General features: G+C 50.4%; 1 protein-coding gene across 5 annotated transcripts; it reads right to left on the reverse strand.

Moving 5' to 3' along the window:
• Nucleotides 1-3,251: 3,251 nt before the first annotated feature.
• On the reverse strand, nt 3,252-58,784 carry TSPAN15 (tetraspanin 15). Of its 5 annotated transcripts, none has more exons than XR_013524933.1 (9): nt 58,559-58,784; nt 25,500-25,685; nt 24,104-24,178; nt 16,644-16,739; nt 14,002-14,118; nt 7,005-7,052; nt 4,680-4,796; nt 3,864-4,117; nt 3,252-3,357 (listed from the first exon to the last, which is right to left on the reverse strand). XR_013524933.1 is itself a non-coding variant. In XM_035268137.3 (8 exons), the coding sequence occupies exons 1-8, from the start codon at nt 58,652-58,654 to the stop codon at nt 3,968-3,970; spliced, it is 885 nt and encodes a 294-aa protein (XP_035124028.1). In that variant the 5' UTR covers nt 58,655-58,784; the 3' UTR covers nt 3,252-3,967. The 5 variants fall into 5 exon arrangements, 3 of the variants coding, with proteins under 3 accessions (XP_035124028.1, XP_035124027.1, XP_035124029.1); XR_004731985.3 differs by having other exon boundaries at nt 4,680-4,838; XM_035268137.3 differs by having other exon boundaries at nt 3,252-4,117.
• Nucleotides 58,785-71,009: the final 12,225 nt, after the last annotated feature.

A 71,009-nucleotide genomic window follows, 5' to 3' on the forward strand; every position in this document is an offset into this window, starting at 1 on the left:
GATAACAAAACCTGGCAGAGACACAACAAAAAAAGAATATTTCAAGCCAATAGCCTTGATGAACATTGATGTGAAAATCCTCAATAAAATACTGGCAAACCAAATCCAGCAGCACATCACAAAGCTTGTCCACCACAATCAAGTTGGCTTCATCCCTGGGATGCAAGGCTGGTTCAACATATGCAAATCAATAAATATAATCCATCATATAAACAGAACTAATGACAAAAACCACGATTATCTCAATAGATGTAGGCCTTCAATAAATTTCAACACTCCTTCGTGGTAAAAACTCTGAATAAACTAGGTATTGATGGAATGTATCTCAGAATAGTAAGCGCTGTTTCTTATTAAATGCACAGCCAGTATCATACTGAATGGGCAAAAGCTAGAAGCATTCCCTTTGAAAACTGGCACAAGACAAGGATGCCCTCTCTCACCACTCCTATTACATGATTGAATATTTAGAAAACCCCATCGTCTCAGCCCAAAATCTCCTTAAGCTGATAAGGAACTTCAGCAAAGTCTCAGGATACAAAATCAACGTGCAGAAATAACAAGCGTTCCTATACACCAATAATAGAGAGTCAAATAATGAGTGAACTTCCATTCACAATTGCTACAAAAAGAATAAAACCTAGGAATACAACTTACAAGGGATGTAAAGGACCTCTTCAAAGAGAACTACAAACTACTGCTCAAGAAAACAAGAGAGGACACAAACAAACGGAAAAGCATTCCATGCTCACAGATAGGAAGAATCAATATCATGAAAATATCCAGACAGCCCAAAGTAATTTATAGATTCAATGCTATCCCCATTAAGCTACCATTGACTTCCTTCACAGAATTAGAAAAAACTATTTTAAAGTTCATATGGAACCAAAAAAGAGCCCACATAGCCAAGACAATCTTAAGCAAAAGGAACAAAGCTGGAGGCATCATGCTACCTGACTTCAAACTACTACAAGGCTACAGTAACCAAAACAGCAGGATACTGATACCAAAACAGAGATATAGACCAATGGAACAGAACAGAAGCCACAGAATTAATGCCACACATCTACAACCATCTGATCTTTGACAAACCTGACAAAAACAAGCAATGGGGAAAGGATTCCCTATTTAGTAAATGGTGTTGGGAAAACTGGCTAGCCATATGCAGAAAACTGAAACTGAACCCCTTCCTTATACCTTTTACGAAAATTAACTCAAAATGGAATAAAGACTTAAATATTAAGACCTAACACCATAAAACCTCTAGAAGAAAACCTAGGCAACACCATTCAGGACAACGGCATGGGCAAAGACTTCATGACTAAAACACCAAAAGCAATGGCAACAAAAATCAAAACTGATTAAATGGGATCTAATTAAACTAAAGAGCTTTGCACAGCAAAAGAAACTATCATCAGAGTGAACAGGCAACCTACAGAATGGGAGAACATTTTTGCAATCTATCCATCTGGATATTACAAAGGGCTAATATTCAGAATCTACAAGGAACTTAAACCAATTTACAAGAGGAAAAAACAGCAAAAAGTGGGCAAAGGATATGAATAGACACTTCTCAAAAAAAAGAAGATATTTGTGCTTCCATTTCTTGAGAGGTGACCAAGGTTTGGAAAAGAGATGAGTGTCTGTTGGATCTCAGCCGTATGTGGCCCCAGCACTGGTCCACATAAACAGCTGGCCAGGGCTGCAGTGTGAGGTAGAGGGGTGTCTGTGAGTTGTGCTGCAAAGAGGGAAGATGAGGGGTCTGGGTTCCTGCTTCCAGGTAACGTGACTTTGGATAAGTGATTCAGAGCAGCCCATCTCCCATGGTGCCTCTGCCATCCTGCTGCCCCCCAAAGGCAGCTGCCATCTCCCCTCTGAGCACAAGAGGTTCTCAGAACAACCAGAGCTCCAGGGCTACAATGCCTCCAGCCAGATAGAGCTTGACCTCGCCTTGTGTCCGTTAGGTCAAAGTGAGACAAGACAGGGCTCCAGCCTCCTGTCCTTCCCCAGCTGCCCTTCCCTCCTACTCCGAGGGGCACACTCCTCTCCTCTATCCCCTCTCCCTGATGCTACAAAATTGCCTTGAATAATACAAGCTAAGGCACTGCCAGAGATGAATTGGACCCTGAGCAGAGCCCCAGGCTCTCCCCCGAACCCCAGCCCAGGCCTGGAGACGGGAGGGTCTTGTTCCCCAGGCCCCAGGTGGACACAGATTCTGGAGCTGCCTCGGGGAATCCTCTTAGGGGAGGCCCAGGTAACATCCCCTGTGATATCTCGAGTAATATCACCTCCAGCAGTGGCTACAGCGAATATCCCCAGGACAGGGCTTCAGAAGCAGCTGCAGCCTCTACTGGTTTCAGACACCTGGTACCGTGTGTGCACAGGAGGTGACAGAGGCAATAGAGCAGAGGGGCTGAGTGGCCCGAGGGATCCTACCTGGCCTCAAGTTACAGCTTTGTCACTTACCAGCTGCCTGCCTGGGCAAGTTACTTAACTGCCCTGTGCCTCGATTTCCCCACTAATAAAATGGAGATAAGAATTACCCTAGTTGGAGGATAAAGGAGTTAATATCTATCAAGTGTGTAGACAAGTTCCTGGCAAACCATGCTCTATGGCATATTTGTTGTCGTTGTGTTACTGTTTACTTTGAAAAATCCTCCTCCTGCCCCTTCTTATAGTGGGGTTGGTACACACGGCAGACCAAGCATCTGACCACTTTACTTCTGGGTGTATGGACGGTTCTCACTGTTAGAGTTCTTCAGGTCTGGGGCTCTTGCTGCTTTATTTCTAGTGTCCTGGCTACTAAGAGCCTCACAGAAAACCTAGATCCCATGTCGGGGCCGAAGGTTTGGGTGGACTGATCCACGCAAATCCCGGCATCTCCAGCAGGGGGCGACCGACACCGCGCTCTGCAGGTGTTGCGCAGTAGCCCTTGGGCACACTGAGGGATGCAGGAAGCACAGGTGAACTTGTGGGTGCGCTGCTTCCCCAACTCCGTTTCCCGGGTCCCCGGTCAGCCCTGCTTCAGGGAGGTGGAGCCTCCTGCTATACCTGGCCCAGCCTGTTTCCCTCGATTGTAGGTAAAATAGGCGTGGTCACCTCTGGCCCTGAGGTTTTCCCCCCGGCCGGTGTCCCAAGCTACCAGATCTTCACCCCGTAAACCCCCTTCATCCTCACGTCCACAAAGGGTTTCCAAGTCCAGGTTGCGACTTTGCTTACCCCCGCCCCAACAAAACAGCACACAGGAAAGAAAATAAAAAACAAAACACGTTTTTATTGATTAATAAACTCGTTGCGGGGAGGGCAAGAATAAGACATGAGGGCAAATACCAGCGTTGATTAGTCAGAAACGCCTGTTATCTGTACAAAAAAAATGAATGTTACAAAAATCACGTAAAAAACTAGGATCAAGGAAGCAGCCGCCCTTACAAAAAAGAGGGCTCAAGGCACCTGGGAGGCTGAGAAGAGGCCAACCTGGCCATGGGTGTGGCGGTGGGGACAGCCCTTCCCTCCTGCCCCTCCCCAGCGGCCCTTCCCTCCCGCCCCAGGGGCACCCTCCCCTCCCCTCTCCCGGATTACAAGTGCTACAAAACTGCCTTGAATACCTCCGGCCAAGGCACTGCCAGAGATGAAATGGGCCCTGAGTGGAGCCCCAGGCTCTCCCTCCCCCCACAGTCCAGGCCAGAGGAAGGGAGGGCCTTGTTCCCCAGGCCCCAGGTGGGCACAGATCTGGAGCAGCCTTGGGTAAGTCTTTAAAGGGAGGCCCAGGCTCCGCCCCCTGGGGAGACAGCGGTGGCTGTGGGACCCACCCCCCCCCCCACCCCCCACAAAAACACACACACTAAGAGCCCTGGCTGTGGTCAGACCTGAGTGTGGGCAGAGGGCCCGAAGCCCTGTCCAGCCCCATGACGTGGACTGAGAGGTGCTGTCCCAGACTGTCCTTGCTGGAGCTGCCATCCCAGGCTGGGTCCTAATTGGGGTAGCACAAGCAGCATCCCGTGCCCTCCACCTCCACACCAGACTTGGCACCTGGCCCCAGGAGCCCATCTGTGACGGAGTGCTCCCTGATGATGTCCTCCACCCGGGTGATGTACAGCAGCGTCAGCAGCACCCCCAGGAACTGAGAAGAAAGGGCAGAGCTGGTGAGGGCCTCCCTACAGCTCCCGGCTCCCAGAAACACAAGCAGCCAGTCCCAAGCCCTTATGGCTCTGTGTGACCTGGGCAACACCCACAGCAGACACTTGCAGCACCCACACTGCTACAAGAAGCCCCCACCTGGGCCCCCTCTCTCCTTCCCAGGAAATCCCAGAGATCCCTGCTGTGCTCATCAGCAAGGGCCCCTCCCTCCTGGGATTCCTGTCTCCACCCCAGCTCTGCCACAGACTAGGGGGTCTTAGCACATCACTGAAGCTTGCCAATACTGTTTCCTCCTCTGTGAAGTGGACGTTATAATAGTGCCTCCCTCACAGAGAGAAGTGGAGCAGCCCTGCCTGCACAGTACTTGGAAGAGCTTCACCACCACTGCTATTGCCATTCACCCGCTTCTTCCAGACATGCAGCCCCCTCCACTCCGGGCAAGTCTGGGACACTATGAAAACAGCCTCTTCACCTCCCCCTCTGCACCTCCTCTGCCCTTCTGCAATCACCAAGCCACACTTTCTCTGAACCCATGGCCTGCCCACCTGGGGAAGCAGGATGCCCAGGAGGATGCCCGCCATGATGGTGTAGTTGTCCATGAACCAGATGAGCACGGCATTGGTGCAGCCCCGCACGTAGATGACGTCCTGCACACTGAGGCGCTGCATGGGAAGGAGCTGGGTCAGCACAGCGGAGCACCTCGCCTGGCAGGAGCCACAGGTAAATGTCTCTGCCATTTACTCCATGTCCAGGCTAGTCCCTCAACCGCTCTGATCCTATACGCAGCATGAGAAGGTGGCCCTAGATGCTGGTTCTTAATGGACAGTACTGTTCTCTAGAGAGGGCTGGGGACACATGGTGGCACTTTTGGTTGCCCCAGCAATCGAGGTTGGGGACTGAGGGACTGCTGAGCTCAGGGTAATCCTACTCCACAAATAACTGCCCTGCCTGCATGCTTCTCAGAAGTCCCTGCATGAAAAGCCTCACAGATGTCGGCCGGGCACAGTGGCTCACACCTGTAATCCTAGCACTTCAGGAGGCCGACGTGGCTGGGTCACCAGGGCAGGAGTTTGCAACCAGCCTGGCCAACGTGGTGAAACCCTGTCTCTACTAAAAATAAAAAAGCATTAGCTGGGCGTGGTGGCAGGCACCTGTAGTTCCAGCTGCTTGGGAGGCTGAAGCTAGAGAACCACTTGAACCCGGGAGGTGGAGGTGGCAGTCAGCAGAGATCATGCCACTATACTCCAGCCTGGGCGACAAGAGCAAAACTGGAAAGGAAAGAGGGAGGGAGGGAGGGAGGGAGTAAAACGAAGAAGAGGAAGAGAAGGGAAAGGGAAGGGAAGAAGGAAAGGGAAAAAGGGAAGGGAAGCAAAGGATGGAAGGGAAGGAAAGGAGAGATGGGAAGGGAAGAAAGGGAGGGAACAGAAGGAGGGAAAGGAAGAAGGGGAGGGAAGGGAAGGAAAGGAGGGAAGGAAAGGAGGGAAGGAAAGGGAAGGGAAGGAGGGAAGGGAAGGTGCGAAGGGAAGAAGGGAAGGGAAGGGGGAAAGGCAAGGGAAGGGAAGAAGGGAAAGGAAGATGGGAGGGGAGGGGAGGGGAAAAAAAAGCCTCACAGGTGTTTTCCATGCACAAAAAGCCTATCTATAGTTATGCAAGCCAACAGCCTCACTCCAAGTACATATAAAAAACACAGCAGAGCTTGGCATGGTGGCATGTGCCAGCGGTCCCAGCTACTATGGAGGCTCAGTTGGGAGGATTGCCTCAGCCTATAGGTTTGAGGCCAGCCTAGGCAACAGTGAGACTGTTTCTTAAGGGGGAAAAAAGCATTTCTGCATTGGTTTTAATACACAATGAATTTCCCAGAACCACTGCTAGGTAAATTAAGAAATGATTATACCATTATTTAATTCAGAACTTTATCAAGAATTGTTTACCGGTCTTAAAAACCATGCCAGCAGCAACAATGATGCCATGGTGTGAGAGTCACCAACACAATGCCCTATCAGCTCTCCTGTAGCTACTGAGGCCTCAGGGATGCCTCACATCAGCAGACACCTGACTTCCCTACCCACTGCCCGAGGACCCATGTGATGAGCCATGTTAAACAGCTGCAAATTGCTGTATTTCATTTCTCCTCTACTTCAGATCACTATGTCAATTGTTTTGGAACTGGGCATGTAGGTAGGTTATATGTGAATTTCATTTGGGGATTAAAAATAGGACATTACCACTGTTTGTTATAAAAATGGCCATTGGTGCTGAGGGGTTGAGAACCACTGCTGGTCTATGGCTCTCAAACGTGTCAGAATCACCCACTAGGCCCCACCCCAAGAATGTGCATTTCTAACACATTCCCAGGGGATGCTGTTGCCGCTGGACTAGGAATCCCACTTTGCAAGCCACTGCTCTGCATGACAGGCCACCATTCCTTTCAGGTCCCTTCCCAGCACCACCCCGCTTCTCTCCTAGTCCAGGGGAGCTGCCCAGGAAGCCGACCCAGGGGCAATCCCCAGAAGGCTTGCTGGGTCCCAGGTGGCCCTGGGGCAGAGGCAAGCTGGGGCTGAGCATGGCTGGGCACACAGCTGCTGAGGGTACCGGCACGGGCCATGGTGGCTTCATGTGGACCAGCCTACAGTAGGCGCTCGGCAAACCCTGGCAGGTGGCATCTCCCAGCCTGGGGGAATTCTTGGTTCCCTGAGCCTTTCTGTGTCTGGGTGGGGGTGGGAAACCCCAGGAGTCCTGGCTCTGGGTCACAGCCAAGTATGTTGGAAAATCTCAGTGGCCGGGAGCCCCACCTTGAAAAACCCCTCCAATCACCCCAGGGTGGAACAGGACAAGCAACATCTCCAGGGAATGGCATTTCAAAGACTTACCTCCTTGTCGATAGTTTTGTAGCCACACATGGTGTTGACAACTTCTGTCTGAAATGGAAATGTATAATAGCTAATATTTATAATGCTTCTAACTCTAAAAGGCGCTATTCTCCTACCCATTTTACAGATGAAAACCAAGGCACAGAGTTGCACTGTCCAGCAGGGATGGAGCTGAGATTCCAACCAGGCAGTATGGCTTGAGTCGCCATCATAACCACCTCATCCTCCAAGAAAGGCCCAGTGAAGAAACTGTAGGAATGCTAGTTCCATGGCTTTCACATGGGAGAACCACCCCTCCGCTAGCAGCAAACCAGGACCTCAGAGAATGGCATGCTGCCCAGGCTCCTTGGCTGTGGCCGCCCCAGAGCACCGCTTAGCTCACACCATAATGCACCGTCTCAGAAGTCAGGGTGCGGCTATTCCTGCGCCCGGGGCGCTTAGGGAGGAAAACCTCAGACCACATCTGTGGTTTGTCTGAAGTCCAGGCCAGGACACCTGGCCACACTTCCCTGTTCCACAGACCCTGCTCCACCAGCAGAGGGTGCTGCTAAAACTTCCTTCTTGGGAAGAGAGGTCCTCCTGGCCACACTTCCCTGTTCCACAGACCGTGCGCCAACAGCAGAGGGTGCTGCTAAAACCTCCTACTTGGGAAGAGAGGTCCTCCTGGCCACACTTCCCTGATCCACAGACCGTGCTCCAACAGCAGGGGGTGCTGCTAAAACCTCCTACTTGGGAAGAGAGGTGCTCTCCAAAATTCCGGACTACTGATCCACTTAGGCACAGGGAAGGCTGTGGTCAGGCCCTAGACCTCGTCAAATCCCTCCCTGGGCAGGTCCTAGGTCACAGGCTGGTGCGGGCACTTCCCATCACCACCTGTGCCCTGCAGTGTCTCCTTCTCCCACCACCAGGTAAGAGAGTAAGACCCCTGGTCCAACCCGTAACTCTCACCAGCCCCACTGCTCTACATCTAAGTGAACACTGCTGTGGGTGATGAGTGCCGCAGGCACCAGTGATGACTCAGGGGCAACAGCAGAGTACCCAGCATGCCCTGTGGCACCACATTTCCTGGGTCCAGATCCTGCTCTGCCACTTAGGAACCATGACCAACCTTAGGTGGGCTGCCAAGGAACCCGCACACAGAGGTCCTCGATACATATTTGTTAACCAAGAAAATGAATGAATGAATGGGTGGTAATGATCAGAAAACCCACCTCCTAGGGCTACTTTGTACGTTAAAGTGAGACACACTGGTACCAAAACAGAAATATAGATCAATGGAACAGAACAGAGGCCTTGGAGGCAACAAAAGACATCTACAACCATCCGATCTTTGACAAACCTGACAAAAGCAATGCGGAAAGGATTCCCTGTTTAATAAATGGTGTTGGAAAAACTGGCTAGCCATGTGCAGAAAGCAGAAACTGGACCCCTTCCTGACACCTTACACTAAAATTAACTCCAGATGGATTAAAGACTTAAACATAAGACCTAACACCATAAAAACCCCAGAGGAAAATCTAGGCAAAACCATTCAGGACATAGGAGTAGGCAAGGACTTCATGACCCAAACACCGAAAGCATTGGCAGCAAAGGCCAAAATACACAAATGGGACCTAATCAAACTCCACAGCTTCTGCACGGCAAAAGAAACAGTCATTAGAGTGAATCGGCAACCAACAGAATGGGAAAACATTTTTGCAGTTTACCCATCTGACAAAGGGCTGATATCCAGAATCTACAAAGAACTAAAACAGATTTACAAGAAAAAAACAAAAGTGGGTGAAGGATATGAACAGACACTTTACAAAAGAAGACATACATGAGGCCAACAAACATATGAAAAAATGCTCATCATCACTGGTCATCAGAGAGATGCAAATCAAAACTACATTGAGATACCATCTCACGCCAGTTAGAATGGTGATGATTAAAAAATCTGGAGACAACAGATGCTGGAGAGGATGTGGAGAAATAGGAACACTTTTACACTGTTGGTGGGAGTGTAAATTAGTTCAACCATTGCGGAAGACAGTGTGGCGATTCCTCAAGGACCTAGAAATAGAAATTCCATTTGACCCAGCAATCCCATTACTGGGTATATATCCAAAGGATGATAAATCATTCTACTATAAGGACACATGCACACGAATGTTCATTGCAGCACTGTTTACTAGCAAAGACCTGGAACCAACCCAAATGCCCATCAATGATAGACTGGACAGGGAAAATGTGGCACATATACACGATGGAATATTATGCAGCCATCAAAAACGATGAGTTTGTGTCCTTTGTAGGGACATGGATGAATCTGGAAACCAACATTCTCAGCAAACTGACACAAGAACAGAAAATCACCACATGTTCTCACTCATAGGTGGGTGGTGAACAATGAGAACACATGGACACAGGGAGGGGAACATCACACACTGGCGTCTGTCAAGGGGAAATAGAGGAGGGACAGTGGGGCGTGGCAAGTTGGGGAGAGATAGCATGGGGAGAAATGCCAGCTATAGCTGATGGGAGGCAGAAAATCAAATAGCCATGTGTGTACCTATGAAACAATCTTGCATGTTCTTCACATATACCCCAAAACCTAAAATGCAATTAAAAAATTTTTTAAAAGTGAGACACACATGTAAAGTGCTTATCATGGGGCTGCGCACATGAAGAAATACAGGAACACTGGCTGAAATGATTTGTTCACAATTCCAGCCCCTGGAAAGGTAAGGGAGGGCATCTTCTCTCCTTTCAAGAGAGAGGGTTGGGCCTCAGATGTCATCTAGGTCATTCTAAATGTCAGGGCTTGATGTGCGAACAAGAAAACTTCCCTCGATCTAGCCGGTTCTCCAGGTAGCCTCAGACTCAGCCATGCCTAGCACCCATTGGGCATCACTCAGCAAGTGTTTTTGGCCCATCCAGGCCATAAACATGATCCCTATGGAGAGGGTTGGGCCTGGGGCGCAGATGCACAGCACATGATGCTTTCTGCCTCGTTGGTTCATTCATTCACTCACTGAACAAATATTAACTGAGCACATACTGCACGCCAACCCCAGTTCTGGTTGCTTGGAATACAGAACAAGACAAAGTCCCTGCCTTCATGGAACTTACACTGTAGAAAGGGAGATAATGAACATAACAAACAATTCAGCTGCATGGTACGTAAGGAGGTGACAATAGTGACTTCACTGGGCCAGCTCTGGTGACCTCGAGGGGGATGAGTCTCTCAGCAGACAGGCAACTAGCAGAAGCCTCTCTGGCACTAAAGCCCAGAATCTTTCTCCAGGCCCAGGAAGGACTCACCTGGAGCTCAGGCGGGAATGCTCCCTCACCCACTGCTCACCTCCTGTTGCGTGCCCTGCTTCCTAACAAGCCACTGACTGGTACTGGTTCACAGCCTGAAGGTGGGGGAGCCTGCTCCAAGCCAGCAGACACCGGGCTCAGCTCCTTTCGGTGAGTCCATGAGGCCCAGAGGTTTATAGGTCAGTATTTTATATTTTTCTCCATTGTCTAGGCCTCCTATCTGAGAATACAATTTCCACAGCCCTGATTTTTAATGTTATTTTAGTTTTTTACACTACATTATTTCCTGTGTACTCATTCAAATCCCAGGTTGAATGGTGTAGTGTAAAATAAATAATTTGGACGTAAATCAACCAGCTCTACTGAGGAAGGGAACACTCTGTTTTACATTTAGAGAAACCCATCCAGCTGGGGTGGCACAGGGAGAATCAGTGGTAGTGTGTAACCCAGGGTCAGATAACCCCGGCCAGGGGAAGGCTACTTCCTGCCCCGGTGCTCTCCTTCACATGCTCTCTGCAGACAGTGACCGTGTTTACAGCCCCAGCCCAGTCATCCCCAGGACTTCAGACTCCTATATCCAACTGCATGTTTGACCTCCCTGCTGGAATGCTGAACAGGCTCTCAAACGCCCCACATCCATGCTGAGCTCCTGGTCACTCCACCTGCCTCCTTGCGGTCCTCCCCTCTCAGGCAGTGGCAGCCCCGTCTTTCCTGTGGCTCAGACCAAAACCTGGATACCTCCTTGATTTCTCTCTTTCACTCATCACCCACATCTGATAAACCAGCAAATCCTGTAGGCTTACTTGTAAAATCTAGCCAGAATGTCACCACGTTTCGCCACTTCCACCGCCGCCACCACCACCACCACCCAGCTCCAGGCATCTGTCTTCTCCTGCCTGGGGCTCAGACGCTGTGGGGAGCGCTTAGCTGTCAGCCCCCTGCAGTAACTACTTCATGTGATCATTCATTTTATACATCAACATGACCCGCCCATGGGACAGCCAGATATTTGGCCAGAGATTATTCTGGGTGTCTCTGCGGGGGCGTTTCTGCATGAGACTAATGTTTAAATCAGCACTGAGTAAAGCAGATGGCCCTGCCCAAGGGGGAAAGGTCTCATCTGATCAGTGAAGGCCCGAACAGAACAAAAGACTGTCCTCCCCTCACTGACCCTAAGAGAATTCTCCCTGTCTGGCTACCTTTGGGCTTGAACTGAAACGTTGGCTCTTCCTAGGTTTGGAGCCTGACCAGCCTTTGAATGGGCCCTACCCCCTCAGCTCTCCTGGGTCTCTAGCCTGCCGCCTCACCCTGCAGATCCTGGGACTTGCCCACCTCCATAATTACACAAGCCAATTCCTTATCATCCATCAATCTCTCTTTCCTCTTGGTGTATTATTCTGTTCTTGGCTAAACAGAGCCAGCAAGTCCCTTCCTGGGTAGACCACCAGACTCATGTAATGCCTGCTCAATGTGGGAGTGTGAAGGCCTGGCCCCCACCCCAGTAGGGGACAACTCTGAAGGGCTGCCCTCGTAGATGTGGCTGAGGCCTCCAGTCAAACTGAGCTGAGGCTGCATCACTGCTCACCTCCCTTCATCGCCCAAGCCTGCTTCTGGCTCCCTCCTTCCACAGGTGCTGGTCCAAGAGCACCTGCCTGGACAAGCTGACCCGTGACCCCTGGATCACTGCACATCAGCCCCTAACCCTATCCCTGCATCTACCGTGTCCTGCACCACAGCCAGGCCGATCCCGGTAAAACCAAGTCAGAATGCCACTCTTCCACTGTGGCCCTGTAGGGCCCTTGTCACTCAAGAATGCCCCACAGTCCTGCCTGTGGCCCTCGGGGTGCCCACGACCTCGCTGACTCTACCTCCTACCATCCTCCCCCTGTGCTCCTCTGCCCCAGCCACTCTGTGCCGTTTCTCAAACACCCTGAGGTGACTCCCATCTCAGGCCTCTGCACACACTGTTCTCTGCCAGGAGTGCCCCAGCCCCAGGCACCTTCCTCACTTTCTTCAGAGCTTCACCCAGATCCCACCTTTCTCAGGATCCAAAACTACAATCCTCCATGCCCTACTTTATTATTCTCCTTAGCATTTATGACCCTCTAACTATCTTTTACTTATTTTGTCAGTTTTCTCCACTAGGATGTCACCTCCATGTGGGCAGAGACTTCGTTTGCTGTACCCCCAGAACCTGAAAATGTGTCTGGCACAGAGTAGGTTCTCAGCTAATATTTGTTGAATGAATGAATGAATGAATGAATACAAGTTCGGCTTGCACATCTCAGCTTGGGCATTCAGGTGCTGCTGCCCTGGGTGAAGTTCAGGATCGCCCCATGCAGGCCTCTCTGGAAACTCTGCTCCTCCTCAGCATCCCCCCTTCCCAGAGAACTAACCTAAAATGGCAGCTAACATTTCCAAACAAAGCTTCCCTCCCGGCCTGGACTTTTTTAGAGCTAGTACACTTGGCACTGGCTTTCTGACTCATGGCAAGGCCCCCCACCCGCAGCTGCTCAGTGTACAGAATCCAGCAGTGGGCACAGAATGGTGGAGATGTCAGGAGAGAAGCTTTCCATGACTCTTTGGGCCGTGAGTAATTGCAAAGCTCTCCGCCTCATTCCAATCCTGACATGGTTTCTGGACACATTTGTCAAACACAAGGACGGATGAAGCCTTTCACTTAAGCGGTGACCACACAGGACATCATCCCAAATGACCGAGATGACAGAGCCAAGAGGATCATGCTGAGAAGAGGAGGAGGCTGGCATTTATGTCATCAGACCCCCTTCCAAGCATCCTGCTGCTGCTGAGCACCAGGTCCTCAAGGCAAAAGACCAATGGAGATGCCCAGGGTGGGGGTCCTGCCCTGCCTTCCACCAACACTACAGAGCCAGCTGTCCCTACTAAGCTCCCCTGGCCTGGACGCCTCTCTCTCCCGCCCTCAGCTGGACTGCACAGTTCTCCAGAATGCAGCTTGGCAATGCCTGCCTGCCCTTCATCCTAGCTCTGCCAACCTTGGGCAAGACAGCCAGCCATTGGGTGCCTCAGTTTCCTCATCTGTAAAGTAGGTAAAATAAAAATAGGTACCTCACAGGTTGTGAAGGTTAAATGAGTGAATACCACCAAAGTGCCCAGAGCAGGCCTGCACAAGGTAGGTGCTCAACAGATGTTAACCAACACCACTAAGAAACACATAGCCAGGGCCGGGCGCGGTGGCTCACGCCTGTAATCCCAGCACTTTGGGAGGCCAAGGAGGGTGGATCACGAGGTCAAGCGATCAAAACCATCCTAGCCAACATGGTGAAACCCCGTCTCCACTAAAAATACAAAAAGTGCCAGCTGTGGTGGCGTGTGCCTGTAATCCCAGCTACTAGGGAGGCTGAAGCAGGAGAATCGCTTGAACCCAGGAGGCGAAGGTTGCAGAGAGGAAACTGCTCCACGGCACTTCAGCTGGCGACAGAGCAGACTCTGTCTCAAAAAGAAGAAAAAAAACTCATGGCCTTCCCATGCCCAACCCCCAGAAGCTCCACTTTCAGGAGCCCTTAAGAATCAGGAAAGCCTCCTCTCTGCCACCAATTCCTACTTCCCCACCATCCACCTACACCACCCGTCTTCAACTTTGGAAGAGAGACAAGAGAAGAGTGGACCATCTGGGGTCCCCGCAGCCCCCACCCACCACAGGAGCACTGGCTACCGTGTTCCGGATGCAGCAGGTGTAGGGCACCCCGCAGGCCAGGGGTCCAGGAGCGCTGCAGTCGTGGTACTGGTTCTTGCTCCAGTCTCGGTAGTCCTCCCCGCCACAGCACTTGAACTGAGGAGGGAAGCAAGCGGGAAAGAGGAGCGCCCGTCATCGCCCAGGCCCCGCTCAGACAACAGGAAGGGGTCCTGCCCACAGGCGGACGCAGTTTATTACGTGGGTCACCTTGGTGCAGAGAGAGGCTGTACACTTTCAAGTTGGAGCTGTCAAAGTGTGGCATGGCCGCCTAGAGGGTGGTGAACCCCTGTCACTGGAAAGATGTCCAAGCCAAGGCCGGGCTGTCCCTTATTGGGATGTCAGGATGGTGACTAGACACCGGAAGGAAAAGTCATTCCTTGAAAACTGGCCTCTGCTTTCATCTTCATGTCCCCAGTGCAGGTGCTGGGCTGGAAAAGATGGCCCTTAAAGTCCCAGAGACCAAGCTTGATTCTGTGAAAGTCCCTGCACCTCAACCGCCCTTCACACCTGCCCTAGGAGCCGCCCCGTCCAGCTTGTCTGGCCCTGCCCTTAGTAAGGAGGATATCTGCACCTCACATCCTGCCTGGGGCTCTCCCCTTAGCCAAGCCCCTCCCTGTCTCCCCTCCCTGCTCCTTTAGGAAGTGGTTGGTAACCCTCCTGAGGGCTGGTATGTGCCTGGCATTGTTCTGGGTACTGGAGAGACAGGGTGAGCAAAGCAACGCAGCCCCTGCTCAGGTGGAACTCATTCCAGTGGAGGGATAGAGGGTGAGCACTGGATGAAAAGGTCAGGGAGGCCTTGCTGTGCTCCCCAGAAATGGAGAAATAGGGGAAGAGTGGGGAGGGGCGGCTCTAGGTTGGGAGGTCACAAAAGGGCTCTCTGTAGAGAGGATATTTCATCTGAAACATGGAAACAGAAGAAGCCAGCCGACTCATGCAAAGGCCCCACGCAGAAACAAGCTTGTATTTCAGCAGCAGGTGCAGAGACCAGCAAGCCTGGAACAGAGAGAGTGCAGAGCATGAGGTTGAGAGGCGGGCACAGGCTGGACCATGTGACCTCCTTTGCCAGCCAGCTGAAGCAGGGAGCTGGGACTGGAGGGTTCAACCAGGGCTGTGGTATGCGTCCTGGAAACCAGACACCCTTCCAGGGTCCCCACAGTACCCCTTAAGCTACCAGGTTTTGGGACATGGAAGTGTCTTTTTGCAATGCAGTTCAAAGAGCATTTGTTTTGCAATGGAACAGACCCAAGGTCAAATCCTCAGACCACCACTCCCTGCCGTGCAACCCCAGGCAAGTTGGTCAGCCTCTCTGAGCCTTAGAGGTTGTAAAGCAATAATAAGGATGGCAGCTCTGCACAGCTGAGCTGTGATTACATAGAGTGTCATACATGAAGCACTCAGCCCTGGGCCTGGCACCAAGAAAGTGCTCATTCAGCATTAATCATCTCCTACCTCCATCCATCCCAGGAAAAATGAAATCCTAAGCCAGCTAAAGGCAGGTTCCAATAAAAACATCTCACTCTACCCGGAGCAGAACTCAGCTCTCCCGGCCCAAGCTGGCAGGCACATCCCTGGCAGAAAAAGGCTTTCCAGAGGCTGCACCTGTTGTGACTGAAGGGAAGGTCTGGGCCAAGGGAGCAGCCACAGCAAGCGGCCCTGTGTGTGGGGAGAGACTGGTCCCCACTGAGGGCTGGCACAGGGGCCCAGGCTAGCTGAGGCCCCAAGGTTATATCCTAGGAAGTCCTGCCCCAGCTGGGTGGGCCTGCAGCCCTCACTCTGATTATCCTCACCTGGGAGTATGTACCAATGAACCCCACAGCTGGTGCCATGGTCTCACCCTGTGCCTGGCACTGTTCTAAACACGTCTCCTGAATTAAGTCAAGGTAATCCTCATGACAACGCCCCAAGAGCTTCCTGTCATTGTTCTGCTTATGCAGGTGAGGAAGCTGAGGCTCAACTGAAGTTGATGTACAAAAGCCACCCAAGGACAGAAGCTGGCCCTACCACTGCTACTGTTGTTGTTTATATTATTATTATTATTATTACTGCAGCAACAGATTTACATGGACCTAGAGGGGAGAGATGGTGTCCCAAAAGGAACAGGATCATCACCACACTCAAGGAAGTGTCATGGAAGGAAGGGAGGAGTCTGGTTCAGTGTCCCATATTTGGGGGAAACTGAAATCTCCCCATCAGCGCCATCTTTAACTTGACAAGGAGTGACTTGTCACTGAAGGGACTTGGCAGAGGGGCTCTGGACTGGGGGAGGTTGCTCACACCTCAAGGAAGGAGGATCCTCGCCCATTGGAGGGTGTTGTCCTGGGACCCTGCAAGGCTGCTAATAGCAACACCTGACCTTGTTGTGTTTAGGGATGGGGGGCAGGAAGCCAGTGTAACTGGAGAGGGACAGAAGGGTGAGAAGGTTTGTGGCCAGGAATGTAGGCAGAGGACTGGCTAAGAGGACCTGGCCTCCCCATCCTTGGTAAGGGTGAATGCCTCCCAGCCTGACCAGCCACCTGCTTTGGGAATGGCTGAGTTACCCCTCACCCCATCTTTTTACAGGGGCCCGGACGGGGAGTTAAGGGCATGGGAGGAGCATCTCTACCCTGAAGCCCCTGGCTCACCTTTTTCTGAACAAAGTCCATGATGTTTTTGAAGTCCAGATCGTCATAGTAGTTCTCAATTCCTCTTCGAATGTTGTCATTCAGGAAGTCAATGGTCTATTCAGAAGGAGAAATTACAAAGGAAAAGAACCACACACTCCCAGAGTCCATTCCAATATTTCCCAGAAGCCTGGATGGGTAGAGAAAGCACTGCCAGCATGGGGCGGCCCCTCCACTCCCCACTCTGAACGCCCGAGACCTCCCTCTCCACACATCCCCGTGCCTCCAGTGCTCAGCAGATGCCTGAGTCTCTGTGCTATGTCCCAGCAGGAGTAATCACTCCACTCCCTTTACAGACCAGACAGCCCAGGCCTTGAGAGGCTGGGGCCATGCCTGGGGACACACAGCTCTGATGCAGCCATGCCTGAGCTGAGACTTGGCTGTCCTGGTTCCAGACCTGGTGCTCTTTCTACGGCCCGGGGTGGGCCCACGCTGGAATCCTCCCTTTGCCCTCCAGAGCCCCTCTTCACACTCCTCTACCATCCAACCTCTTGTTTTACAGATGGAGACTGAGGCTTGGGGAGGGAGTGAGGTCACAGAGCAGGCTGGGTGGGGTCTTGCCACGACTAGAATTGGGGTCTGCTCATCTCCCTCATGGGCCGCCCTTTTCATCACTGCAGCGCTCAGTCCCCCTCGGCTGGGGCTGGGACAATCCCCGCCCAGAGGAACATGGCAGGCCGCCCTCTCCCAGCCACACTGCACTTTCTGGATCAACAGCCCAGCTGTTGTGCTGAGATCCGGGAGCACAAAGGGCCCCACAGTAGGAAGGGGTGGGGGCAAGAGCGTGGGCAGCCCAGCTCGCTGTGACAATCGCAGCTTTCAGAGCATGGAGGTCAAGTATCAGCAGAGACTGCAGACAAAGCGGGCATTCTCGGCTCTGGTGCCGGACAGAAGAGCCAGACAATTCCCGGGGGTGGCACCACAGGGTACGCTGGGACAACAGAATCCTGGTTCCAGGCCCCATCACAGCTCACTGCTCCTCTCTGGGCCTCAACTTCCCCACTGTGAACCTATAGGCCTGTCTTTAAGGTATCTTCCAGCTCTCAGGATCAAAAACCAAGTCCCAGAGGGGCCGTCAAGCCTCATAATCAAGGACACCATCCCTGCAGCCGTCCAGGCATCAGCTACTTCTTTTAACTTCTGAGCCTCTGCTTGCTTACCCACAAAGTCAGGACAAAAACCCCTTCTGCCTCATAGGGATGTGGTGAGATTTCCATAAACAAGAGCGGCGAAGGCGTTTAGCAGGACACCAGGCACGTCATAGGTCCTGGTGCTGTCATTCTAGATCTGTGTCTGTTTTTCCAGGAGACAACGACATGTGGTACTACTTCACACCCACATGTCACTGGTGGAAAACAAATCCCATGGGAAACTGAGGCCCCAACTCTTGATCAAAAAACTGACTGCAACGGAGGCAGCCCCTAGGGCACAAATCCTGGCCCCCACTCTCCCAAATACTTTGCAGCCCAGAGAGTGAGGTGGCTGGTCCAAGGTCACCCGGCTCATCACTGGCAGAGAGACACTGGGACCAGGGTGTTAAACTCCCAGCCTGACACACTTGATGGTGCTAAGATAAGAAACCAAGGTTCAGTTTTGGGACCATCTCCCAAAATCACCTCCAGGATCAGGAAAAGAGGAACAAAGACTCTAGCACTCAGCTCCCCGAGAGCCTCCCTCTGCTTGAAGCCAAGGTAAAGAAAGAGATGGGCTCAGGGAAACCGGCCTCCCCGGCCAGAAGGAAAGCCCTCTATTGATGATAAGCAGCTGCTCTGAAACAGGCCTGGGACTGCAGAAGACTGAAGTCAGCCCCCAGAGAAGAGGGGAGATGCAGGCTTCTGCGAGCAGCTCTCAACTCACCAGCCCATGGCCCTTCAAGGGCTTGGCACTGGGCCCTGGGGCAGAAGTTGGGTGGGAGGATTGCCTTCCAGCTGAGCAGCTCAGGCAGAACAAGGACTCTCCTGGCCCCAGGCCCACCCTCCGAGATGCCCCCAGGTCATAAAGCTTTTCCACCCTTGGGTGCCTGCTCCTCTGGGTGATGAAGGGACAGGACAGCGGGCTGGGGTATGATTGAGGGTGCCTAAAAAACAGGACATCAGGGTGGGACCAGTCTGCCAGCCAGGGTGGGGCAGGAGAATGAGCTCACAGCATGGAACGGCACCCTGGGCTGAGCTACATACACATGGGGTGCCGCCAGGGTCACGGCCTTACTGAAGGCCACATGTCGGGAGGTTCCTGCCAGGTGGTTTCCCCCTACTCCGGAGGCAACATAGACACAGTGCTGGCCCACCATGTCCCTCTGCACCTGCCCTGGCCCACTGGCCTACTCACAACACCCCCACTGGCCACTATGCTGTTCGGACTCCCCCAGAGCTGGCAAGCGGGTGGGATGAAGGTGGGAAGCCCAGGGCAGGAAGGAAGAGAAGCAGCAGAGTAGAGTCTGCTCTGTGGCCATGGGGAAAGGCTCTGACTCTCTGGTGAGCAGCCCCAGCCTGCCTCCCCAAACCCTCCCAGCTCCTGGGCACTTTCCCAGGATTTCGAGATTTCGAGAGGGGCCTCTGAAAATTAGGCCTTCCATCTGGTAAGCTGAGCCCAGTTGCTGCGGAAAGGCGGCCCCGATGGAGGCCTCTCTAAGTGGGCAGGAGTGACAGATGTCCCTGGGCTATGTGGACAGCAGCTGCCCCCAATGCCCACCAGGGAGCTCTTTGGGGCTCTTGCAAGTATGCGCTACTTGTGCATGTGTGCACGTGTGCATGTCTGCATGTGTGCCAGGAGACGAGGAGGACACTGGGATGGTTCTGTGGGGGTGAGGGGGGTGGGTGTGTGTGTGACAAGATCCCATGAGGTAAGCTGGCTGTGCAGTTTACCTGTAAAGTGCTATGCCAACGTTGACAGCACTGGTAACATTCAGAGAGACCAGGAAGCCACTCAGAAGACAGGAAAGAGAGAATTCTAGCTTTCTCTGCCATTCCCAGAGGCCCAATGTACCCAGTGCCACCGCCCCCACCCCATTCCCCTCCAAACCAGGCCATGCCAGCAGAGGCAGTTCTAGTGAGGACTAAACCAGGCTAAATTAAGCAAAGAGTAAGCAAACATCAAAGGCCACAGGGTTTGAAAGCATGTTGTTTAAAGCACCAGAGAAAGCTATGAAGAACTGTCCTTTCTAGCTTTGTCTTTTAAATAGTTTTAAAGATATCTGAAGCCTACGCATCACCTCTCTCTCAGGGTTTTTTAATGAATGAAGAATTGAAGGGGGTGGGGCAATGTGGTGGCATCTCCTCCAGCACAGAGGTCAGAGGGATAGAAAAAGGAGTGGAGAGGCCAGCGGCTGGAGCCTCCCACCAGGCCAGCTGCCTGAACAGGACCAAGACCCCTTCTGAGAAAGGAGCAGCCCGGGGCTCCTCCAGGCTGCCTCTGGCTAACACCACTTCCATGCAGCCTGAGACCTGAGGCTGGGAAGGCCTGCTGCTGGCCTAGTGCGGACCTAGTTCTCAAACTTGGAGGAGGATCTGGTCACAGTGGCCGCTGCCTATAATCCCAACACTTTGGGATGCCGAGGCAGGAAGATCACTTGAGTCCAGGAGTTCAAGACCAGCCTGGGCAATATGACAAGGCCTCATCTCCACCAATCAATCAATCAATCAATCTCCAGGCTTGGTGGCACACACCTGTAATCCCAACTATTCAGGAGGCTAAGGGTGGGAGGATCGCTTGAGCCTGGGAGCTGAGGCTGCAATGAGCTGTGAGTGCACCACTGTACTCCAGCCTGAATGACAGAGCAAGACCCTGCCTCAAAAACAAAACATAATAAAAACTTGGAGGAGAGGTGCGTGGCCTAGGATTTTCCTCCTTCCTTTGTGCCTGGAGCCGAGCCATCATCTTAGCCTTTCCCCGCTAGTCCCTCTAGAATGGGGCCTTGTTCTCATTGACCCTACACCCTAACCTCTGCTCCAGTCCCAGTAGAAGCCCAATCTGCCAACCTGAAGTGGAAGAGAACCCAGGGAGCCAGAAGAAAAGAGTATGTGGGAAGGGGCACGTGGAGTGAGCATCTCCAGACCCTTCCTCAGACCTGGCCGGAGTCACAGGTTCATAACCATGATCGGGGAGGGTTATGTTTCAGGGTCCCCGGGACTGGGGGCTCCAGCCTCACTCCCTGATGGCCGTCCACAGTGGGGCACACCTCGGGGGGTGTCTGGCCAGACCAGCAAGGAGCACTCTCTACTTCTGGATGGCCAGCAGTTCTGCTATAGGTGGGCAGGATACACAGCTGGCCCTCCACATCCACGGGTTCTGTACCCGCAGATTTGAACAACAGTGGATGGAAAATATTTGGAAAAAAGGAACAATAAAAATAACAACACAACAGTAAAAAAAAATACAAATTAAAGAAAAATATACCATAAACAACTTTCTACACAGCTTTTACACTGTATTAGGTATTTGGTTTTTTTGTTTTGTTTTGTTTTTTTGAGACAGAGTCTCGCTCTGTCACCTAGGCTGGATGGAATGATGTTGGCTCACTGCAGCCTCCACCTCCCAGGTTCAAGCGAATCTCTTGCCTCAGCCTCCCATAGTAGCTGGGATTACAGGTGCCCACTGCCATGCCTGGCTAATTTTTGTATTTTTACTAGAGATGCGGTTTCACTATGTTGGTCAGGCTGGTCTCGAACTCCTGACCTCAAATGATCCACCTGCCTCAGCCTCCCAAAGTGCTGGGATTATAGGTGTGAGCCACCACGCCTGGCCCTGTATTAGGTATTTATAAGTAATCTAGAAGTGATTTACCGGAGGATGAGTGTAAGTTATATTCAAGTACTACACCATTTTATATAAAGGACTTGAGCATGCATGGATTTGGGTACCCTTTGGTGGGAGGGGCATGTCCTGGAACCAATCCCCCGCGGACACTAAGGGCAACTGTATATATTCAGGTGCTTGGCTGAGAGAGCCATGGTGCCACCTACTTTCTCCTGCCTCTGGCCTCAAGGTTGTGTCCCAAGCCAGCTTGTGCCAGTGCCAGGATAAAATAGGCAGGCTGGTGCTCCCTGCTGTTCCCTGACCACACTGTCAGGTAGGACCCACAATGCCCACTAATCCTGCCCTGGTAGTAGAGAGAGAAGGCCTGAGATGGGGGTATAGACACACCCACTAGTGCCCAGACCCTCCAAGTGTCCACACTCAGCTGCACCTGGCTGGGAACATGAGGAGCTGCCCACCTCTGACACCTGACACCCTCACAAGAAGCCCCAGAACAAGCGGGGGCAAGAGCAGGTGTCAAGAGGGCTGAGACCCAGACAGCTGGGGAAGTCGCTCAGGTCCTCCTCCAGTCCCTGGCTGGGGTCAGGGCATCGTACTTCTGCTCCCAAGGCCTGCTCTATGCCCGGATCCCCAGTGCACGGCCACTTGCCCCTGTATGAGTGGAGAAGCCGCTCCAGTCCAACTGTCAGACCATGTTGGCAGCAGAAACCTTGCCCAGGGTCAGGGGCTGGGGGAGATTTTTCCTTATATCCAGGAGTCTGTTTAGCTGGCCATAAACTGGGCCTGGGCTCCAGCCAGGAAAGCACTAACCCACAGCCCCTGGAAAGCTGCAGGCTGGCCAGAAGCTCTGCTGTCTGCACAGAGAGGCTGCCCGCAAATGGAATAAAGATCTCTCCCCTGAAGATGCTGGAAAGTGAAACAGCATCTGGATCTGCCAGCTCAAAGGAGAGGATCTGATAAGCAGAAAAGAGGCAAAGGGAGGGGTAGGTAGAATAGAGGAAAAGGGAGAAGCAGCCCCAAATGGAATAAAGCCCCTTTCCTGAGACTCATAAAACAGGAAGGCGCCTGGACTCCAGGGGTATAGACTTGCCTGCAGTTAGGTCCCACTGCAGGAGGCCTGGCAGAACAGGTATGGTCCCTGATCCCACCTGGGCTGGAATGACAGGCACTCGCACGAACATTTTCACAGGGCCAGAACCTGGGCCATCTGAGAGCTCTGCGCAACCCAGAGTGTGGGACAGCACCCGCTGCCTTGACAGCAACTGCTGACAAGAAAAATAATTTGTCTGGGCACAGGGGTGCACGCCTGAAGTCCCAGCTACTTGGGAGGCTAAGGCTGGGGATTGCTTGAGCCCAGGGGTTCCAGGCTGTAGTGAGCTATGATCGCACCACTGCTCCAGCCTGGGCGACAGAGACTCTATCTCAAAAAAATAAATAATTTGTTTAAAAAAAGATAATTTGGTCCACAGTCCTGATGCATGTCTCAGCAGTGACTGCCCCAATGCACCAGGACCAAGCTGTCTGGGGTGGGGAGGGGTGCAGGCTGGGCAGTGGACACAGGATATGGGGCTTCTGCAGACATGCCCTGCTCCTCAAGCCCCACCTGCGGCAGCAATGTGGGATGAGGACAAAGGAAGAAGATTATGGGAGGAAGACGGAGCCCTGGGTTGGAGTCAGCCCTGCTCCACCACCAGCTTCCTGTGGGGCCTTGACCACTATGTGCCAGAACCATGCCCGGTCCTTCACATGCATTCTCTCATCAAATCTGTGAGCTAGGAGGTATCCCCTAATAATCCAAGAGGCCAGGTAACTTGCCCAAGGTGGCACAGCTAGTATGAGGCGCATACATCCTGCCTAAAGGAGCTGAGGACCGGGAGCCATGAGAACCTTTCCAGCTCTAAGGGGCCCTGATTATGCAAGCCCTGCCAGGGCCGGGACATCAGGCATCACCCTGTCAACCTGCCCCTCCCGTCACTCCTCTAGCCAGCACAACAGCCTCTGCCGGTACTGCCTCCAAAACATACAACAAATCGCCTTTTTGGCGCAGCCCCACCGCCTCCACCTCAGTCCAAGCCATCTTACCCCATTCCTAGGACGGCCCCCACAGCCTCCCAGCTGGGCCCCAGGTACACCCTCAACTCCGCACTGTTCATTCCTCAACTCAGCAGCCAGGGTCAAATATAAACTGGGTCACATCACTTCCCACTTGAGACTCTCCAAAGGCTCCTACCACCTCTAAAAAAAAACTCCAAGCTCCTAACCCATGGCCTACAAGGACCTCTGTGACCTACCTGGCCAGCCCTTTCGACTTCACCTTCTGCCCCTCTCCATCTCACCCACCCTCAGCCATGTGGCCTCCATGCTGTTTTGCTCATATGCCAAGCTCGTTTCTGCTCAGCTTCCCTCTGCTGGGACCTCACTCAGCGGGCTCCTTTCACCATTTCAGCACGGTCTTCCCACCTCCTCCCAGGCACTCTCACGTCAGCCTGGTTCATTTTCTTAGTCGCCACTTTACTTGTTCAGTGCCCATCATTCTGTTTCAGCAGAATGAAAGCTCCATGGGGGTCATCTGCCCTGCTCACTGCTGCACCCTCAGTTAACAGCCCAAGGCACCCACAGTGGGTGCTCCATATACATGTGGCCGATACACAAATCCACAGGCCTACCTGGTTCCGGAAGATCAAGGCCACCACGCCACCAATGAGCTCCATGATGAGGCAGATCCCAAGGATGTACATGAACTGGAAAACAGAATTCAGAGACTCACCTGGAGCAGGGCAGAGGGCACACTATCTGCAGGGCACTGGAAAATGACAAATCGAATGGCCTTTGCAGCAGTGCACTAGAAACCGGAACTGCTGCCCATCATGGGAGGATGTTTTATGAAGACCATGCAAGCACACGGAGAAGCGTCCCTGGGGAGCTCCTATTGGCTCCCGGGCCTCTGCCCCTTCCTCCTGTGAGAACGTGGACGTGGACAGGCATGCCCCAGGAAAACCTATCTCTGGAGCCAAAGGACAGGAAGAGTGACTCAGCTGTCCCAGCCAGATCCTTACCTCCATTTGTCCCAGGGGTCTATGTGGAAGAGCATGCCCTTCCCCCACCACCATGAGGGGAGCTGGGCCTCACTGCCACTGAGCCAGAGGGGCTGGGCCTGGCTTAATGGGCAGGCTGGGACAGTATTTCCAGCTCCCCAGAGAGACCCCTCAGATATGACTTCCCAGATCCCCCAGAGTGGGTAAGGGGGATACCTGAAGCTTAGAGGATATGCACCTCAGTTCTGCCCTTTGCTAGAGAGCAGCCATTGTCCAAACTGATTTCAGCAACTTCCAGCCTCAAGCAGCATGGAAACCCGCCTGGTAGGGGATTCCCATGTGAGGGGAGACAATGAGGTCAAGAGACACAAAAGTGCAGAGGAAATGGACCGGCCTCACCACTACCCCCAGCTCTGGGGGGTCATCCCTCACTCCACAATAACGGGATGCAGGTAGGGTTGACTCCCCATGCCCCATCCCAGAATGGGCACATGGCCCAAGCCAGGCTCACCAGAGTATTGGGACTTTGGCTAGAGCTGGTAGGAAGGATTTCCTGGGATCCAGAACCATAAAAACTCTGCTGGCCCAAGGCAGGCTGTGACTACTGCAAAGGGAGCAGCCCCTGCTGGGAGGGGCTGGGGAGACTGCCCAACCCTGCCCAGGGGTGCCATCTAAACCTCTGGACCCGATGTGTGTTTGCTGGTTGCATGAGTTAACGACTCACCACCACCTCCTTTTTTTGTCTTTGCTTGCTCTCATTTGAGTGTGGTTTTTCCTACTCAAAACTGAGGGTCCAGATGAACACAGAGTTCAAGTAAGAACAGTAGTCAAATCAGCTTTCACATGCAGAAAGGGAGGCGGCCTGGGCACTCTTAGGCCAATGTGGTCAGATGGGCTGATCTAAGGAACTCTCTAGAGGAGCTGGTTTAAGGCAAGGACAAAAAAAACTGAGCTGCCCAAGGGCACACAGGCAGACACCGCAGCTCTCCTGGGGAGTCCCAGCAGAGGGGTGGTGCGGTCCACTCACTGCTTGGAGAAGGAACAGGTTGTCACGGAGGGATGCCAGCACACCAATGAAGGAGACCATGAACATGACGACACCCAGGAGGATGAGGATGATGGCCGGAGCCAGGAAGGCACTTTCAAGGGTTTTATATTTCTGCCGCTCAACCTCTGCATAGATCCCCACGGACAGGACCAGGGCCCCGATCAACTGTAGCAACAAAACAGAGGGTGAGAGAGAGACTGAGGTCACTTGACTTTCCTGCAAAGAGTCATCTGGGGCTGTGGTACCTGCTGTGGGGGAGGCTTGTCCCAGGTTATAGCACAGAAAGGGCCCTGTAAGGAGCTGAACTGGGTTTCCCCAAAATTCCTCTATTGAAATCCTAACCCCCGTTACCTCGAAATGTGACTATATTTGGAGACAGGGCTCTTAAAGAACTAATTAAAGTCAAAATGAGGTCACTAAGGTGGCCCTAATCCAATATGACTGCTGTCCTTATAAGAGGAAGAGATTCCCCCTCCCACCCCTCGGCGACAGGGCCAAGCGGGAGTGGGCAGGGAAATAATATAAATAAATAAATAAATAAATAAAAAGAGGAAGAGATTAAAACAGACCCGCACAGAGGGAAGACCGTGTGAAAACACAGGGGGAAGGCAGTGTCTACAAGCCAGAGAGGCCTCGGAAGAAATCAACCCTGCCACCTTGATCTTGGACTTCTAACCTCCAAAACTGTAAGAAAATAATGTCTGTTATTTAGGTCATTCAGTCTGGTACTTGATGTTATGACAACCCAGGCTGACTAACACAGACCCACTCTGGAGATGCCACCTTAGAGGACAGTAAACATCGCTTCTCGGCATTTTGGCTAAGATCAAGTGTACAGGAGAGTATAGATGGGTTAGGGGAAATGCTATTGGCTGGAGGGTCAGAGAACATGGGTTCGAGCCCCAGCTCTGCTACTGGTGAACCCTTGGCCTTGGACAGGCATTTGACCATGTGAGTCTGTGTTCTCATCTGAAAGACGGGCATGAAGACATTCATTTCTGCACTGCTCACACCACAGCATTTGTGAGAGAATGAACGTGAAGACACTACAAACCCGGAAGTACGAGGCCACGTAATTCATATGAAACAGGCAGGTCATCCAAAGTTAATTCTGGAAGTGCTCAAGGGGACAGACATTTCACACAGTACCATAATGTGGAATTTACTTTCAGGATGACCTCTGAGAAGGCCAAAGGTTGGAGCAGGAGGAATTTTGAGGGAATTTGCAAGTAGAATCCCTCATTCTCAACTTTTCTAACAGTGGAAATGCTGTTTTAGAACACTCTGAAACTTTCCACCAGGAAAAACCAGGCTCCTTGCTGCTTGTCAACCGCCAGGTGTGCCTACCCCAGGGCCTTTGCACCGGCAGTTCCGACTGCCCCAGACCCCCGCATGGCTCACTCTCCCACCTCCTTCTCTTCTTTGCTTAGTTGCCACCTGCTCTGGGGGCCCTTCAGGACCAATTTATTTACAGGTGAAAAGTCCCTCCCTGCAAAACTCCTGATCTCCTTTCCCTTTTTTATTTTCTCTCTTGCACTACCAGTATTTAACATACTACACTATTTCCGGTTGTTTTTTTTAATTTGCCTTTCTCACTAGAACATAAGCTCTAGGAGGGATTTCTCGATTGCTTCAGGCATCCCCAGCACCCAGACATCCTGAAACTGAGGAAGTATTATCAGCATTTATGATCGATGTCTGCTGAATGAACAAGACCTGGGCTTTCCAACAGACCCTTTGAGTTCAAGTCAGGCACTGTCTACCCAGTCCCTTTCCTTCTCGGCATTTTGGCTAAGAATTTCCTGTCCAAGAATTCTGACTTTCTGGGCAACGTGTTCCGGAGGGCAGGGACAAATCATCAGATAACTGGACTTCTCCACTAAGCTGAAGGCAGCATGGGAGAGTAAGTGGAAGACACGGCGCTGTCAGCTAGGGTCCAAGGAGAGGAAGAGACGATGCAGACACATTTTGGCGGGAGGTGGCATGAGCACAGACACCCCAGTGTCATCACACAGAACACCAAGGAGGCCGCCCCTCCAGCCAATCACCCGGCTGCCTGAGCCTTAAACTGACTTCATGGATCTCCTTACCTATATCATGTCCTCAAGTAGATGCCCATGACCTCCTTCTAAAGAGGGCTAAATCCTGAGTGAAGGGAAGTGACTGCCTCCTCCTAAGCTTTGACGCATGACAGGGATGCCAAAAGTCAAACAAACAGACCGAGCTTATGCAGAAACACTGGATAACAGAGGATTACCAGGAAATCATCTCATTTGGATCCAGTACTCTGCTATGTTTCAGGGCTAAGTGCCATTCTCCTCAGTTTGAAAAATTAATCCGGGATTACTGAGACCCTTCCCCTGAGTCTAGAAGGATGCCCTTCCAACACACGGGCCAGGAGGGGCTCAAGACACTGACTAGCTCGGCCACCAGCCACTTACTAACAAGTTAGCTTTACAAGGCAGGGGACACACACACACACACACACACACACACACACAAACACACACACTACCTCCCTACAGGAAAATGGAGACCATGAAAAATACCTACTTTTGGTAGAGAAAGGCAAACCAGAGACTAACTGGTCAGTCATGCTGCAAAACCCAAAACATGGAGAAATCACTGTTTGAGGATGGCCTAAGTGCCCCAGGTCCTCGGAGAGCAATGGTAAGCAGTCTTTAAAAAGCCAAGTCTGGCCAGGCACAGTGGCTCACACCTATAATCCCAGCACTTTGGGAGGCTGAGGCGGGCAGATCACCTGAGGTCAGGAGTTCAAGACCAGCCTGAACAACATGGTCTCTACTAAAAATACCAAAAATTAGCCAGGCATAGTAGTGAGTGCCTGTAATCCCAGCTACTCAGGTGGCTGTGACAGAAGAATAGCCTGAGCATGGGAGATGGAGGTTGCAGTGAGCTGAGATCACGCCATTGCACTCCAGCCTGGGCAACAAGAGCAAAACTCCAACTCAAAAAAAAAAAAAAAGCCAAGTCCAAGCTGGGCAAAGGAGGCTGAGGTGGGCAGATCACTTCAGGCCAAGAGTTCAAGACCAGCCTGGCCAACATGGCAAAGCCTCACCTCTACTAAAAATTAGCTAGGCATGGTAGCACATGCCTATAATCTCAGCTACTTGGGAGGCTGAGGCAGGAGAATCTCTTGAACCTGGGAGGCAGAGGTTGCAGTGAGCCAAGATTGTGGCACTGTACTCCAGCCTAGGAGACAGAGAGACTCCATCTCAAAAAAGAAGAAAAGAAAAAATAAAAAAAAAGCCAAGTCCCCCTCCTCAATGACTCCACCCATGAGGAATCACCCACTAAACTCTAACCCTGGACAAGCAAAGGCTCATCTACCTCTGAGCGGAGAATCATCGTTAACCCCACAGAGCATGGAAGATTTCAGAGCCCAGGCATGGAGTGAATAAAATATTCAGTGACTCAGGTACTCCAGGGTGGCAGAGGTAGGGTTTTTTCTTCCATCTTGATGAAAAGCGTAATTCTCACCCTGTCACAGAACCAACACAACTATTATACCTTAACATTTTCAGAACTGGACCAATATACTTTTAAAATTCTACGTTCCCTATTGTAAAAAAAAATCCTTCTTCTCTGGCAGGATGAGGACAACTGACATCCTTCCCCCTTCCCCTGTCCCAGCCTGTTCCCATTCCTCCTTCCACAGCCTGGGGCTGTGCTTCTGAGTTAAAGTACTCTGCTTTGGAAACCATCCCCCAAACACCAGAGCTGCCACTGACCCCAGTGCTGAACAGAACTGACCCCAGCCCTCTCCATAAAGCCAGTCAGTGGCTTCTTTTACTTTTACAAGCTCCCCAGCATCCCGGGACCCACTCCAGAACAGCCTTGCTGGCAGAAAATAAAACTTCCCTTGCTCTGATCTCACTCTGCCATTATAAAGCATTGCCATTTCCTTGCTGGTTAGCCTTGAGACATTTCCAGACCACAAACGCCATGGGAAAAGCTCCCAAAAGCAAATGTAAACCCAGTACTCCCTCAAACCATCCGAGGCCCTATTTTTCCTGGTCCAGCAGAAGGAGCTGCCACCCCAACCCTCCCAGCAGCCTGGCTGGCAACTCCCAGGCAGCTCCCCATACAGCACAGACCTCTCTGGGCTTCCCATGCAAATGCCCCCAAGAGCAGTGGGCATGGGGAGAGGCCAGCATAAACCTTCCCAAGGACTTCAAAATTTCCAAATGATATTTACATCTCCGATGACATCAGTTTATCCATCTGAGGATAAAATTATCTGTCAATGCCAGCATGCAATCCCATCCGCTCCACTCTGCTAATTATAGCCTTCCACCAGGCAGCCGGCCACTCAGCTCTAGTGCAGGAAGCAAATGGCCCATCTGTCAAGCAGGACAGCCTCAGCTAAACAGGGTTGGGTTGGGTGGGGGGCACATGCCATGCCCATTTGGGGCCAAAGAGGGAAAGTGCGTGCTGCTGCCAGCCCACAGGCCAAGCCCAAAAGCCCAGGCTTTGTGAACCACGTGGCGTCTTCAACAGAGTGCAGAGGAGCCCTGTGGCCCAGGATAAACCAGGCCTGAAGGTCCCCTCTTAGCCCTGCATCCTGGAACCCTGTTTCCTCTTGTGCAGGGAGGGGCCCAGCTCCAGGCAGCTGCTGGGAAGCAGAAGGCTCTGTGAGGCATTCCAGCACCTGTGTCTCCTGAAGGAAGCATCTGGTCACCCATCCCGGCTGCCTTACCCCAGCTAGGGCAAGTCTGTGCTTAATGCTTAATGAGGACCTGCAAGGCCCATTTTCACCCCCAAAAAGCAAATACTAGGCTCTATTGTGTTCCAGGCCCCATATTACATTCTGTAGGCTCACAAGGGACCAGAAGACTATTGAGAAGGGAGAGTAAGAGAGGCTGGAACTGATGGTCCCATGGATGGCATTTAGGGAGCTTTCAAACTGGAGACAGAGAAAAATCCACATCTTTACTTTTGTTTACCTCTAACTGAAATATCCCTTCCATATGGGATGTGGGCAACAAACTGAAGAAGTTTTAACAGCGCCTACAACTTTTCACCAGTACAAATCACATTACAATTATTTTGAATTCCTTATTACTTCAAAATTACAATAGCATTCCCACTGCTAGAGCTTGTGACTGAATGTACTGATAAAGCAGCACATTATTACATCAAAAATTTGGTTGTATAAAATTGCATCCTTCTATAATTGGTTTCTTTGTAACCATGTGTATTCCATTTTATGCATTTAAGTATCTTGTTCTGAGAAGGGACCCACAGGCTTCCCCAGAGAACCAAAGGGTTGCTGGCACAAAGAAATTAAGAACCCCTGGGCTACAGGAAGCAAATATCATTCCTGCCACAGAGAGGCGAAGAGGGCTCTAGGAATTTGAACAAAAGTGACGGGAAGGAGGGAGAGAGCGGAACGTCAGGATGAGCCCGTCAGAGCCTGCAGTTCCTGGAAGGCCCTGAGAACTACTGCATGTCGCAACAGTCTCATGGAGCTCTCGAGGTCCAGGGCTCCATATTGGGCCAAAACAAAGCGCTTTTCAGAGATTCTAGCTTGAAATGGGGTGGAGAAGAACTAAACTCCAAGGCTTGAGAGAGGTTTTGAATAAAGTGGGACTAGCAGGGCCCCCTCCTCCTGCCCAGAAAACCCTGCACCTCCTGTTCGGAGGCCCTCTGCCCCAGGTCCATCCAGCCTGGCCCCCGGCCACGCCCACCCTGCAGACAGCCACCTGCTCTGGATGCTGCTGCCCCAGCTTCTCCTGTGCAGAGCAAGGTGCTGGCGGGAGCAGCAGAGGCAACAGTGGAGGCAGGCGTTCTGGGCCTCCATGGGTGAGCTCAGTACCCTTGGCCATGTCACTTCCCGCTTATGGGCCTCGTTTTTCACCTGTAAAACAGTAAAGCCTGTTGGCTCTTATAGTGATTATGCTGTGATACTATCCTGTCTGGGGTCATACCTGCATCATCTCATCCCCCTTAATCAACACATCCCCTCACACACCAAGAAACAACTAACCTCGTTTCATAGACCAGGCTCAAAGAGGCTAAGCAGCACAGAACCCATTAAAGAGTCAAGATTCATAACCAAAACTCCTCTGGCTGGCCAGCCACTAAGGCTACCAGACGCGCCTTTTGTGAAGAACTGTGGGGAAGAGGGTATGAAACGGCTTTGCAAAATACAAAGTCGACAATAGTAGAGCGGCAGTGGGGAGAGAACTTCCTAGATGATGCCAATACCTGGTGCAGTAGCCACAGGCCACATGTGGCTAGCAAGCTTTTGAAATGGGGCCCTGGTGCCTGGGGAACTGAACTTTCCGTGTCATTTTGCTTTAAGTTAAATTCGACCACAGGTAGCTGGTGGCCACATTTTGGACAGCACAGGTCTAGAGCATCTCTTGCTGGTGCTGCCCCTCACCACTCCTACAAGGTTCCTTTCTGAAGGTAGAGCCCATCCTTTTGGAAAAGCACATGCTCTAACCCTCCTGCCACGAGCTAGGGAAGGTTCGGTAAGTGTTCACCAATTTACTTTTGGAAAAGGCACACACTCCAACCCTCCGGCCACAAGCTAGGGAAGGCTCAGTAAGTGTTCACCAACTTACTCCGGAGAAGAGTCTTCTCTCCCACATCCCCAAGGTAGCTGGGCTCCTGCCGTCCCACTCCCCTTTCTCATAAGGAAAGCAAAACAGATCAGGGATAGGCAGTCCTGGCAATGCCCCAACCAAACTGCTACAGGGCCCATTACACTGAACCTCCATCCCACTGACCTGGCCCTACCTGTGCTTGAGGAACGGGGCTCCCCCACAATCCCAAATCAAAGCCAGCTCTTGAGAAAGCAGCAGAGGCTGCCTCCCACCACCAGCAAAGGAGCATTCACTGGTCTTTGTCACTAGCACTTTGCTGTCAACCCTGCCTTGACTCTGGACAGGACTTCTTCCTTTATAAAAACTGGACATCATCTGGGCATGTTGGCTCACACCTATAATCTCAGTACTTGGGAGGCTGAGGTGGGCAGATCACAAGGTCAGGAGAGGTCTGACCAACATGGTGAAACCCCATCACTACTAAAATACAAAAAATTAGCCGGGCGTGGTGGTGCGAGCCTGTAGTCCCAGCTACTCAAGAGGCCGAGGTAGGGGAATCACTTGAACCTGGGAGGTGGAGACTGCAGTGAGCCAAGATCGCACCACTGCACTCCAGCCTGGTGACAGAGCAAGGCTCAGTCTCAAAAAAAAAAAAAAAAAAACCTGGACATCAAGTACAGAGAACCTGGTTAACTGTAATCTTTGGTCCCTGAAATTTTCTGGCACAGCCTGGTTTTTTGAGACCCTTTGAGACAGGGTCTCACTCTGTCATCCAGGCTGGAGTGCAGTGGCATAGCTCCCTGCAGCCTCCATCTCCTGGGCTCAAGTGATCCTCCCATCTCAGCCTCCCAAAGTACTGGGATTACAGGTGTTGAACCACACATGAATGTGCCTGACTGTTTGTTACCATTAGTAATGTCAGAGTGCCATTGATCAACCAGTCCTTCTGTCCCCACTGATCTGCTATGACCCCACTGTCATACCCTAAGGTTCTACATACACCTGGGGCTGCTTCTGGCTCTCTCTTCCATTGATCATTCTATCTGTCCCTAAACAAACCTCCTTAGTGTAATGACTTCGATTTAGCAACACATCATGCCATCTGGTAGGCCAAGACTCTCCTTCCTGTCTTTTTGGGAAGTGTCCTAGATATCCTCAGATCCCAATTCTTCCATATACATTTCAGGATCCTCTTCTCAAGTCTCAGGGAAAAAAAAAAATCAACTGGGCTTTGATTGGAACCACAATGAATCTATAGATCCTTTTGGGGAGACATGGCACTGCTACTCTAGCAGATCTTCCTGCTCCTAAATGGAATAAATAATAAATATTTATTGTTTGTAAATTATCCCTTTATTAATATTATTAAATAGATAATCCCTTCCTAATTTATGACTTCTTTAACAACAGTTCTCATTGTCTCCCTCAAGCTTTCCATGTTGTCTGAGTAGAGCTGGAGAAAGACATCTAAAAGTCTTGGGTTTGTCAGTCCAAAAGTGACAAACATGGCCTTTGGAGAATACATCTCTCTAGGAAGCAAAGTGGGCACAGCAGACTGTTTTGCTACCCCTCCTGTTGGCAATAGTTACAGAAACTCGATTTAAAAGACTCCCACAGGCACACAGCACATTCCAGGCTGTGAAGGAGCTAAGCTGGGAGTTTTGCAAACCCATTATTCAATCCAGCCAGGGCAGAGTGGAATTTCTAATCAACAAGAGCCACAGATGAATGAAGCACAGGGTGAGGGTGGCAGGTGGCATGCCCAGAGCTGTTCTGGGAAAGAGTTTGGAGACAGACAGGTAGGAATGGCAGAACAAACAACTGGCCAAGGCATTCTGAGACAAGATGCAGAGCAATTATTTCCTCCTGGGGAAACCAGAGGACTTTGAAGGATGCACAGAGTTTGACTTTATGCAACTGGACCCTCCCTGAGCACAAGGACTGACGTAATATATCTGCTGGAAGAATGAATCTGAGAAATGCTTTATGGCTTCAGATGCCTGTAAGCCCAAAGAAGGAGCTCTGTGATGATCCCAGTCTGGAACAGAGCCTTCCAAGGCTTAAGGATAAGAATTACTCATGGTTAATCAGAGAACCACAGAAACAGCCATGGGAGGGAGAATCAAGAGCAACTTCATCCCTACCCAACAACCTCCTTGCCTTGCTTTTCTTTCTCCCTCACTCTCCAGACCTCTCTGTCTCTCTCTCCCCACCTTCCATGTGTCTGAACCAAGAGAGTCAAGAGCCTGCCTCTCGGGGCTGTGTCCCCAGTGTTCATGGGCAATGGTGTCTGGTGATTCTGTTCCCAGATCTCAGCCCTGGAGGACCTCCAGCCAACCCCCAGACTCAGCTGACTCATTAGCCAGAGGTCAATCAGAGCAGAAGACAGTGCTCCCGAAACACCTTGGACATCTGGCCCTGGCAGTGAGTCAGGAAGCCCCCAGCTCAGGCCACTGCAGGCAGCATCCTCCATCTGGGGTTGCAGCTCCAGCTGAGGGGGTAGGAATGGGAATGGAGACTGGGATTCTGGGTATAGGCTTAGGGAGCCCCAGGATGAAGAGCTGGGTGGGGCTTGCTTCCTGCCAGGGCGACCACACCGGGGTATATTCCTATGTCAAAATGCTGCTGGGAACCCCTCCTCCTCCTTCCTCTGGCCAGGACTGTGTCCCTCTGCTGCCTACAGCACCCAATCAGCTAAGCCTCCACCACTCGGAACTGTAGACTGCCACCAGCAGGAGTCAGTAAAATGACCAGATCTTCCTTCTCTCAGACCTCTGAAAGGAGACAGGGGCTCAAAGAGGTGACAGGAGGCCTTTGTCCTATACAACAGCCTCCAGTCCAAGGTCATGGCACCCTTTCGGAGCCCACCCTGTCTGGAAACTTGTCCATGCATCCCCTGTTCCTCCACTGGCCTGGGGTCTTTCCCAGAGACGGCCTGAGAGTTATCCTCCCAGGGCCCAAAGTGAGGAGTTCCAGGGATGGGGTCCAGGGCACCCTGTGGTCTCACTCTCCTGACCCCTCTGGGCTGCTGAGGGGAGAAGCCACCATGAGGGGAGCCATCTGAAAAGAAGTAGGCAGTGGGGACAGCAGGCTGAGGAGGAGGGTGGGCAGAGACGAAGGAAACTCTAACAGAGGATGTGAGGCTCAGCCAGGACTGCTGGCTCCAGGGGACACCTGGCTGAGTCAGGCGTGTATAAACTAACTCTGTGCAACTTGGGTTAAGGCTTATTATTAAGTATTTCATGTTTCTTGACTTTAGTGCTAGATGTAGTTTTCTATGTAAAAAAGAGAAATGCATCAAATCGCTTTTTATATATGTGGCCCTTGGTTTATTCTTTCCCCCTCTGCATAGAATCCCACATCTGAACTGCACCCGTTGCCCCTGATAGAAGGCAGGGGAGGCAATCAGATCTCAAGTGTCAGGAATGCACAGGGCCTTAAGGAAGATGAAGTGCCCCAGCCCAAGGGCTCATGTCTCCAAAGAGGACAATGGGGAAAGGGAAAGAGCACTGGGCGGCCACATGGGCATCCTAGGCTCCAATCTCAGCTCTGCCACCAACTCTGTGACCTTGGACAGTCCCTTACCCTTTCTGAGCCTCAGTTTCCCAGTTGGCATGACAACCCCGAGGGTGCCTCCACTGCTCTGAGAGTGCCTGGAAACTCCCCTCGAATCCTGGCACATCAGCAGACTGCGGGCGGCCCGTCTCCTCCTCTTGCCCCATCTCCTCCTCTCGCCCCATGCACTTCTCTGACTCCACCGCTACAGGCTGCCCCCTGCTCTCCCACCCGGCCCAGAGATGTCACACTCGGCAAGGGTAAAACCCCAAAGTGGACTGCAATGCCCTCCCTCCCCAGCCTTGATGAAGGCACACACCTCCAGCACAGCCTCCCACAGCAGCCTTCGAAAGGAGATGGTTTTCTGGAAATAATAAAACCAAAAGGAGTTTATACCCATCCTCCAAGCTCAGCTCAAAGCCCTCCTCCCATCACTTGAGCCCAGGAGATCGAGGCTGTAGCAAGCCATGATCACGCCACTGCACCCAGCCTGGGTGACAGAGCAAGATTCTAAAAACAACAACACGCCCTCCTCCCCTGAGAAGCCTTCCTGGATCACCCCAGCTATAGGATATCTCTCCACTTCTGAATATCTATAAAGCCAACAATGGGAAGCCCTTGCTGGTAGTGATATTTATAGTATGAACTATGCCCTTTGGACAGAGAATTGCAGGTATCTTTTATGGACAGCATGCAGGACATGGTGGTAAGATCCAACACACATACAACTTTGACCTCAGCAACTTCACAGTCTGCAGATGCTATGCAAATGCGTTAGGATGTCCCAGAAGTTCACAGAAGCTTGGTGGCTTAGCTACCAGACCACACTCTCCTCACGGAAGACAGACAGAAAGTGGTTAGTGCCCAGGTCAGTTCACAATGGCCAAAACAACCACAATGTCCTGAAGCCAGACGCCACGCAGAAGCTCCTAGTACCCCACAGGTACTCGGTAAATGTCACTTCTTCCCCAGTAACCATGTGGTGCTGTTGTAATGCTGACACTTCAAAACCCAAATCAGAAGCCAGAAACTGTTTCCCCTTCAGAGCCTCTTTGGTCAAGGGTTAATTCCCAGGGAGCGGGGAGTCCCTATTCTGAATTCCAAGGTAACACTCACTGATTCTACATACATTAAGCACCTATTTTGTACATTGGGAATAAGCAAAGAAGAGGAGTTCCTGTCCTCAGGGAGCTCTGCCTGGTGAGAGACATACCAGCACACCAACACATGTGGCAGTAAGCAAAACCCTGGGGTGGACGTGATCAAGTGTGCAAGGGGGCAGAGAGAAGGAGACACTAAATCAGAAGGGCAAGATCAGGGAAGGCTTCCTGGAGGAGGTCATGTTTGAACTGAGTCCATTTAATGAACAAGCAAGAATTCCTAAGGTGAACAAGAGCAATAAGGAGTTCCAGAAGCCCATGAAGGTACCACAGGAACAGGAGGTCAGCAGAGCTGGAATCAAGCACAGGCAGAGGACGAGGCCAGGGAGGTTCACAGAAGCCAGAGTGCCGAGACCAGGTCTAATGGGTTAAGCCAAGAAGTCCATTTATTCTCATGGCATCTATTGACTGAGTGGTTATTCTATATAAGGCATTGTTCAAAGCCACTGGGTTTCCAAATTGTTGGCCTCAGAACTCCTTTTCATTCTTAAAAATGAAGATTCTAGAGCTTTCATTTATGATGATATCCATCAATTACATACCATAAGTTAAAACTGAGACTTATTTTAAATATTTATTGGCTCATTTAGAAATAACGAGAGACAGTTGGGAGCAGTGGCTCATGCCTGTAATCCCAACACTTTGGGAGGTAGAAGTTTCACTTGAGTCCAGAAGTTCGAGACCAGCCTGGTCAACATAAGGAGACCCCATCTCTACAAAAAATAAGAAGAATTAGCCAGGTGTGGTGCATGAGTCTGCGACCCCAGCTACTTGGGAGGCGGAGGTGGGAGGATGATCTGAGCTCAGGCCAAGGCTGCAGTGAGCCGTGACTACAACACTGCACTCCAGCCTGGGTAGAGTGAGACCCTCTCGAAAGAAAATAAAGAAAAAGAAAAGCGAGAGACAGAAAGAAAAGAAAGGAAGAAAGATTTATATGTTAAAGAGCATATTTTTTAATTTAAAAATTCTCCAAGAAAACACACAAAAACTGAATGAGCAGAGTGGTGTGGGATTTGCCTGTTTGTAAATGTTAACATCTAGCTGGTGAGAAGGCAGCTGGATTCTCAGATCTGTTCCTCATTGGCTCCACTGCCAATGAGAATCCAGCTGCCAATCAGTGTTCAGGTGCCTCTGGAATACTCCATCACATGCTCCCTAGAGAGTGAGGATGGGCGTCTTAGCATTACTATGAAAGTGCTTCCAAATGCAAGAGCCCCTGAAAGGGGAACCCAGAGGTCCCTAGGCCCACTTTGGGAGCTACTATTTCAAGAACTGGGTATATAATGAGAGCAATGAGACTTATTTTAAATATTTATTGGCCACAAAAATCCCAGCTTTGGGAGAGGCAAATAAGTAAGGAAAATAGATATTTTGTTATGGTTATAAGCGCTACCTAGAAAAATAAAACAGGGAAGAAGGACTAGGAAAGCTGGGGAAAGGGAGTGTCGGTGTGGCCAGGGAAGGTGACATTTGAGCAAAGACTTAGAATACAGGAGGGACCAAGCCACATGGATATATGAATGAGCATCCAAGCAGGCACCATGGCCTTGGGATGTGCCTGTGTGTTCAAGGAACAGCAAGGGGAACGGGGCTGCTGGAGAAAGAGCATGGAGGAGATGAGGCAGCGGGCTGATCAGGTGGGGACTCTGAGGCCCCTGAGAAGACTGACTTTTCCTGAATGGGTGGCAAGCACTGAAAGTTTGCAGTGAAGTGCTCTGTTCCAACTGTGATCTTTTTTTTATTTTAAATAATTGAGACAGGGTCTTGCTATGTTGACCAGGCTGGTGTCAAACTCCTGGGCTCAAGCAATCCTCCCGCCTTAACCTCCTAAGTAGCACTTGCCACCACACCTGGCTGTGACCTTTAAATGAGTTGCTCACACTACTGTGCAAAGAGACTGGGAGATGGAGGTGGGAGGGGGCCAGTCAGGGAGCTACCGCAGTGACTAATGTGAGGTGACAGTCGCCTGGATCACAGTGGTACGTGAAGGTGTCCAGAAGCAGACAGTGTATTTTGAGGCTGGAATAGGGAAATAACTGAAATAATTTAAGCAGGGGAGGGAGTCTCACGGTCAGATTAACTTTTAAAAGTTCTTTCACAAGGGTATTTCACATCAGCCTATGTGTTCATCATCATGGGGAAAGGTGCCTTGGCAAAGGAGAGGGCTGATCAAGTTCAGGATGGCCAACCATGGTGTGGCCAGATAGCACGCACCCCCTCACTTGATATTCCATACCTTCCGCTGGACCTAGAAAGTCTGAAGTCCTGCCTGCCTCGCTGCCTCGGCTGATCACCCCATACCCCCTGCCTGTGTTCACCATTATCCCTGATCACCCAGCGGAGCTTTCCCCAGAAGTGGGGAAGGAGCTCCCAGGCCCTCTCTGGGCCCACCCCAGCCCCTCAGCACCTCAATGAGGTCCCAAACCCAAAGCTTGTCAAATCCTGTGAAATGCTCCTGCAGGAAATGTGTGGTCTGAACCTAATCATGGGGAAGCTGCGAAGCAAATCTAGACATTCTACAGATCAAGTGGCCTGGAAGCTGCAAAGGACTCAAAAGAAGTAAGGATAGTCTAGGCTGGGGGAGATCAAAGAGACAGAGTAGAGCCAAAAGTAATGTATGAATCTTGGGTGGATCCTGGAGTGGGTAAAGTATCAGCCACAAAGGACATTTGGGGAACGAGGTGCTTTCCAACACCATCAACCAGTTCTGATTCTCTTGAGAAACCAGCTGGATGTCCTACAATTTAATTCAGCTCTGACACTGTTTTAAAATGCACACTTTGAATGAAGAGACCCTCCAAACAGGCTTTGTGTGAGCAACACAGCTGTTTATTCACCTGGGTGCAGGTGGACGGAGGCCGAAAAGGGTATCAGGGAAGGGTGGTGGGATAGGAGTTGGGTTTTATAGGTTGGGGCAAATCTTTTGGGGAGGGGGCAGGGGTGTTACGGAGTAAGATCACTTACAGTGGTGGGGGTAGGGGCAAGGAGTATACATTACCATACGTTCAGTTACAATGGCGGGTGGGGTAAGGCGTTAGAGTAGTTAAGATAGTAGGGTGGAGGGGAGGGATATTCACAGAGCAAGGACAGTTAAGATGGCAGGGAGGGGTGAGGAGTATTCACATTATCATAATAACAGTTTAGATGGCAGGGTTGGGTAAAAGGGGGGGTGATCAGCCGAGGCAGGCAGGACTTCAGACTTTCTGGGGTCCAGGCTTACACATGGAGGCCTGACAGACACCATCTACCTGGAGTTAGCATCAGATCCCATAGTTTAACAAGATTAGGCTGGGCACAGTGGCTCATGCCTGTAATCCTAGCACTCTGGGAGGCTGAGGTGCGCAGGAGTTCGAGACCAACCTAGACAACATGGCGAAAAAAAGTACAAAATCTCTACAAAAAGTACAAAAATTAGCTGAACATGGTGGTGTGCACCTGTAGTCCTAGGTATTTAAAAAACTATTATTATTAAAAGTAACAGCAAAAACTGCAATTACTTTTGTACCAACCTAATACTTGGGAGGCTAAGGTGGGAGAATTGCTTGAGCCTGGGAGGTAGAGGTTGCAATGAGCAAGATCAAGCCACTGCACTCCAGCCTGGGTGACAGAGCAAGACTGTCTCAAAAAAAAAGAAAAAAAAAGCCTACAAGATTGCCTGACCTTCAGATGCCAATCACAAGTCCAGGACTCAAACTCTGGCTATATCAGGGGTTCCCACAACCCCTTCCCCAAGTTGAGTAATTTGCGAGAATGGCTCACAGAACCCAGGGTTACTTATATTAACCAGTTTATTACAAAGAATACAACTCAGGAACAGCCAGAGGTAGGAGATGCAGTGGCAAAGTGGGGAGGGAGCTCCCAGGCCCTCTCTGGGCCCGGCCCAGCCCCCGTGCACCTCAATGAGTTTCCAAACCCAGAAGCTTATCAAATCTCATTGTTCAAGAGATTTTCTCTTCTACTGGTGGAGGGTTGGGAAAAAAAAAAGTTTAGAGCTCAATCTCCAGCTCTCAGCCTCCACCCCCACCCTTTCTGCCCAGCCCAAAGGCACCCCACCCTAAGGCCATCTGGGGCCTTACCCTAAGTCATCTCATCAGCATAACCTCAGGTGTGACGAAATGGACTCATTAATAACAAAAGACATTCCCATCAGGAAATTCCAAGGGTTTTAAGAGCGCTGTGACGGGAACTGGGGACAAAGACCAAACATATTTCTTATAACACAGGGATATCGTAAGAAATGTGGCTTGCATATAGGACTCAAAAGTTTGACTTAATGGTGATTTATTTTTTTTTTAATCAGATGGACAGCAGTGGTGTGAGGAAGAATGAATGCCCTTTTTGGGAAACTGAATGCTGGAGTATTCAGAGGAGTGGGGTCACAATGACTGTAGCCTCCTTGTAGCTGGGTTGGCAAAAAAAAGAAGTGGTGCCTTTAGAGACAGCTGTTAAGACAAGATGTTCACAATCGATAACTCAAAGGTGGGCACATGTTCTTTGAATTCTTCTTTCCATTTTTCTGTAGGTTTAACTTTTAAAAAAAAAAAACCCACAAAGTCCATTTCCCCCATCGCAGCTTGATACAGGAACTACTGATGAGAGGATACTCCAGCCACCTGGTAATGCTCCCTGTCTGGTATGAGAGAAGGGGGCTCCTCGGCCCTACCCCAGCCGACCCCAAGCATGAGAACCAGGAACAAAGAGCCACTGCCCCACACATCAGTGCATTAACTTCCCAAGAGCCATCATCAGGCCATACCAGGATATGCCGAGTGTCCCCACGTAGGCTGTGGACAGCCAGCTGGGAGCCTTTCTGTTCTTTAGAGCATCTTCCCCCAGTGCCTGACACAGGGCCCAGTGTGTGCAACTGGTGATTAAGGGTGAGCATTCAGGGAGCCTTGGGTCTGACTTCCAGACAAGGATCAGGTCTCCTAATAAGAATGTCAGGGAGGTGTGAGGGGAGGCTGGGGTCAAATGGGTGGGGACAGTTTTCCAGGCAAGCCTTTCCTAATCGGCTTTCTAAATTTCCCTAAGCAACAAAAGGAACCAGCTGGCCCCAGTCTTAGATCAGGTACAATATAGGCAAGTAACACACCACCGTCCCCACCAAGACCCCAGAACCTATAACATTCAGGGCCTCAGAGGTCACCCCTCAAGTTTCAGATGCACTCAGTCATTTTTTTTTTCAAAAAGAAACCCAATGCAATGTATAAACTGTGATGCTGGATCCCGATTTTTTTAATGCACTATGAGAGATGTTTTAGGGACAGGTAAGTTTTTGCATAAACTTCGTATTTTCTTAGGCATGATGGTGTTGTGGCTATAGCTATATCCAAAAACATTCCTTTACCTTTTCTATAGCAAGTAAGTTCTACGTTTTCCAAAAAGAAGTTTATGTGTTTGTGTGTGTGTATTTTGTTTTGTTTTCTTTCTTTCTTTTCTTTTCTTTTTTGTATGGACATCCTTTTTGCTGATGTTTGTTTTGTAGAGGAGACAAGGTCTCACCCTGTTGCCCAGGCTGAAGTACAGTGGTGTGCTGATAGCTCACTGCAGCCTCGACCGCTTGGATTCCCGTGATCCTCCTGCCTCAACCTCCCAAGTAGCTGGGATTACAGGCACCTGCTACCACACCCGGCTAAACGAAGAGGTTTGTTTACCACAGGTCTGAGTCTTCCTTTGTCTAAAGCTCTAGATTCAGTGCCATCAGGAAAGTCTCAGTGGCCACAGGCAAGGGTCAGCTCATCAGAGGCCTGGATCTCGTGGCCTCTTCTGGCCTGGAATTAATGCCCAAACAAGATGTTTCATTAACTGCTACCTGGAGCTAAATGCATGCTGTAGTGGGAAACTAGCTATGGCATCCAAGTGCACCTATTAGGAAACAGGATGAGAAGGGCGTTGGAACATGCCCCTCACTGCCTGGGGAAGAGGCCTGGGGAAGGGAGAGGGAGGGTCGCTTGTCACCTTAAATCCTTTTCTCCTCTGCTTTAAGAAAATCAGGACAAGAGAAGATGCATGCAGCAAGCCAACATGACCACAAAACCCTGTGCAGAAGTGGCAGCTAGGAAAGGAGGCACAGGCAAGGAATGGGGCTCCCGGAGGGCTAGGGCTGATGCAACCCAGCAAGGAGCCCAGGCCAGCTGGAGACGCTGGGCCACTTAGGAGCTGCGTCAGCAGGACACAGACTGCGTTAGGTGTCTACACCCGACCAGGAGGTGCCACACTGCCTCAATTTCCAGAAAGGAGCTGGAAGAAACCACTGAGAACTCCCAGTGTCTCCCAAGTTCCAGCCATTCTCTTACCACGTTCTCCACATGGTCCGGTTGGCCAGCTACTTGCACTATTATTAACTCGATGTTTTAATTTAAACCAGCTGTCTTTTCTTACTCTAGTAAATATGGTCCTGACCTAAACTAATCAGGATCTACAAAATCACAAGTTTGAGGTACTGATTATTTTTTTAATACACATCACACTTCCCATATGCATATTAAAATGTTTAAATGTTTCCCCATGGCCCACCTACAATCATCTTGTGCACCATCAGGAATCAGCCGGGAGGTTGAGGGGATGCTGATCTGGCCCAACGCCCTGACTTTCCAGATGGGAATCTGAGGCCCAGAGAGAGGCTGGCACTCCCACAAGGTCACAACAGAAATTAGCTCTCACTCAGCAGCTACGACCCGGGACCCCCAGCTCCCAGGCCAGTGCTCTGTCTGCCACAAGCAGCCCTTCCTCAACAGGAACAAGACTTCTCACGCCCTGGCATATCCTCTCCAAAAATAGAAAAATTAAAGGATGCATTTCCGAAGGACAGTGATGGCAGGCCCACTTCTGCCTTCCTGCGGCTCCAGAGAGCCAATGGGACCTGGGACCTGGGCCCTGGTGTTTGGTGCCACTTTGGATTGGCTTGCTTCCTCCATCTGCACATAATGTGGCCACCGGCCCACCTCCCTGGGGTAGCCTGTGGCCTCTGCCCTGGGGAGCTGGTGCCACTCTAGCAGAGCCTCGGGGAGGATGAGAGGTGCCCTCATGCCTAGAACATGTTTGATGAGTGACTAAATAACCAAACTAATGGACAAACAACCCATCCCCAAAATGTCCATCTCTCTAAGACAGAAAAGTTCTCCCATAAAAGCAGAACAAGCATCTAGGACAGGAAGGAAGCGAGTAAGTCTGCCAAGAGAGAGAGGCTTCACACCCCACCTCCAGCTCTCACGAGTACATTACCTAACTTTGAGCATCTCCTTCCCAAGTGCAAACAGGGCAAGAGCAGAGCTGCCTGTTAGGCTGCTGGAGGATGAAATAAGAGAATGGCTAGAAAACAGCTCAGCCCAGAGCCCGGCACACAGGAAGGGCTCATTAACTGTTAGCTTTAAAGACAATATAGGACAACCCAGGAGGATGCAAAAGGCACAACTCAGCTAGACAGAGCTTGGGGAGATTCCTGGCTAAGAAAAGTCAAGTTTCATTCCATGTGAGGCCAGCACCAGGAGACCACAGTGGAGAAGGAGGATGCGGTAAAAATGAGCAGGCTGGAAGTCTGCCCCACAACATCTCAGCGTCTGTGGGTCCCTGAACAACTCCTGCCCTCATCTTGCCTCTGCTCTGAACATGAGTCCACCCGCCTAGTGGTTGGAAAGCCAAGTGGCCACTGCCACCCCTAAGGGAGCCCAGAGCCCAACACCCTGAAGCTAAGCGTCTCTGCCACAGCCTCCTGGAAGCCACTGGCCAGGCCTGCCTGCCTCACCCAGATCACAGAATGTCTGCAGCTGTCGCGGCATGCTGCTAGGACTTGGTGAGTGCCAGCTTCTGAAGGGGACAGGGACAGAGCTGGCTCAATTGTCCTTGTGACCCAGTCCCTCCCAGATCAGAGGCTGAGTCAGAACCAAGCCAGAGGCATGAACAGGGTTCCTGCAGCCTGGGTTCTGACACCACAGGGAACACTCTTCCCCTCTCTGTAAGAAGTCACATGTCAGGCCTCTGTCCCCACAACCTGGCTGGAGAGGAAGCTCCTGGTTTGAAACCACTGGGTAGTGTCCATTGCCCTCCTGCACACTAGAGAATATCCCATTGGCCAGAGTTTTAGAACCAGGGCACATGCTGGGTGGCCTGGGGCTTGGTTTCCTTCTCTCTGAAAGGAAGGGGTAGCACTAGATGCCCTCTACAGCCCCTCAAAGTTCAACCCACTGGAAGTCCAGGCCACATGCTAACTGCCCTACACAATGGGTGGCCCTCCAGCTCTGAAGGCCGTAAGGCAATCCCACATTTTATAGCTCAGCAGTTTTATGGCAAGCAGCTTTAACTATTTTCACAGCCAGTAACTCCTTCCTGAGAGCTAGATTGCATCCACCTTCCTGGGTTTTAACCTTTTTCCATCAGGTTTTCATTGCAGAGGGGGAGCCCCAGGAAGCCAGCTGCAGGGCATGGCCCCCTGGCCTGAGGGGCTACCAGAAGCCTCACTCCCCACATCTCACTCGTCCTTCAGCCCCTCTGTTCTTGGCCCCCTCCTTCCACCTCGGTTTTCAGCACAACCCACATAAGGAAGGCAGTTCTCAGGGCCCTGCTCAACTGGGCCTCTCCCTAGTGAGGCCACCTGGGGAGGCAGAAGGGCTTGCATTTTCCTAAGGCTGCCTGAACAAATGACCACAGATGGGGTGGCTTAAAACTGAAGTTTACTCTCTCACGGTTCTGGAGGCCAGAGGCCAAGGTGTCTGCTGAGCCACACTTCCTTCAGAGGCTCCAGGGGAGAAGCCCTCTTGCCTCTGCCAGAGTTGCTCAGCTTCCTCCGTCTGCACACAGAGGCCCTGTACTCAGTTCCCTCTGTGTGCCTGAGGCCTCCTTTTCTGCCCATCTCAAATCTCCCTCCACCTTTCTCTTATTAAATATACTTGACACTGGATTTAGGGCAGTGTCATCATCTAAGATGATTTCATTTCAAGATTTTGAACAGAATTATATCTGCAAAAGCCCTTTTTCCAAACAAGGTTACATCCACAGGTTCTAGGACCTGGACATACCTTCACACCTTTTTTTTTTTTTGAGATGCTCTGTCGCCAAGGCTAGAATGCAGTAGCACTATCTTGGCTCACTGCAACCTTCGCCTCCCAGGTTCAAGCGATTCTCCTGCCTCAGCCTCCCAACTAGCTAGGATTACAGGCATGTGCCAATTCTCCCAGCTAATTTTTGTATTTTCAGCAGAGACAGGGTTTCAGCATGTTGGCCAAGCTGGTCTCAAACTCCTGACCTCAAGTGATCTGCCCACCTCAGCCTCCCAAAGTGCTGGGATTATAGGCATGAGCCACTGAACCCAGTCAAGAACATACCTTTTTAATTAGGCCACAACTCAACCCACAACAGAGCTCACCAGTCACAGTGAGAAATCAAGGCCTCATCCTTCCGCTAACTGGCCCCTAGCTTATCACAATGACCCCAAGCAAGGTCCTCTCCCCTCTCTGGCCCTCTTTCACCATCTGTGAAGTGAGGATAGACCACCGCCTGCCTCACCTCTCCTACTGGGGGCCAGAACTGCACGTGACTCATCTGGAGATCATAGCCAGCTTTCCAACACGATAATCCTGCATTGAGAGTTCTCAAACTTGAATATCATTTAAGGATGAAAAATTATCACAGGCCACCCCACAAGTTTCTGAATCCCTGACTCATAAAACTCAAGCCTGATTCTATAGAAACTTCTAGTTACAAAGTTAACTGCACAGAAACCTTGCCTTTAGAGCACATAAAAGGATGTTTTGAAGATAACCAAAAGGAAAGCAAAATTCTAGAACTCACAGACTTCCCTCTCTCCCGCAAGATACGTCTGGTTCCCTGCAGGAGAATCCAGCCCCCAGAGTCTCCCACATCCGCAGGCCGACGGTCTCCACACATCACCAACCCTTCCTCACCCAGATGGAGTCCCACCAACTCCCTCTGCACTTCTCCCAAACCCCTAGCTAGAGTGTTCTCTTTCATTCTGGGCCTCTGCCAACTGTGTTTGCTAACTTTCCCCAGCTCAGAGAACCTGTCCAGATCATAAGAGAGGTCAGAAGAAAGTTTCACATCACACGGGATTCAGCTGCAGAGAAAGGTGTCCTGGAACCTGCCAGTACCACCAGAATTCTCTGACGGACACCACCCTGAGCTACGGTTTCCACTCCAGCTGCACCTTAAAATCATCTAGGAGAGCTGAAAAATTACGTAAGGCTGGGCACGGTAGCTCAGGTCTGTAATCCCAGCACTTTGGGAGGTGGAGGCAGGTGGATCACTTGAGCCCAGGAGGTCAAGACCAGCCTGGGCAACATGGTGAGACCCTGTTTCTACAAAAAAAAAAAAAATTAAAAATTAGCCAGGTATAGTGGCACACGCCTGTGGTTCCAGCTACTTGGGAGGCTGAAGTGGGAGAATCAATCATTTGAGCCCAGGAGGCCAAGATTACAGTGAGCCATAATTACACCACTGCACGCCAGCCTGAGTGACACAGCAAGACCTTGTTATTAGAATTTTTTTAAATAAAAATTATAGGCCAGGCACAGCAGCTCACACCTATAATCCCAGCACTTTGGGAGGCCGAGGTGGGCACACCATCTGAGGTCAGGAGTTCGAGACGAGCCTGACCAACATGGAGAAACCCCATCTCTGTTAAAAAAATAAAAAATAAAAATAAAAATTACAGGTGCCTGGGCCTACCCCAGACCCACTGAATCAGAAGCTCTGGTGATGGGGACGCAGGGGGTAGACATGTGTCCTTGTGAAATCCTCCCAGGGTAGGAAGCCTTGAGCCATGAAGTTGAGGTCCACTGGCCTAGAAGGTCCTGTCTTTTGACTCTGGGAAGTGACTCAGTCTCAGAGTTCTGTACAGCCTTAGCAGCCGACATCCTACGCTTATGCACCCAGGTGATGGTCCCAATCTGCCACAGAATGACCAGAAGCTGGCCTCAGCCCACTACCAGCCTGCACCCAGCACCTGGCACACCGTGAGTGCCCAGAAATGAACACCCTGACCCCAAGTACCCTGCGGTCTCCCTAAACTGCACCCAGCACAACCAGAGAGGCGGGCGCAGCCAACCCTCTGACAGGAGATGGGAAACAGCCTGGGGAGGCTGTGTCACTCGTACAAGGTCACAGGCAACATCCTGGGAGGGACTTCCAGTGGCCCCAGGAGTTGGGGATTCGCTCTCCCAGGCAGGAAGTGGGAGAGCTCTTCAGAGGGAAAAACAAGCCAGTCCGGGCCAAGGCTGTCTTCCTTCCACCCTCCAGGAAAACATCTGCTTCCTCACAGGCCCAGATGCAAATGTCTTCCTTGGTGAGAAAGTCCCTTTTGGAAAAAATGAAAACCCAGCAGGCACCTTTCCCACAGCGAAACAGTTCTTGTCTCTGGAACCGATGCCAGTAATGGTTCTCAATCAAGTTACTTCCCCGCTCAGGGCCTCAGTCTCCTCCTCTTTAAAATGGGACAAGAGCCCCTGTCCATCCCAGCACTTGGGGTCATCCTGAAACTGCAAAGAGATGAACCAAAGTGTGGCAAGACACACAGCAGACAGCGTCTCCTCCCAGTGCCTGCATGAAGGTCTACCCAGCCAGATGCCCACTAAGGGCTCTGTGGGCACTGCCCCATCCAAGCCTCACCCCTGTGGGCAGCACAACAGTTATCCCCTCCCACCACGCAAGAAAACCAAGGCAGAGAGTTTTCCATGGCTTGTCACATAGCTAACAGGACCTGCTCCTCACCCACCAGCCAAGAAGTGCTCATCCCCTCACCTCGGCTTGGCTCCAGACCTGCTCTTCCACGAGGGCATTTCTGACCTCAACACTCAGTCCCAAGAAACATTCTGTTCCTCAGTGACCCGGCCTCCCTCTCCTAACACTCATCTCCTCTCCTTTCTGCCAGGCCTCCCTGTCCAGTGAAGCCCTCAAAGCCCTCCCAAGGGCTCCTCTAAAAGAAGACAAGAGCCCCTGTCCTGCCAAGCTCAACAGTCACTCTGAGAATCCAGAGAGATGAAACAAAACGTGGCAGTCAGGCCACCACCATCAGGCAGCCCAGCTCAGACTGGCCCCCCCTGCCTGATTTCAGCTGCCATCTCCTTCACAGGCTGACCCTCTAGGTGGGGAAGGTGACACCACCGTAGACTTCTCTTCCTCGCTTCCCCCTGGCCCAGGGGCTTGGCTTGGTCCTGAACAATTCATGCTGGCCAAGTTCTGGGACCTCTCAGAGCCTGGCAGGACACTTCTCAGACGGCCTGCCTGGCCCCGCATGCCCGCTGTGGCCCAGTGCCTCTGGCGGTATGCCATGGTAGCCCAGAAACTAAGGGGCAGGAAGGGCCCAGCCCCTGGAAAAGACCATATGCATGCCCAAGGGATCAGACCAGCTGGCTGGAGGAGCTGGTTCCATAGCCATCTGTTCTAGGCAGGATGAGCACCCCCAGGCGGAAAGTACCTTCCCCTGACAAGATGATTCCAGGCATTCTCACCTCATCTCCCCAGCTAACCCTGAGCAATGCAAGGCTCCCAGGTAAGTCTCCCTCCCTCCATGGCCAGGGGGCCCTACAGTAGGCTCCGTGCTTTTGCACCTCTAATCTCACAGGAGCTTCCCCGCCGCCCTCTGCGGTACCCACAGAGGAGGCATCTCAGAGGCTCAGAGAGCTGGTCCTATGCCCAGTGTCACACAGAAGAGGCAGCGCCTGATCCAGGCATCCAGATGGCAAGACCACAGGGCCTGACAATGAAACCCTGCTTCTCAGTCACTCAGACCCCAAACTCCTCACATAACCAGGCCCTGCCACCCTCTCCACCCACAGCGTGTCCCTTCCCAGGCTTCTTCATCTGCTGCAGCCATGCTGGCAACCTGCCTCAGGGCCTTTGCACTCACTGCTCTCTCTGCCTGGGATGGTCTGGACAAGTCTTTATGGCTGGCTCCTTCTCTATTTGAGCTTCAGCCTAAATATCAGCTCCTCATAAGGCCTTCCCTGACTCTTCCCTGACTATAGCATCGAGAGTAGAAACACCCATCCCTCCCGACTTGCTCCCTAATTTTCTCCTTCCCACCTATCAAAAGTGATATTTATTTACTGCTCTGTCTGTCTACCAAAGCCTGGACTAAGCCTGCGTTGTTCATAGTTGTTTCCCACACCTATCACAGTATCACCGTGCCTGGCATTCATTAGGGATCAAGTAACTATTTGTTGACTTAATGAACAAACCAACCAACCAGAGAGCATGGCCAGTTAAGACCGAATGCTCCTGCCTTCCAACAAGAGGTTGATTCAAATCCATTCCCATCTCCAAGTGCTCTCTGGGAAAGGCTGGGCTTTTTTGTTTGTTTCTTTCCCCAACCCCGCCCCAACCTCTTGTGACCAGACTTACTTGAAAACATCTTTCCCCTGTGTGGAGCCAGTTGGTACAGAAATTTTATTATCAGTCCCTTATCATGTTTACTGTGAGCCCCACCCCAGGGTGGCAATGTGAGTCATCTGGGGAGAAAGGGCTCCGGGCATTAGGGCAGGTGGTTATTCCTGCTTCTCCAGGAACCCAAAGGCAGCCAGGTCCAGTCCTACAACTTAAAGCAATCCCTCTTTACAGGGGGAACAAGACCCTGCACAAACGTCTAGACTAAGAGCAAAGGACATTTCTCAGGGCCTTAGTTTACTCATCTATAAAATAAAGGTGTTGGGGCCGGGCATAGTGGCTCATGCCCGTAATCTCAGCACTTTGGGAAGCCAAGGCAGGCGGATCACAGGTCAGGAGTTTGAGACCAGCCTGGCCAATATGATGAAACCTCGTCTCTACTAAAAATACAAAAATTAGCTGGGCGTTGTGGCAGGCGCCTGTAGTCCCAGCTGCTCAGGAGGCTGAGGCAGGAGAATCGCTTGAACCCGGGAGGTGGAGGTTGCACTGAGCCAAGATCGAGCCACTGCACTCTGGCCTGGGCGATAGAGCCAGACTCTGTCTCAAAAAAAAAAAAAAAAAAAAAAAAATGAAGATGTTGGAAGGCTCTCCAAACCCCAACAGGGCTGCCGGCCTGATTCTCTGGATATTAAAGGCTCTGTAGCCAGACTGGGGGAGGGGAGGACCTCTCTGTGCCCGAGGCCTGAGCCCAGTCTGATGTTGTGAGATCATCTCTGACCGCCCATTAGGCACAGCTGACCACTTCTCAAATACGAAGGCTGCCCTACTTTCAGCTTGAGTTTTACTATTCGAAATGCTTACCTAGAACCAGAAAATGAACTTCCCTCGATGAATCAAACACAATAAGAAAAAATAATCCAAGAAATAAAATGTCTACATATATGTGTAAGAAGTCTGGATGGATGTTTATCAAAACATAACAGTGGTTGAATCCCAGTGGCTTTTATTGTTTTCACTGTACTTTCCTGAAGTGCTTGAATTTTTAAAGTTACGTGCATGCATTATTTTCACAAAAACAATAAAACTCTTCTCAAAATTAAAAGTCAGGCCGAGTGCGGTGGCCCATGCCTGTAATCCCAGCACTTTGGGAGGCCAAAGTTGGTGGATCACCTGAGGTAGGGAGTTCGAGACCAGCCTGACCAACATGGAGAAACCTGTCTCTACTAAAAATACAAAGATTAGCCAGGCGTGGTGGCAGGTGCCTGTAATACCAGCTACCCGGTAGAGGTTGCGGTGAGCTGAGATCGCACCACTGCACTCCAGCCTGGGAGACAAGAGCAAAACTCCGTCTCAATCAATCAATCAATACAAGTAAAAGTCTCCTCTTGGCAACTGTCTTCAGAAAAGTACATTCTCTTTTGCCTGGCTTCATCTAGTGCTTCACTGGCAGGCCAGATACCTGGCTTCTTTCGGAAAGGTTATCTTCCACCCTCACCCTGACACCAGGGCAGAACATACATGCACATGGAAAGGCCATGGGGGCCCAAGGAAGAAACTGGAGTCAGGCAACATGGGTCTGGTGTTGACCTGTCACTAACTTGCTGTGGGCTTTCAGGCAACTCTCTTCTCTTCAGGCCTCTGATTTCTCCTTGGTAAATTTAAAAGGCTGCACTAGAGGTGTCTTTAACGGCCCTTCTCATTTGGCTCTTGAGTACCAGGGCCCTAATCCATGAGTAGCTGATGGGGTGTTCGTCAGGTGCCAGGCACCGCTCTAAGCGCTTCAGATGTATTAATCCATTTAATCTTCTCAGCAACTCTCAGGTAGGGCCATAATACACATCTTAGAGAGGGGCACGGAAGTGAGTGGCTAGGCCACTTAACCTTTTAGTGTCAGAGCTGGGATTTGAACCCAGGCAACCTGGTACAGCCCACACTCTTAACCAATAAACTATGAGAAATGTAAGAAATCACAGGTCAAGCTCTGATAAGCAGGTTCATCCTTGGAGAAGGCCCAGAAAGAGTTCCTATTGTCTCTGGCGTTCCCTGCCTCCACCACCTACCCACCCTCAGCTCCTTCCTACCTGCCCCCAACACCCACCAAGTCCTTTTCTTTTTCTCTTTTTTTCTTTCATTTTTTTTTATTTGTGACAGAGTCTAGCACTGTCACCCAGGCTGGAGTACAATTGCGCAATCTCAGCTCGTCACAACCTCTAATTCCCAGGTTAAAGTGATTGTCCTGCCTCAGCCTCCCAACTAGCCAGGATTACAGGTGCATGCCATCACGCCCAGCTAATTTTTTATATTTTTAGTAGAGACAGGGTTTCACCATGTTGGGCAGGCTGGTTTCGAACTGCTGACCTCATGATCCACCTGCCTCGGCCTCCCAAAGTGCTGGGATTACAGCCATAAGCCACAGCATCCAGCCCCACCAAGTGCTTTTCTTCCTGATTAGCCAACACTCCCCAGACATGACGCCTTTACCCATTTGAAAATCCTACCCTGTTGTCAAGAAAACAGGCTTGGTGCTCTGTGGAGAGCCCATAGTGCCATGATCAGCCCTGCCCACTTTGCAAAGTCAAGGCTCTGCAGACCTGACCACTACGGGTTACACCCCCAACCAGACCTCTGCCCCAAGTTGGATCCTCGTCTTATACGTGCAGGTGGGACTCAATCACCATCGTGAAAAAAGCCTTCCCTGAGCACCTACTGTGTGCGCAGGCCCCAGAGCCAGCATTCAGAGGAGAATATGGATGAGCTACAATGCTGCCCTCTGGGAGCCCACAGTCCAGCAAGGAAAAGCAGTCCTGTAAGCGGATCTCCAGGACACCCCGTGGGCAGTGCTAAAATTAGCGGTGTGTCCCCCACGGGATGAGGGTGCATGTGTCAGAATGATTCACCCTGTGTGGTGGGAAGAGGAGGTTCTAAGTTGCTCTACGTGAGCTCATTTCTCCCGCAGACATCTCCATGACTTACTGGAAGGGGCGAGGAGCGCTGGACTGAGGATGAGGAGACCTGGGGTGCATGCCAGCTCTGCTGAGTGACCGTCAAACAGACCCTCTTGCAGCCCCAAAGTTCCCTTTTGAGGACAAGAGGGCCCTGAGTGTGGAACAGATAACCATAAGTGGTTTATAGGGGCATATTCAGAGGGACTTGCAGACTGAGGAACTTTCCTTGCTCAGTGTCCTTTCAACCGAGCGGGTCTCAGTTTGGATGCTGGTTTGTCTTTAAGTCCCTCAAGCGCTCACCCACCTACTTTTGAAGAGAGAGGGTGGGCGTCAGGGTCACAGCCTTCAGCACCCATGATATCTAGCTAGGATTTAGTATCATGTTTTGTTTTCCCTGTACTATATTTACTTTAAACCTCTACCTGCTATTTGTGATGAGGGGGTCTTGGTTTCTCATTCGTAATAGTGATATAAAGCCCCTTTGAAAAATAAACTTAAAGATGTGTATAATCAGGGCAACTTGAATCTATGTGCCTGGGAAATAAAAAATACGTACTGAAAAAAGGGAAAAAAAGAAACATAAATAGTTTAAAAAGTAAGATTAGGCTGGGCTCAGTGGCTCACACCTGTAATCCCAGCACTTTGGGAGGCCCAGGAGGGTGGCTCATTTGATGTCAGGAGTTCAAGACAGTCTGGTCAACATGGTGAAACCCAGTCTCTACTAAAAATACAAAAATTAGTCCAGGCGCGGTAGCTCACGCCTGTAATCCCAGCACTTTGGGAGGCCAAAGCGGGCGGATCACAAGGTCAAGAGATCGAGACCATCCTGGCCAACATGGTGAAACCCCGTCTCCATAAAAATACAAAAATCAGCTGGGTATGGTGGCATGTGCCTGTAGTCCCAGCTACTCGGGAGGCTGAGGCAGGAGAATTGCTTGAACTCAGTAGGCGGAAGTTGCAGTGAGCCAAGATTGCGCCACTGCACTCCAGCCTGGTGCCTGGCGACGGAGCGAGACTCTGTCTCAAAAAATATACACACACACACACACACACACACACACAAATTAGCCCAGCATGGTAGCAGGTGCCTGTAGTCCCAGCTACTCGGGAGACTGAGGTAGGAGACTCGCTTGAGCCCAGAAGGCGGAGGTTGCAGTGAGGCAAGATCACACCACTCTACTCTAGCCTGGGCTAAAGAGTAAGGCTCTGTCTCAAAAAAAAAAAGTTAATTAAAAAGTTTGAATAAACATATTAAGTAAATATTACAATTGGTATCACCTCTATATAGGACAATTTAATAACATCAAAATGTTAAATGCACATACAAAAACAGGCAAAGCTATTCGATACTGCTAGATAATCCAGTGGTGATCACCCCCAAAGGTAAAAGATAGTGCCTAGGACAGGGCTTGAGGGGGTATCTGGCTTCCACCCTCCATTCTTTTGGTTGACCTGGGGGCTCAGTGTACAGGTGTGTTCACTCTGTGAAAACTCATCTAGCTGTATATGCTCATGACAGGCATGTGTCTGTATGTATAGCATATATTCACATACCCCTTAACTCAACAATCCCACTTCTAGAAATTACTCCACAGACATATACACCCATGCAAAACGACACATTCAGAGATACTCGCTGTGTCACTGCTCTCAGAAAAAAAAAAAGAAAAAGATTGGAAACAACCTAAGAGTTCCCCCGCTGGGGACTAATTAAATAAATTTGGCATAGCCTAGAGCGGAATCTATGCGGCCATCAAACAGAATGAGCTCCTGGCAGATCTCCATAATTTATGTGGATTTAAATTTAAGTGAAAGAAGGGCTATGTACATAGTTCTGTGTATAGTGTGCTACCTTATTTTACATATACATATGTTTGTGCCTAGGACATCCTTTGCCTAGGATAGCTCAGAAAAGAGTGACGGAACACTGATGACAAAGGGCCCCTCTGGACTGGGCAGCTCAGGAGAGAGGGGTAGGAGGGGAGGCTTGTCATTGCCCACTACCCTTTTCTACTTCTAAATTTTGTACCAAGCCCATGCATGCATCTCCATCAATAGTATTTTTTTTTTTTTTTTGAGGCCGAGTCTTACAGTAGCAATGATCTCAGTTCACTGCAACCTCTGCCTCTGGGTTCAAGCAATTCTCAAGCCTCAGTCTCCCAAGTAGTGCATCACCATGCCCAGCTAATTTTTGTAGTTTTAGTAGAGACGGGGTTTCACCATGTTGGCCAGGCTGGTCTCAAACTCCTGACCTCAGGTGATCTGCCGGCTTCGGCCTCCCAAAGTGCCTGGATTACAGGCGTATGTCACCGCACCCAGCCTCAATAATAATTTTTAAAGGAAGCAAAAAGTCTTAAGGTACAAGTCTGTCATAAAACTTATGGCTCCTCCAGACCTAAAAACTGAGAGGTAAATTGTTAGCACTTTGGACTTATAAAGCAAGTAACTCTTCCCTCAACCCCAGAGACAGCACCAGATGTAATGGGCTTTCCTGTAAATGCTTTCCAAATAACAGTAAACCTGGTCCAGGACAAATTACTTACTCACACTGGGCCCTGCCCTGCAGTCAAACTCTGGCACCTAGAGCTGCCCTGGCAGAGTTGGCAGGTGACTGAGTTCTTGGCATGAATGTGGAGACTTTAAGCAGAAATATTTCCAGGGATGAGAGGTATTTGGTAAGGCAAGCTCAGTTGGCAGAGGGATTCCAACTTCTGAGAACTGTCCTGCCCAAGAAAAGCAAGTCAAGGGCCATTGGGTGGGCTGCTCTGGGGGCTGCAAAGGACAGTAACAGAGCAAAACCTTAAAAATTAGAGTTCAGGATGGGCGCGGTGGCTCAAGCCTGTAATCCCAGCACTTTGGGAGGCCCAGGCGGGTGGATCACGAGGTCAAGAGATCGAGACCATCCTGGTCAACATGGTGAAACCCCATCTCTACTAAAAATACAAAAAAATTAGTTGGGCATGGTGGCACGTGCCTGTAATCCCAGCTACTCAGGAGGTTGAGGCAGAATTGCCTGAACCCAGGAGGCAGAGGTTGCAGTGAGCCAAGATCGCGCCATTGCACTCCAGCCTGGGTAACAAGAGCGAAACTCCGTCTCAAAAAAAAAAATTAGAGTTCAGTTTTGGCCAGGTGCAGTGGCTCACGCCTGTAATCCCAACACTTTGGGAGGCTGAGGTGGTGGATCACAAGCTCAAGGCATCAAGACCAGCCTGGCCAACATGGTGAAACCCCGTCTCTACTAAAAATACAAAAATTAACTGGGCATGGGGACATGTGCTGTAGTCCCAGCTACTTGGGAGGCTGAGACAGGAGAATCGCTTGAATCTGGAAGGTGGAGGTTGCAGGGAGCCAAGATCAAGCCACTGCACTCCAGCCTGGTGACTCAGTGAGACTCCATCTCAAATTAAAAAAAAAATAATAGAAGTTCAGTTTTATTTAACTGCATGATATAGGTTTACACTGTACTTTTTTCCCTCATATGTCACTCTTTCCCCATATCACTAATCTGAAAACAATTCAGTAAGGTGCAGGGCAGAGATTCACTTATTCATTTTACAGATGAGAAAATGGAAGTGTGAGGAGGTTGGGAGACTAGTTAGTGATTATACATCAGGGAAGGGGTGAAGCCAGAAATATAATTCCCACCTTCCCACCTCCCCACCCATCAACCTTAGGCTCTCCTCTTTCAACTCTGATCTACAGAGAGAAGAGCTCACGAGGCCAGATAATTCAGGCACAGAATTCCTGGGGACTTAAGGGATCTATAAGACCATCTAGGGCATCAGTTTTTAATACTGACTGCACACTAGAATTACCTTCATTCTAGTAAGTAATTTACTAGAATTAAGCTCAAGTAAATTCAAATAAATACCTATGCCAGGGCACAAGAATCTGTAGATTTTGATGCAACCGCTGAATTATAGCCCAAATCGCCCCCACTCCCATCCCACATATGACCTTCTGCCTTCCTGGAGCTCCCACCAGCAGGCCCTTGCTCCATCCTCTGGCCCCCAAACATGCTGCTCATCTCTCTTCCACATTACCTACAGTCAGAGAATTGGACTGGAAACAGGCCTCGAGCTAGTTTTCTAGGTGGAAAAGTCAATGAACAGTTCTGAGGCCCACAACAGGGAAGTGATTGCCTAAGATATCCATAAGTCAGTAACAGAGCAGAATCTCTGTTCCTGGCAAGGTCCCCAACCACAAAGGGGTCACAGGGAAGGCCAGTCCTGATGGCAAATCCAGCAGCTCCTGCTAGCAGAATAGACCCAGCAACGGGGCCAAGGAGGACACCAGGGGAGAGTGTGTATGTTTGGTGCGAGTGGGGTGTCAGTGACCACCTGGGGTCCCTGGGCAAGTGTGTTCTTGTGGCATACTGGAGGCAGAGAGCTAATCTAGAGTAGAAGGGGTGGAGCCAGCCTATAGGAAGATAGCCTCATCTCTAGACTAGGGCCCAGCCTAATTGAAATGCCCTTACAGAAACCCAATCTCTTGGGGCTGCTTATGCCACAGGTGTCAAGATTCCCTGCCCACAACAGTAGTAATGTCTCACACTTCTTGAGCTCTTCGCTGGCACTGTACCCGGCCTATTTCATTGACTCTCCGCAAGCATCCTACAAGTTGAAAATAATTAGTGTCCGTTTACAGACGAGGAAACCATGGCCGAGAGGGATGAAGTAACTTTCCCAAGATCATTCAGCTAGTGCTCACTTCAGAAGCACACAAACTAAAATTGGAACGATGCAGAGATTAGCAATGTTTTAAATAGAAATTAAAATACAAAATAAAAGATCACACAGAGCGAAGGAATTCAAAGCTTGGTTCAAGTCTAACCACTACCATCCTGCCCCCTAACAAGGCAGAGGAGGCAAAGCCCCAGCGGCAGTGGCAACAGTAACTGAGCACCCAGGAGTGCAGGTGACGTCGTCTGGTGGAATCCTCCAGGCCATATAGTAGGCACGCGCATCCTCCTTCCACCAAAGAGGAAACTAAGACGCTCAGGGGCATAAGTAAATAACTAGCGGGAACCAGACCCGGAATCCAGGTCTCCCAACCCCGACTGCAAAGCCTAACTACTTAAGTTTCACAGGTGGATGCAGAGGCAAAGTCAGTCCTGCGGGGTAGGCGTGGTGGGCGCTCCCAGGGCTGTTACCAGGGCCTAGCCAGCCAGCCAGCGGAGGCACAGCGGGCAAACCGCCCACCAGGTGCACAGAGGTGAGCCAGGTGGCACTCGGTCGGTCCGCAACCGGCTCTAACACTGCCGACAGGACGGCTGAAAATTAAAGCTGAGCTCGGGCCGCCAGAATCTTCCGGTTCCCGGGGAGAAAGACTAGGAGCCCGCGCGCGCTCCCCCGCGCCCTCCCTGGAGCGGCTAACTCTGGACCCAACCCCCGGCCGGTGAAGGGGCGGTCCGAATGTGGGACCCCCACCCCCATCCCCCATCCCCCGGCCCTACTGGGGTCACTCACCCAGAACACGGTGGAGTAAATGATAAGTGAGAACTTGAGCCAGAGGTAAGAGAAGTGCGCACAGTAGCGCACCTGCTCCGAGTCCCCGCGCGGCATCCTTGGCGCTCCCCTCACGGGTTACGGGGGCTCGGGGGCTCTGCGGCTTGGTTCGTCCGCCAGCGCCCGAGGCCCCACCTGCGGCTGCCGGGCTACCAGCCCCGCCACCGCCGTTCTCTCCGGGATTGACACTGGCGCGCGGCAATCACGGCCCCAGCCGGGGAGCCTGCCAGCACCGGCGGCCAATGGGATGCCACGGCGGCCCAGCCTCTAGCAGGGGGCGGGTCAGGGGCGGGGCTACTTCCCTGGGCCCGAGAGGGGACCCAGGAGGGAGGGAAGAGGAGGGAAGGAGAGGGGAGGGGGTAACGGTCTTGTAAATGAACTCACGTGCAACTTTGGAAACGCCTGTGCTAATGCAGGGGGGCCTGGGAGAGTGTGAACCAGAGATGCCCTAGGGAAAGAGCGAGCGTGCCTAATCGGGATACAAAGAAATGCAAGCTTTCCGCTGCTGTCAAGAGGGAAAACTATGGGAAAAGGGGAGGAATTAAACGCCAAGGTGTTGAAAGTGCAAATGAGTGTGCAAAATGTGAATGGAATAAGGAAGTGGAGTTGCTCGGCCTAAGGGAGGCGGAGTACGGCATCTTGGAAGGTGTGGCAGACCAGGGTGGGGCCAATAGGCCCCCAGGGAAATGGAGTCTGGAGTTTGCTTCTGTAACAGATCTGCTGAAAGCCTTCACCAAACGACCTTGGAAGTCCCCTTCTTTTGCCAGGTGATAACCAAGCCTTGAGAAGTGTTCCTCCCAGGAAACCCCATCTTCAAACTAGGTTGAAGGCCTGGTGCGGTGGCTCACGCCTGTAATCCCAGCACTTAGGTGAGCCAACGACGCGGAGTGGTTTGAGCCCATGTAGCCTGGGCAACATGGCCAAACCTCGATTCTATAATTAAAAAAAAAAAAAAAAGCCGGACGTGGTGGCTCATCGGTTGTCCCAGCCACTTGGTAGGCTGAGGAAGAAAGATCACTTGAGCCGGGGAAGTCAAGGCTGCAGTGAGCCTTGACTGTGCTACTGCACTCCAGCCTACACGATGGAGTGAGACCATCTATTCAAAACAAAAGCAAAAACAAGGCCGGGTGCGGTGGCTCACGCCTGTAATACCTACACTTAGGGAAGCCAAGGCATGCACATCACTTGAGGTCAGGAGTTTGAGACTAGCCTGGCCAACATGGTGAAACCCCGTCTCTAATAAAAAATACAAAAAACTTAGCTGGGCAGGGTGGTGCATGCCTGTAGTCCCAGCTACTCAGGACGCTGAAGCAGGAGAATGGCTTGAACCCTGGAGGCGGAGGTTGCAGTGAACCAAGATTCCGTCACTGCACTCCAGCCTGGGCAAGAGGGAGACTACTTCTCAAAAAACAAACAAACAAATTTTAAAAAAACTATCGGTGAGGGAGGCAGCTCCCTCTGTCACTGCACATAGCCAACAACTAACCAGGCCTCTTCCCTCCTGGCCTTTTCTCAGCCTGGGACCAGCAGTGGCTGTGAGTCTATCTCCCATGCTAGATGGTCCCAGTTTTACTCGCTGTTGTTTTCTTGTCTCCCAAGCTTACCTTAGCCTGGGACTTGGGAGCCCAGCTTTGTCCCTCCCGAGCTTCATTGTCCCTCCTCAGCCTGGGACTTGGGAGCCATACAATCCCTACTGTGGCCTTCAGAAACTAAATCCATGGCACAAGGTCAGGAGCTCAAGCAGTGCTGGGTGGGATCCCTGGTGGTGATTTCAGGAATGACACTCTTATACAAGTCCCCAGTTCTGGGTTCCCAGGGCTCCCGCATACACAAACTCAACAGAGAAGGATAGCCTCAGAGAGTCCAGGCTGGCTCTTGCACCCAGGGCTCTGCCTTAGAAGGAAGAAAGCAATGTTGAGGGGTGGAGGTAGGGAGAGAGGCAATGCCATGCTTGGAAGGGTAAAAGGAAACTAGTTTCCTGGTACAAAACAAGCAAACCTTGGAAGAATGTTTATGTAGGGTAGAGAAATAGAACCTGGGCCAGGCACATTTTTGGGAGGCCAAGGTGGGAGGATTGCTTGAGTCCAGGAGTTCCGGACTATCCTAGGCAACTTAGCAAGACCTCGTCTCTGCTGAAAATCAAAAAACTTAGCCAGGCATAGTGGCTCGTGCCTGTAGTCCCATCTTCTTGAGTCTCTGAGGGATATCGCTTCTTGAGCCCAAAAGATCGAGGCTGCGGTGAACTATAATTGTGCTACCGCACTCCAGCCTGGACAACAAAGCAAGACCCTGTCTCAAAAAAAAAAAAAAAAGGTATAAAGAGAATCAGAGGCTAATGCAAGTTGCACTCAAATGATTATCTGAGGGCCAAGAGGACATCTTATTATAGTGTTAAAAGTTGTCCTTCCTGGCCAGGCGTGATGGCTCACTCCTGTAATCCAGGCACTTTGGGAGGCCTAGGCAGGTGCATCACAAGGTCAAGAGCTTGAGACCAGCCTGGCCAACATGGTGAAACCCCCCAGCTCTACTAAAAATACAAAAATGAGCCAGGAGTGGTAATGGATGCCTGTAATCCCAGCTACTCGGAAGACTGACACAGGAGAATCACTTGAACCCCATCAAGATGATACCACTGCACTCCAGCCTGTATGACAGAGCAAGATTCCATCTAAAAAACAAAAACAAAAAAGTTGTCCTTTCTGTCCTTTGAGGAGGAAGACTAACTTTTTATTCCTCTTTGGGGGCTAGAGCCTCCACCCAGCCCTGCAGAGCTAAGCTCACACCCATGATTTGGGGTGCTAGTCTCTTTCCCACCCATAGAAGCTTGGAGCCCTTTTCATACCCTGGAAGGCCAGTTTAGCCTCCTAATTCCCTTCCACTCTCCATATTTAAACTACAGTCCCCACTGCCACACACCTTCCCCATCGAGTTTCCTTCCCAGTTGCCCCTGGACTTCTATTCTTCCCCTCTGGCCTCTCCAGTCAGATGCAATTTCTTTCATCTTTCAAATATTCTCTGGTGACACACAAGCTTCTTTCTTAGCAGGCCCTCTCAGCTCTCCCTAAGCCCTTGAGGTAAACCATCCCTACAAAGAGTCTTGGAGCTCTTTGGGGATGGCACAGACTTTCCTGGGCTCCTTCATTGTCCCTCCCCAGCTGCAACCCTGACCCTGACCCCAAGCACTAGAGCTCCTCCCTGAACTATATTTGCAAACACTGAGACCTCAGAAGAAATGGCAATCTGTTTCCCACTGTTCCTCCTTTAGCCAGGAACTCTGGGCTAGGGGCCAGCAGGCCTGGTGCAAGTCCTGGTTTTGCCATTCCCTTTATTGTGGGACTGTTAGAATGTGTGGCACAGTGTGACACACAGGTGTGAAGGCAGCCCTAGCTGCAGATTAGAAGCACCTGGTGAGCTTTAAATGTATCCTGATATTCAAGCCCCACTGCAGTCAAGTCAAAATCCCCACCAACAGAAACCTGGTAATCAGTATTATGTTTAAACTCCCCAGGTAATATTTTATTTTTATTTTTTTGAGAGGGAGTCTCACTCTGTTGCCCAGGCTGGAGTGCAGTGGTGTGATCTTGACTCACTGCAACCTCTGCTATCTGAGTTCAAGTGATTCTCCTGCTTCAGCCTCAGGAGTAGCTGAGATTACAGGCACCTGCCACCACACCCAGCTAATCTTTGTATTTTAGTAGAGATAGGGTTTCACAATGTTGGTCAGGCTGCTCTTGAACTCCTGATCTCAAATCATCCACCCACCTCAGCCTCCTGAAGTGCTGGGATTACAGACCTAAGCCACCACACCTGGCCTCCTTCAGGTAATTTCTAAATTAAGCATCACTGGTACAGAGGTAGTCATGAAGGTAAGGTTGTCAGCCAACATCTTATTAGAAAGCCACATTCCAGAGGTCACTCACTCAGCTATCATTAGGTAGGGTGGGCTGGGCACGGTGGCTCACGCCTATAATCCCAGCACTTTGGGAGGCCGAGGCGGCTGGATCACGAGGTCAAGAGATCGAGACCATCCTGGTCAACAAGGTGAAACCCCGTCTCTACTAACAATACAAAAACTAGCTGGGCATGGTGGTGCGCGCCTGTAGTCCCAGATACTCGGGAGGCTGAGGCAGGAGAATTGCTTGAACCCAGAAGGCGGAGGTTGCGGTGAGCCAAGATCGTGCCATTGCACTCCAGTCTGGGTAACAAGAGCGAAACTCCATCTCAAAAAAAAAATAATAATAATTAGGTGGGGTGGGGAATTCCAATTTCCATAATGTAAATACTTCCACCATGTCTGATTTTAAGTTACCAACTTGAAGTCAATGAACCTGGGAGTTCAGAGGCGTGCAGAGTCTGGAACAATTGCTCAGTATCGCGTGCAAATATCCATATTTCCATCCACTCCAAGGCTCTACTAATTAGCGTAATGAATGCATTGGTAAAATTCTGGGCTTATTAATTAGCATAACAGGTATTAGAAATGAATCTCTTTTGGAGAAATTAACCGTATTCAAGTTACTTAGATTGGCTAAAATAGTTTTGGCACCACCCATTCCTTGTTCAGTGTCAAAGAATCTTGGGAAGCTGCTTACTTAAGGATGATACACTAAGCTAAAGGCTTGAGAGTGCTTCTGTCCTGAGGTATTCCAATGTAGCCATCAATCAAACTGAATTCTGCCCTTAGAATATTGTATTTTCCTCCAGCAGACCCTTCTTGCAAGGTGGAAGAGCTCCTAAAAGGACAGGAAGCTAGGCCTTCTTGGGTTTCACAGAAGAGGTTGTACGAACCAATTTTGTGGCTGCTTGCTAATAAATGTTTGTTTAATAGACATTTGTATGGGCAGCAGGATCTGTCCTGAGATCTGTTTTCATGATAACTTGGCAGTGAGATTTAGGGGGAATGACTAACCTTTGCCTCTAGTGGCTGCTACAGTTTATGAAAGAGGAGCTAACAATTATGTGTGACCAACTTGACTTGGGTATGTCTGTATTCCTGCCACCTGGCAAGGGACTCTGTCTGTGCCTCTGTTTCCCCACCTGTGAAACGATGAGGTTGGCCTGTTTCTCTTCCACCTCTAACAGTCTTAGCTATAATCCTCACAGCCAATAGATGAGTCAGCAAATGCATAATGAGCTTCTACTATGAGTCCCGCCCAAGCTCTAAGGGTACAACTGCAAACAAGATACACAAGAGCTTCTGTTCCATTCTGTTGGGGTGGGGGATTGTAGGAACATGCGACACATGAAAAGTATCGTTTCAGCAGGCAAAGTGGCTCACTCGTAATCCCAGCAGTTTGGGAGGCCGAGGTAGGAGGATGGCTTAAGACCAGGAGTTGGAGACCAGCCTGGGCAACAAAGTGAGACCCCATCTCTACAAAAAAAAAAAAAAAAAAAACTGTTTTAAACGATCCGGGCAGGGTGGTGCATGCCTGCAGTTCCAGACACTCAGGAGTCAGAAGCAAGAAGATTGCTTGAGCTCAGGAGTTTGAGGTTTCAGTGAGCACCTGAGCAACAGAGCGAAGCCCTGCCTGAAACACACACAGAAAAGCATAATTTCAGATATGGATCCATGCTAATTTGAGAGCAGAGCTTTCTTTTTTTTTTTGAGACAGAGTCTTGCTGTTTGTTGTCACCTAGGCACAGTCTCGGCTCACTGCAATCTCCACCTCCCAGGTTCAGGTGATTCTCCTGCCTCAGCTTCCTGAGTAAATGGGATTACAGGTGCCTGCCACCATGCCCAGCTAATTTTTGTATTTTTAGTAGAGATGGGGTTTTGTCATGTTGGCCAGGATGGAGTCTCACACTCCTGACCTCATGATCCACCCACCTTGGCCTCCCAAAGTGCTGGGATTACGGGCGTGAGCCACCGCGCCTGGCCTGAAAGCAGAGCTTTCAAGTGGAAGAACAGCAAGTGCAAAGGCAGGAGATAGGAAAGGCCTTGGAGAGATCCGTGTGGCTCATGCAAGGGGCTCCTCACAGAGTGGAAGGAGGTGAGGTCAGAGACATAGGAAAGAGCCGATGGTTTTAGAAAATGGTTTAGATCCCAGCACTTTGGGAGGCTAAGGCGGGCAGATCACAAGGTGAGGAGATCGAGACGATCCTGGCCAACAAGGTGAAACCCCATCTCTACTAAAAAAAAAAAAATTTAAAAAATTAGCTGGGCAAGGTGGCAGGCGCCTGTAATCCCAGCTATTCGGGAGGCTGAGGCAGGAGAATAGCTTGAATCAGGGAGTTGGAGTTGCAGTGAGCCAAGATTGCCACTGCACTCCAGCCTGGTGACAGAGCAAAACTCCATCTCAAAAAAAAAAGAAAGAAAGAAAATGGTTTAGATTTATTTCTAGTTTCAGTGAGGGCCACTGGTAGGTTTTAAGCAGGAAGGTGATACGGAATCTGATTTGTGCTTTGGCAGGCTCCTGTATGGAGGATGGGCAGGAATGGGGGGAACCTACTGAGGGGGAGCGGGGAGGAAGACTGGTTAGGAGGCCGTTGTGGCAGTCCCAGTGCAAGAAGGTTTTGACTTGGACTAGGAGGACAGCATTGGAAATAGTGACAGGCAGTTGCATTGGGGATATATATTACAGGTAAAGCCAGCAGGGCTTACTGATGGATTGGGTGTGGAGTGTGAGAAAAAGAGAGACCAAGGATGATTCCAAATTCTTTTGCCTCAAGCAACTAGGTAGGTGTTGCTGTCATTTGAAGCAGATAAAGCAGAGTGGCAGGGGAGGTTGGACCAAAACTCAAATCACTTTTATGCTTGCTTCAGTAGCACATATGCTTAAAAAAAATTCAATTTCTTTATCTGGCCGTTTTATTTTTTGAGAGGTCTTCTCAAAATCCAGGTGCAGTTTCTGGGGGCTCAGAGGTAAGGTTTGGGTTGGATGATATAGATTCGAGAGTCATTTGATCCATTTAAACCTTGGCCTATGTGGGAAGAAGAAAAGTTCCTTTTTAAACTTCCCTTTCTTGTTAAGGAATAAATCTACTAATAACTTTGTTAAGCCCTATTCTATGTAGCTGTTAGACATGCTGTGCTTACAGGTATCTAGTACATTCTATGTCCTTGTACTTTAACCAAGATATCTGTGCTGGACGTGCTCACAGGCATGTCCCAGCTCTCCATTGTTTTTACCTGTTTAGAAAAGTTTTAAGTTGTTAGCCAATCAGGTTTTAGTTTAGATTGTAAGGTCTGACTCCAGCCAAAGGAGATCAGACACAACAGTAAGGATGACCCCAAATGCGTAAGGGATAAATTTGTCTGTTTTCCTTTGTTCATTGTACTCTCATGGCCCAATGGCTAGCGAGGGTACCCCTCTTGCAGTCCAGGAAGTAAAAATTGTGTTGCTGAAAAATCCTTTGTCTCAGTGCTAATTTTTCTTTGGGGCACCCAGCATCTATTTCCAATAGCCCATATGAGGCCATCTAGGGAGAAAGTAGAGCAAGAAGAGAAAAGAGAGACAAAGGCCAACCCTGGTCCCTCCTCCATTGAGAGGAAGAGAGGCAGCCAAGAAAACAGAGAAGGTACAGTCAGTCAGGAAGAAGGAAAACAAGGCCAGCGACGGGAGAGGGATGCTTGGAGAAGGTGAAAGAGATGTGGAAAAGGATTAAGTGTCCTGGGAACTTCCCTTCGAACCTGCGCCAAGGCTTCTGCTATGTCCTGAGAGGTCAAGTGGGGGAAGCACAGAAAATCAACCATTGGCTTTGCAAGATATGAGTCATGGTGGCCTGATGAGAATGCTTTCCACAGAGCATGGGGGTGAAAGCCTTGTTAGAATGAATTAAGGAGAGAAAGGGAAAGAAGTAGAGGAACCAAGTACAGAAAACACGCAGAAGAAGACACTCCTTCAAGCAGTTGTGAAACCATTCACAAGGGAGTTTGCACATGGACTTCTTCCCAACCTACCAAATATACAAGAGTAATCTCTGTGTGGGATATTTTAAATGACCATGAACTCCTTACAGCATCTTCTTTTTTTTTTTTTGAGACGGAGTTTCGCTCTTGTTACCCAGGCTGGAGTGCAGTGGCGCAATCTCGGCTCACCGCAACCTCCGCCTCCTGGGTTCAGGCAATTCTCCTGCCTCAGCCTCCTGAGTAGCTGGGATTACAGGCACGCGCCACCGTGCCCAGCTAATTTTTTGTAATTTTTAGTAGAGATGGGGTTTCACCATGTTGACCAGGATGGTCTAGATCTGTTGACCTCGTGATCCACCCGCCTCGGCCTCCCAAAGTGCTGGGATTACAGGCTTGAGCCACCGCACCCGGCAGCATCTTCTAATAAGAAGTAGAATCTATTTCCCCACCTTGTGAATCTGTGCTGCACTTCTGACTTGTTTTCACCAGTAGAATGTGATGGAAGTGAGGTTTGAGTTCTAAGCCTAGAAATCAGATGTCTTGACTTGTCATAAGAACAATTCTGAGCTAGCCTGCTGGAGATACCACATGAAGTAGAGCCATGGCACCTTGCTGACAGCCACCAACTGCATGACATGTGAGCGAAACCATCTTAGCCCATCCAGCCCATCAACCCAACAGCTAACTAAATCCATGTGAATAGATCCAGGCAAGACTAGCAGAACCACCCAGCTGAGCCCAACCCAAATTTGTCAACCCACAGAATCATGAACTAATGCATGATTGTTGTGTTAAGGCACTAAATTCTGGGGTAATTTGTTTTACAGCAAAAGCTGACTGTTACATTCATAGATCCTTTTTTTATTATTATTTGAGTCGGAGTCTTGCTCTCTTGGCCAGTCTAGAGTGCCCTGGTGGGATCTCAGCTCACTGCAACCTCTGCCTCCTGGGTTCAAGCGATTCTTCTGCCTCAGCCTCCCAAGTAGCTGGGATTACAGGAATGCACCATTGCACCCAGTTAATTTTTGTATTTTTAGTAGAGACAGGGTTTCACCATCAAGACCAGGCTGGTCTCAAACTCCTGACCTCATGATCCACCAGCCTCAGCCTCCAAAAGTGCTGGGATTACAGGCCTGAGCCACCGTGCTTGACCTCATAGATCCTTTTAAAAAAAAAAAATTCAAATATCCATCCCCTTCTTTCCTCTTCCTCTAGTTCTTCCCCCTAAATACTGTAATTTTGAATCTATATATTTATTCTTGAAATGGGACTTAATCCTCATTAGTAGAGTGATGAGTTAAAAAAAGGAAGAAAGAAAGAAGGAAAGAAAGAAAGAGGGAAAGAAAAGGGACTTTGCTGAGCACAGTGGCTCAAGCCTGTAATCCCAACACTTTGGGAGGCTGAGGCAGGACAAATGCTTGAGGTTAGGAGTTTGACACCAACCTGGGCAACATAGCGAGACCTCATCTCTATAAAACTAAGAGAGAGAGGAAAGAAAGAAGAAAATGAAAGGAGGGAAAGGAAGGAAGGAAGGAAGGAAGGAAGGAAAAAGAAAAGAAAGAGAAAGAAAGAAGGGAGGGAGGGAGGGAAGGAGGAAAGGAAGGAAGGAAGAAAGAAGAGAGGAGAGGAGAGACAGGAGAAAAAGAAAAAGGACTTCAGTCATCCAAGTTTTCCATGACTTCTGTCTTTCAACTCTCAAGGTTCTATATTCATTCTCTACCAGTTATTTATTTAGCATCAGGCATTGAGCTGGGAGCTTTCACATAATTACCTCTTAATCTCATAACTCATGGAATTTAGCAAATGAGGAAACTGAAGTTCAGAGAAGTAAACTGATTTTTCTTCATTAAAAAGTTAAAGCGCGGCCAGGCGTGGTGGCTCAAGCCTATAACACGAAGTCAAGAGATCAAGACCATCCTGGTCAACATGGTGAAACCCCGTCTCTACTAAAAATACAAACATTAGCCGGGCATGGTGGCACGTGCCTGTAATCCCAGCTACTCGGGAGGCTGAGGCAGGAGAATTGCCTGAACCCAGGAGGCGGAGGTTGCGGTGAGCCGAGATCGCGCCATTACACCCCAGCCTGGGTAACAAGAGTGAAACTCCGTCTCAAAAAAAAAAAAGTTAAAGTGCTCCCTGACCCAGCAAGCAATGTGCTTTTTACTTCAATGCAGTTGTAGCCCCAGCTACTTTAGAATGAAATGATTTAACTAAGTGGCTGCAAAGCAAATTGGAACAATACGCTCAGCTCAAATATTGACTTTTGGAGTTGAGACTTTACATGGAGTTATTGTAGGTTACTGCAAAATAGCAGTTCTAAGAGATTTTAAGTGTGTGTGTGTGTGTGTGTGTGTGTGTGTGTGTGTGTTTTAAGGATCCATTAAATAAATCTGGGAAATACTGCAGAACTTCTTCATAGCCTTTGGTGAGAACAGATACAGTATTAGCTCTCTACTATCTAGAATGGATACAGTTGTGTATCTCTAAGAGGGAATGAGGGAATACGGGTATGTAGCCTCTCTCAACTGTATTTGAGGACACAACATTTTCACCAGACACCAGCTATTAACATCTCAAGGAACTAGCATATCTTGAAATGTACTTCGGGAAAAGCTGTCCCATGGCACCAGTTACTAATTCTTCTGAAGTTCAAAGCAACCTCCTCAAAGTTTCATGCTCTATACTCAAGAGGAAAATTAAAGACAACAGTGATTGTTTATATTTTGTTCTTGACTTTGCAAATTACACAACTTATTCTGCAATGATTGTCAAACAACCAGACTAGGCTATGATCACACCTCTTAGGGTCCTGCACGGGGTCATGGGCACACATTAGTGACTTTGGGCTCAAGGGGATTCAAGACAACAGCCTCCAAGAACATGCAAAATGCTCATTATTCAGAAGGGACTGGGCCACGCCAGCGGCTTCCTGTTCTGGAAATCCCCTGAAGAGCTGCCTAAAAGCCCTGCTCCTTCTGGCTTCCTTTCCCCAGCCCTCAGCACTGCCCCCACAGAAGGCCGACTGCCTGCTGAGATCCTCCTCCATGCATCCCAGGGCCCATTGCTACCCTTGGCTACTGAACAGTCCTCCTTGCAGCCTCCACCCCAGGATTCCTGTCCTTCCTCCTGTCCCCTGCTGTCCCTTCTGAAAGGCTGCCCCTCACCACCAGTTGGGGAGAGTGGATAACCTCAGGCATATGTTGATGACCTAACTGACCAACCACAGTGACTGTCACTGAGTGATTGGCAAGCCATGCAGTGAGCCGTCCAAGGTGCTGCAGAAAGGTATGGAGTGTGCTGGGAACTGCTCTTCATGCCCTGAGGCTCTGTCTGTGTGTTTGGGGGTGGAAGTGGGACATAAGTCAGGTTCTTTAAGTTCTGAGACTTCAGCAGGCTTTCTGGGCCTTTATCGCCAGCACGGGTAGTGGGAGCAGAAAGGTGATACCTTTCTGCTGATACCTGGATACAGCAGGTGTGTGGAGACTATGGAGCCCACAGAGGAACTATCTTCAGCCTTCAGAAGCAGACATCTGGGGAGTCCTAGGGACAGTGGCCCAGGCCAGATGACAGAGAAACAAACTAGAGGGTCCTGAATCTGGCAAGTGGGTATATGCTGCAGGAGATGGTCACTCCAGGCTGGGGTCCCAGGGCTGGGAATGCAGTCAGAGCTGGCAGAGTCTACTAGAGTTCTACTGTGTCCTGTGAGCCTTTTCAAGGCAACAGGCTCTGATGTGCACTGCCCTTCGGTGATGGTGGGGTGCATGAGTTGGGGAGGCTAGCGGGTCACTAAGCATAGGATGCTGAGCCATTTCATGATGTAGTGGGGAGGGTACATGGGGCAGAACACACAACAGTAAGTTCAATATCATAAAAACTTTTTTCCCAAAACATACTACCCCTCCATTTGTAGGGATGAGGTCACACCTCTATGAAAGGGGGGCTGTTTTGAGAAGAAGGTGGAAGGAGTTTCTCTTCAAATAATTAACGCAGATGTATGGTGGCTCATGCCTATAATCCCAGCACTCTGGGAGGCCGAGGCAGGTGGATCATTTGAGGTCAGGAGCTTGAGACCAGCCTGGCCAACCTGGTGGAATCCAGTCTCTGCTAAAAATACAAAAATTAGCCAGGTCTGGTGGCTGGTGCCTATAATCCCACTCTGGAGTCTGAGGCAGGAGAATCCCTTGAACCAGGGAGGTGGCGGTTGTGGTGCGCCGAGATCATGCCACTGCACTCCAGCCTGGGCAACAGAGGGAGACTCTGTCTAAAAAAAAAGAGAGAGAGAGAAATGCAGATGTCCACTCTTCTCCCATATGACTAGTTTCCCAGCCTGGACCCCAGGTGCAACGGCACATCCTTTGGGACTTGTTCATTTTTTGGCAGTATACGTGTGTGTGTGTGTGTGTGTGTGTGTGTGTGTGTGTGTGTGAGAAACCCTCAGAGAGTAGAGAGAAAATCTTCCTTCACCTACGGGGCAAAGCCTCAGAGACCCCCAGGGCCACTTCCCTTCCTCACAGTCCAGGGCTGGCCATGTGCTTGGCATCCACACTTGTAAGGCATCTGTCT

Source organism: Callithrix jacchus, chromosome 12 (assembly GCF_049354715.1).
Source record: "Callithrix jacchus isolate 240 chromosome 12, calJac240_pri, whole genome shotgun sequence".
NCBI lineage: Eukaryota > Metazoa > Chordata > Mammalia > Primates > Cebidae > Callithrix > Callithrix jacchus.

What these genes read in the sequence shown, in the direction of transcription:
- TSPAN15 (XM_035268136.3), bottom strand. Translation starts at nt 58,654, where the DNA reads ATGCCGCGCGGGGACTCGGAGCAGGTGCGCTACTGTGCGCACTTCTCT. An exon ending in TTTACTCCACCGTGTTCTGG is followed by an intron (nt 25,686 to 58,558) that starts GTGAGTGACCCC and finishes TTGTTGCTACAG; the next exon opens with TTGATCGGGGCCCTGGTCCT. An exon ending in TGGGCATCCTGCTTCCCCAG is followed by an intron (nt 4,118 to 4,679) that starts GTGGGCAGGCCA and finishes CTTTCTTCTCAG; the next exon opens with TTCCTGGGGGTGCTGCTGAC.